General features: G+C 32.0%; 3 protein-coding genes and 2 pseudogenes across 5 annotated transcripts; 4 read left to right on the forward strand and 1 right to left on the reverse strand.

Annotated features, from left to right (window-relative positions):
- The first annotated feature begins 12383 nt into the window (after positions 1–12383).
- LOC114377922 (transcription factor bHLH162-like) lies at positions 12384–13908 on the forward strand. Its single transcript, XM_028336399.1, has 3 exons — positions 12384–12634; positions 12973–13329; positions 13542–13908. Exons 1-3 carry the CDS (start codon positions 12500–12502, stop codon positions 13683–13685), a joined length of 636 nt encoding a protein of 211 aa, XP_028192200.1. The 5' UTR covers positions 12384–12499; the 3' UTR covers positions 13686–13908.
- A 19422-nt stretch (positions 13909–33330) lies between these two features.
- LOC114378711 lies at positions 33331–35781 on the forward strand (annotated as a pseudogene).
- A 20455-nt stretch (positions 35782–56236) lies between these two features.
- Positions 56237–59223, forward strand: LOC114378712 (annotated as a pseudogene).
- Positions 59224–60602: 1379 nt separating this feature from the next.
- LOC114377904 (dihydroorotase, mitochondrial-like) lies at positions 60603–64770 on the reverse strand. Of its 3 annotated transcripts, none has more exons than XM_028336378.1 (8): positions 64617–64770; positions 64210–64333; positions 63439–63620; positions 62914–63050; positions 62320–62485; positions 62112–62228; positions 61502–61662; positions 60603–61090 (listed from the first exon to the last, which is right to left on the reverse strand). In XM_028336378.1, exons 2-8 carry the CDS (start codon positions 64290–64292, stop codon positions 60896–60898), a joined length of 1041 nt encoding a protein of 346 aa, XP_028192179.1. In that variant the 5' UTR covers positions 64293–64333; positions 64617–64770; the 3' UTR covers positions 60603–60895. The 3 variants fall into 3 exon arrangements, with proteins under 3 accessions (XP_028192179.1, XP_028192177.1, XP_028192178.1); XM_028336376.1 differs by having other exon boundaries at positions 64422–64760; XM_028336377.1 differs by lacking the exon at positions 64617–64770 and adding an exon at positions 64484–64609.
- An 861-nt stretch (positions 64771–65631) lies between these two features.
- Positions 65632–69015, forward strand: LOC114378155. Its single transcript, XM_028336696.1, has 4 exons — positions 65632–66023; positions 66678–66757; positions 66842–66900; positions 68356–69015. Exons 1-4 carry the CDS (start codon positions 65712–65714, stop codon positions 68658–68660), a joined length of 756 nt encoding a protein of 251 aa, XP_028192497.1. The 5' UTR covers positions 65632–65711; the 3' UTR covers positions 68661–69015.
- Positions 69016–72089: the final 3074 nt, after the last annotated feature.

Here is a 72089-nt window from a genome sequence, read left to right on the forward strand (position 1 = left end):
ATCATCTTCATCTAAATCAATTAAGTCTTCCTTATCACTTTCTTCTTGGATTGAAGATGAGGCTTTAAGAGCAATTCCCTTCTTTTTCTTGTCATTTTCTTCGTGTTGATTTAATCTCAGCAGTTCGATTTCGTGTTCCTGTAACTTTCCAAACAGTGTAGCAAGAGTCATGTTAGATAAATCTTGTGATTCAGTAATGGCTGTCACTTTAGGTTACCATTCTCTTCTTAAACATCTCAATACTTTATTTATGAGATCATCATTTTGAAAATTTTTCCCTAAAGATGCAAGATGATTTACTATATGTGTGAACCTCTTTTGCATGTCTTGTATACTTTCATTTGCATTCATCCTAAATAGTTCATATTCATGAGTTAATGTGTTTATCCTAGATCTTTCAACATCTGTTGTGCCTTCATGTGTTACTTGTAGGGTATCCCACATATCCTTTGCACTTATACAGTTTGATACCCTAAAGTATTCATCTATTCCTAGGGAAGATGTAATTATGTTTTTGGCTTTTAAATTATATTGCACTAGTCTTCTTTCTTCCTCACTCCAATCTTCTCTAGGCTTTTCTATAGTTGTATTTCCAGCAACTATGGTGGGAATATAAGGCCCTATTTCTATGGCTTCCCAAATGTTTAAATCTATAGCCTCTATGAATATTTGCATGCGGGTTTTCCAATAGTGGTAACCCACTCCATTAAAAATGGGAGGCCTATTAATTGAATTGCCTTCGGGGAACAGGTAGTTTGATGAGGCCATGAATACTTGTAATCAATTACCAGTATTTCTAAACGTTTTGATTTTCAAATTTAAACATGAAGAGTCACATCTGTTGATGTGTAATCGATTACACCTTGATGGTAATCGATTACCAGTGACTGATTTCAAAAAATAAATTGCCAAAAGTCACAATTCTTAAAGTGACTAGTTTTCTGAAGATTTTTTCAAAAGAGTCACAACTTTTAAACTGACTAGTTTTCAAATGAGTCACAATCTTTTAAAGTGATTAGTTTTAAAGAAATTGCCAAGAGTTACAAACTTTAACTTGAGTCATCAAATGACTATAAATATGTGACTATGGCATGAATTTCAAAAAACAAGTTTTTACAGAAATTTCTGATTCCTTTCTCAACTTCTTTCGAAGAGTTTTTGTTCAAAACTTTCTCTTCCAAGAAAAGTTCATTGTTCAAAAAATTGTGCTACTCTTCTTCTTCATTCACTTCTTTCTCTTACCAAAAGATTCAAAGGACTAACCGCCTGAGAATTTTTTTGTTTCTTCCCTTCTCCCTCTTGACAAAAGATTTCAAAGGACTAACCGCCTGAGATATCTTTTGTATCCCCCTTATAGAGAATTCAAGGGACTAACCGCCTAAGAATTCTTTGTCCTAACACATTGGAGGGTACATCTTTTGTGTCACAAGTAGAGGATACATCTACTTGGGTTGTTATACTGAGAACAAGAGAGGGCACATCTCTTGTGGATCAGTTCAAGTGGAGGGTACATCCACTTGGTTGTTCAAAGAGAACAAGGGAGGATACATCCCTTGTGGATCTTTGGCTTGTAAAGGATTTTACAAGGTTGAAAGAAATCTCAAGAACCGTTGGTTGCTTGTGGACTAGATGTAGGCACGGGTTGTTGCCGAACCAATATAAATCTTGTGTTTGTCTTCTTCTTCCCTACAGTTTTTAATTGCCTCTATGTACTTTTAATTGCCGCTTTTACTTTTGGTTAAGTTATTGTTTCTATTCTTTACTTTCTTAAGTTAGTAGTAAAAGCCTAGTTTAATCTAGTAACATTAAGAAGGATAAATTTTTAATTAGTAAAGACACATTAATAATTAATTCAATCCCCCCTTCTTAATTATTTCGAGGTCACTTGATCCAACATCTTGGATTGACATTTCTATGGATTTTGTGCTTGGTCTCCCAAGATCCAAGAAAAGGGAGGGATTATATTTTTGTTGTGGTTGATAGGTTCTCAAAGATGGCTCACTTCATACCCTACCATAAAGTGGATGATGCTTGTGTGGTGGTATATTTATTTTGTAGGAAAGTGGTGCGCCTACATGGCTTGCCTAGAAGCATTGTATCGGATAGGGATTCTAAGTTCCTAAGCCACTTTTGGAAGACCTTGTGGAGAAAACTGGGCACGAAACTCCTTTTCTCTACTACTTGTCATCCTCAAACGGATGGACAAACCAAGGTGGTAAGAAGCATTGTATCGGATAGGGATTCTAAGTTCCTAAGCCACTTTTGGAAGATCTTCGGGAGCAAACTGGGCACGAAACTCATTTTCTATACTACATGTCATCCTCAAATGGATGGACAAACCAAGGTGGTAAATCGAACTCTATCTTAACTTCTAAGGTGCTTGGTAGGTAAGAATTTGAAAACTTGGGAGGAATGCCTACCCCATGTTGAATTTGTTTATAATAGGGTAGTAACTCTACTACTTCTTATTCTCCTTTTGAGGTAGTTTACGGTTTTAATCCAATGTCCCCTCTTGATTTGTTACCTTTGCCTAACACTTGTACTATGATGAATAGGGATGGGCTTTCTAAAGCTAACTTTGTTAAGAGTTTGCATGAGAAGGTGAAAGCACAAATTGAGAAAAAGGTTGAACAATATGCTAGATATGCCAATAAGGGCAGAAAGAAGATGGTTTTTAAACCGGGTGATTTGGTTTGGATTCACTTGAGGAAGAATAGGTTTCCTTCCAAAAGGAAATCTAAACTTCAAGAAAGGGGAGATGTTCCTTTTAAAGTATTGGAGCGCATAAATAATAACGCGTACAAAATTGATTTACCATTTGACTATGGTGTGAGCAACACTTTTAATATTACGGACTTGACTCTTTGTGATGTAAGTACCTTTGACATCAATTAGAGGATGAATTCTTCCCAAGAAGGAGAGAATGATAGAGGACTATCCAAAGAGGAAGAGTTTGACTTGGGTGGGCTTGACATGGATGGAGTAAGAGATTTCAAGAAGAGCTTGGTGAGAGAATAAATTCTCTCATGGAGGAAAGATAAGAAGAAGCGAAGCTTGTTTATTTTAGCCAACTTTTAGAATAAGATTTATTTTCGTTTTTAATTGTATTTTTGGGCCTATTTTTGGACTTGTAATGGGTTGCTACCATTTTATTGTTATTTTTAAGTCTTTTAATTATTAGATTAGTTATTGGACCTTAGGCCTAATTTAGGGTTATTAGTAGGAGTTATAAATAGACTCCTTGTTGATAGTTTTTGATGAAATTTCATATTAGACATAGTTAAGAGAGTGACTCTCTTGGTTCCTGTGGCATTGTTTTTTCCATCTCCTTTTTCTAATTTCGCTTTTTTCCTTTTTTATTTTCCCCAATTTCAGAGAGTCCTAAATAGGTTTCCCAATTTGATGATACTAAAAATTGGATCCGCAAATTAGGGTTCCACCATAAATGGTGTTCCATGTGTTCCTTTGATTGTGTGGTCGCTTTACACAGAGCAAAGGATGAACACAACGCCTATGGTAGTGCTCACCGTGTGAGTGTGGTGCCATGATCTAATTTTAAGTTTCAAAACCCATGATGGTGTTCACCATGCCTAGATCTAGTTTTCATTCAAAACACGAAAATTGTTGTTTTGGTTTCTGCTTTTTTTTTTGCTTTACCAATTTGGTTGAATATTTTTTTGGTTGTGTAAGAAGAAGAAGAACTTGAAGCTTGAAGCATCAAGACATACACAAATGTAAAAAGATTCAACCAAAGGGTAAAAGCAATAAAAAAAGTAAAAAATAGAAACCAAAATGACAATTCTCACATTTCAAATTAAAACCAAATTACGGCATGGTGAGCACCATCATGAGTTTCAAAACTTAAAACCAAATATATGCACCACATTCACATAATGGGCACTGCCATGGATGTTGTGTTTGTCCTCTTCTCTGTGTAAAGCGACCACATGATCAAGCGAACATCATTCGTCACCCTCTCAAGCATCGTACCAGATCAAGATCGAGATCTAAAACCAAATCTAAAATGCACAATATCGAGATTTGTGTGGTTCGCGGTTGGTTATGGTGGGTGAGGTTCTCGTAGGTTGATGGTGGATTGATATATGTGGCTCATGTGCAAATTGTTTATTGTTGTGGGTAACAAAGGGTAGAGTCACGACTTGGTCACATGAGAGCGGTGATGTGAAGGTTTGTGGTTGGTGGTTTTGGGTGGTAGCTGGTCGTGGTGTTGGACTTGTTGGTTCAATGATGTTGATGGTAGGTGGTGGTGGTTTTGGGAGATGAGAAAGAAGAAGGTTAGGGATGAAAGAGGTGGGATGGTGCGACGTTGGGTGAAAGATGTTGAATGGAAGAGACAAGTTGATCAGATTAGATTAGGGTGTTTAGGGTTTCAAGTCAGAGTAAGAAAAAAGAAGAGAAATAAAAAAAATAAAGATAATAAAAGAAAGAGATAATCTCAATCATTCTATCGGATAAAATCCATACTTTAATAGGAAGAACAATTTGTTGAAGATGACAAAATGTTAACCCCTATGAAGAAGTAAAGGTATTTAAACAGAACAATTTTACCAATGTTTTGAAAATCATACTAGATTGGTTCAACAAGGAAACAATCAACTTTCCCATTCCTCTAACCCCTAAAACCGTTGTGGCAATGACCCACTCAAAAATCGGATGAACTGGCAAAAAAAAAAAACGGTTGGGGCGGTTTAAACTTTTTAAGTAAAATCGCGTCTTCTCCATTTTGGTGCCACATTTCCTTCTCCGGCGGCTGGTTTCCTTTCATCAATGTCCTATTCTACACCGTAGAACTCTAAACGCATGAGTAATGCTTTCCTTGGGTTTCTTGCTTCAATCTTCGATTCCCCCTCACCTGGCTCTATAAGTCCCCTTTGCTATCAGGCTCACTTAATCTCCCACTCTACTTCATTCTCTGCTCATTTGTTGATGACCAAAAATGACAACTTTGAGAGAAAAGGAAGCATTTTTTTAACAGACAATGAAGAAGCGTTTGTTTTTAACAGGGAAAGAAGAAGCATTTCATAACGTTGTGACACAAGAGGAAAGGCAAGGGATTTTGGTCTCAAGATGCCCTAAACTAACAGTTGAATATACATAAAGTTTCTGCACCGTTAGATCAAGAGAAATGAATCATACATTTATGAGAAAAAATCACTTAATAGTTAGCATTTTCATAAATCAAAGAAATTAAAATGAAATCAGTTAATACGTAGTAAATTAAGGAAATTAATTTAAATGAAATAATAACAATAAATAGCGTTCTGCATCATTATAAAAATTTAAAGAATTTGATTTTTGAAAAATATCAAACCGGAATCTAATTCTATCAATAAAGTAGCATTATTTATATTGTTTTTGTGTGTTTATTTTAGTATCACATATTTATATTAATATCATTAATATAATATTGTTTAATATATTATATTATATTTAAAACTTATAAACTATTATTTTGTTATAACTGGTTTGATGACGGTTTAATTACAATTGAACCATTGAATCTTAACTAATTTCTTCAATTAATGGCTTAATAAAATCAATAGGATTTTTAAAATCTTGAATTTTACATTAAATTGGACAAGTAATTTACTAAATATAAAAGTGACATCTCATCAATCAATAACATGTTAACATATTGGAATTGATGAAAAGATTACAATTATATAATTGTCATAAACAATTGTCATATTGAGATTTCAGTATGTATAATTATAACATAGATACTAAAATCAAAGATATGTGATACTTGAATGAAAATTATTGAAACTTGAGACTCTAAATCATACAATTGTAATACCTAAAATATCAAAAGTACAATTAAGGTTTTTTTGTTATTTTTAAACAATTGCCGTACAACGAAGTTTGAACATGAAATTCTGTGAGAACTGAGAACTATTTAAATTCTATCACTAGATTGCTTCGAGTGAATTATTTATTTAATTTATCATCTCAAATGATTTTTATTAAATGAAAAATAATTTAAAAATAAATATTATAAAATTCTTATATTGATAATAAATTAAAAACTATTACTTAATCTTAATTGTTATTGCCAAACTCGTTGTCAATGTTACTATAATATTTAAACAAAACAATATGGGGATGATAACATTTTCTAGTGCTATTGTTCTTTATTAAAATCGGATTTTTACTTCAATAATTAGTATAATAAAGATTATATTAAATGTAAACACATATTATAGAAATAAAACTGTATTTTTAATTAGACAATAATATTAAAAGTAATAAAAGTTTATATTTAAGATTTTCCTTTTTAAATATAATTATTTTTGTTAAATATTAATTCTTTTAAAGTTTTTCTCTAAATATTTTTTAAGTGAATGCACTCTTCTGACGTAATGTAGGTGAGACATCGTTGTCCTAGTTTATGCTGAATAGTTTAGTATAATATCACCAGAAAAGTAATTGTATTTTTCAACTTTATCCTTCAAGACACGGGTCAATCATGGTGTTGAAGTCTGTTCAATATTTATTTAAGTCAAAAGTTGAAGCAGAAAAGCACCTTTGTTTATTTCGGCGTGAATTCACTTGGACACTTCCGTTTCATGAGCAAAATCTTTGATGCTTCCCGTTTTACCAGCTCAAACCTTTGTCTGGAAAAGATTCTGAATATTATGCATATGCTTTGATTAATAACTTCTTCGTTATGCACAAAAGCTGATACTTTCTCTAACTTTAATTTTGAAGTTTGAGTTCGTCCTAATCCTAAAAGGGACACTAACACAATTTCGTGGAAACGATGAGGAATCGTGGATGAAGTTATCAAAAACAATGCAACAGTAATTTAATCAACAAATAAGAAAAATTGATAATATACTTTAATTAGAGAAGTGCATACAACCGTAGGAAATTAATTTGGATACGCATGATTTGACACTACTGAAATTAAGATAGGTACACTTAAAAAATTATAATACATGATACTAGTATAATTCATGTATAAATTAACTGAATATATAGTTATTTTAAAAATAAATATGATTTATTATATATGAATATTATAAAAAACTTATAAATCCAAAATTAGCGTTGTTCAGTTGATACACATGCTGAATTTGTAGGAAAGAACTTAAATTGGATTCTCACATAATATAATTTTGAGGAAGAACAATAAACTTAAAATATGATCAAATCCTAAACTAAGGATTAATAAAATTACCGATCTAAACCATCAAAATTGGTACAATATCTTAAATCCCAATGTATGATGTATAGTGTTGTTTGACTGATGTCAATACATGTTATACATGATACAACATGCTATACACATTGTGTTGATCAAGGTATATATATTATATTTTTTAATATTAAATAAATTTTATGTGAAATTAAGAAAATTAGTTTTGTTACAATTATTTATTAAAATCATATAAATCTTATAAAATAAAAATTAAATAATTTATTTATTGTAAAAAATAATTAAATTATTTTTATTTAATTAATAAGATTCATATTACACTCAATAATAAAAAATGTTTCAAATAATATTTTCAAAGTGATGCTCCTCCTCGGTAGTACATTAATAGGGTATAGTAGAGCAGTCCTCAACAAATGAATTAGTAGAAAAAATCGAAGAAACTAGAAAGAAAGAAAATATAACTGGTCCAGTCTACGTTGTGTCGTCTCTAACTAGCATAGAACAGTAGAAGACAAAATTAGTGGTACAAGAGTTAAAGGGGGCACGAGAATGTGAACGAGAACGCACCGCAATTTGAACAGTGAATAATTGTTCTAACTCGCAAGAATCATTTCTAATGAAAACGAAAAATAATTAATGAGAATGGACACTAGAAGCCGCGTACGTTGGTGCCATGCAATAGCCTCCGAAACATCCCAGTGTGCTCTCCCCGAAGCTTCAAGAGAAAGCACAAGGTCATAACCAATAAAATAAAATGAAAAAAAAGGCAGAAGGTACCTGAAGTTTCTCGAAGTGAAAATGGTGCTTAGTAGGGATGAGAATAGGTCATATCAAGCTATGAAAAGTCTGAGTCTAACTTACGATGAATCTTTGAGGCTTAAGTATGTTCTATAGTCTATCAAAGGCTTTTATTTTGGCTCAACCTGATCTTTTTAAAAGTTTGATATGACCTGATAACCTTTTTAAAAGTCTTTTTTACAATAAATATTTAATATTTTATGGGGTAGGAATCCAATAGGAAAGTTAAAGAAAAATGAAAGTTAATAAAAATAATGAGGAATATAGAAGGGCACATGACTCACATCTAAATTGTAATTAAAGTCTTACTTGATTATAGAAATAGAAATTATGGAGCAGTAATGTATAGTCAAAATCTGATAGTTTTAAAAAAAAATTAATTGAATCCAAAAATAATATTATATATTGGTACCCAAAAAATAATATATATATATATATATATATATATATATGTATATATATAGGCCGACCTATCAGGCATATAAGACTTTTTAATAAGTCTAAACCTGGTCTATTTAATTTAATAGGCTTTTAAAAAAGTGTGAGCCTAACATTTTAATTAAATAGACCAGTTCAGGCCAGACTTTATGTAAGTCAGGTCGTAGGCCCTTATAGACCAGCTTAACCTATTTCCACCCTTAGTGCTTAGACGCTCTTTTAAGTGTAGACATTAGAGATACAAAAGAAGAATACAGGTAATTCATCTAATTAATAATATAATGCCAAAAAACAGAAAAATAAACATAAAGAGATTTTAACTTTGTTTAAGAAACTTATTCATAAGAATTTAATAGTGGTGTACTTTTTTTTATATCGTCATTTAATAATAAATCATGATTGATATGATTTTTAAGATAACTTTATATAAATTAATAAACTTATCAGACATAAATGATAAATTCTGATTGAATGATAGGATAAGTTTGTTTTTAAGTGTGCACAACTTAATTTCTCTTTTTATATTTGAGATTTCCATTTAAAAACCTAAAAACTTGCAATCCCTCCTAATAAGTACTAATTTTTTTAAAAAACATATTTAAATAAAAAAAAGTTAGGCTTTATACTATCCTAAAGTCTATTAGACCAATCATGAGGATTGACTCAACAAAATATGTATGAATAATGGTGTAGTAAAATATTAATTATATGATTTAAATATGTTTTTAATTTTTAATATTATTGCCTTTTTTTAGTCTCTAATAATTTTTTTTATTTTTTATTATTTTGTTTTAGTCTTTTTAATATATATTTTTGGTATATGTCCCTAAAATATATAGATAATTGTTATCTGTCTCTATAAAATATTTTTTAAAGGAATTAATTAATAAAAAATGAAAAAATAGATATATTACTAAAACAAAATAACAAGGATTAAAAAAATTTAAAAAAAATAATTTATTAGGAACTCAACTTAAAAAAAATATCAAAAACCTAAAACAACATTCAATAACTTATTGCGGACAACAAATATATTTAAATTTAATTATTTTTATTATGTCTTAAAAAATATATCTTTTCTCAAAAATGAACCCCGATTTGCTAATCAGTCTACGCATTATGAATAATGAGTATGGTTATGAATACTTAGATACAAGTAAAGATACACACTGAAGGTATTACTTATGCAAGCATGGAGACAAATATTATAATACCCTTTCTAACCCTATCACTTTTGACACTTAAAAATGTTGGTAGGACAAAAAATGAAGGTTATAATAATTTTTAAATTAAACAACAATATTCATATACTGCTCCCTCTTAAATAAATTGTATATACAGTTTACTTTTTAAAATATAAAAGAAGGAAAACACATTTTAATTTATGTTTACTTCTTCGAAACCATAAAAATACAAGAAAACTGTAAATATTTTAATAAAATATGTAAAGATTATTGTGTAATTTGCTTTCATCTCATAATAGTAACTTTAATATGATGGATAATAATGTATTAAAAATTTAATGTGTTTATTTTTAATTATTAAGTTAAAATATGTTTGTGGGTGATTCTTAATAAATATTTAAATTTTATATTTATTTTCTGATAAATAATTTTATTTTTGGAATTTAAAATTTATTTTAGTCTTAATAAATTGGTGAGTTTTACATTTGTTCTTTGATAATTTTTTTCATCTTTTATTAATTTATTTGAAAAAATATTTTGAAAAAATATTATTAAAAATGATGGTGGTGTGGTGATAGCGATCATGGTTATGATTTTAATTATGAATTATTTGAAATATATTAGAAAGTGATAATTGAGATTATTATAGATTTATTTTTTATTTGATTAATCTTTTAGAAATTTAATAAAATATTATATTTTAATTTGAAATTTTAAATATTTTAATCTTAATTATTTATTATTATTAATTATTATAATTATTATTAATTATTCTCATATTCTCATATAAGATAGTGTTATGATAAGAATAATTTTTTCTTACAACTCTAAAATTGTATGTTTGAAACCGGAGGTAGACATTCTATGGATGCCAGAAAACTCCCAAAACTGTATAGTTGAAAACTAAAATTCTAGTTGCGAATACTAATTGTCAGAATCGGTCGGCCACAGTTCACCAATATGCTCACTAGTTTTTAGAATAATTAATTTAAACAGTACTAGCTACTATTTCATTATATTGAATTATTTATCCTTTAGGCACGGATATTTATCTAATATGAGATAAATAAGAGCATATATAATGGAAGAATGACTTAGCTTATACTTACAATAAGTTTTAGTTCTTAATTATTTTTATTTATTTGGAGTGAATGGGAATATTTACTTGTCTTTTTTTTTTTTTTTACTTATGTAAGAGTAAATTTATATTTACAAGATTTAATTAAAAAAAGTTGAAGGGGATTATAATTATAAAATAAATTAAGTAAAAAAATAATTTTATTTTAAGAGTAAACAAATTATCATTATATAATTTATGTAAATTTTAAATGATTAATAACATGTATTTAAAAATTTTCCATTTTTACAAATTATGAAATAATACACATATTCTAGGACATATAACATTATATATATATATATATATATATATATATATATATATATATATATATATATATATATATATATATATAAACATGTCATCAGTTCAAGTAAAATTAAATTCAATCTTCTTAAATAAGATTCTCATGTTTAAATGCATGAATAAAAAAAATGACTGAGAAAATACCTCACTAAATTTATGAATATTTCACACTATTATCAACCCAACTAATATGATATAACCCCAACAGGATTTAAAAATCCCTCTTTTTATTGGTTGAATTATTAGTTTAATTTTTAAAATAGGAATAACACTTGTTACACATTTAAATTGGTTAAGTACACAAAGGAAATAACACAAAAAATATTTAATATTCATCTATCACAGTTATTAAGCACTTAATTTGAAGATTTATGCACCCAATATCCAAATTGAATACGATTAGATTATACAAATAAAACTTACACAAATTATAAATTTAATTAGAAAATGAAATGAATTTTTTTAAATTTAATTTAATAACTGTTATAATTATATATTTGGTATGTTTTTAAAATATACATTATAAATATTTTTAGTTTTTTTTTATTTTAAAAATTTATTTACTCAATTATAATAGGTAAATTTATATATTTTGTTTAAATATAAAAGCACTCGATTATTAACTATAACGTAATTTGACAAAACCTTTATTTATATTATGATTGGATCAAGTTCAAATTAAAAATTCGGATAAGATTAAACCCTAATTAAATAATCCAATGAAAATTAAACTCGAATTAAGGAAGCTAGGTAATTGACAGTTTCTTCAGCCTACGTCCATTTATTTTGGTTATTTAGTCACTTAAATTTTTTTACAAAAAATAAAATATTTTTCTAAAAACATTGTTTTCATAAGAGTTAATAAGAGGATAATAATAATAATAATAATAATAATAATAATAATAATAATAATAATAATAATAATAATAATAATAATAATAATAATAATAATAATAATAATAATAATAATAATAATAATAATAATAATAATAATAATAATAATAATAACAATAACAACAACTTTCCAAAAAAAATCAAATATAATAATAATAATAGGATAATACCAAAAGTTGACAAAGCCATCATTATAGAGTCTACAGTATCAAAAGTTACTATGTTACGGTTACGCGGTAACACAGACCATTCACGACAGAAACAAGGAAAGTGCCTTATTAAAGGCACGTGTGTATTTGGACGGCATTAGCAAAATAAAATAACTCGAATTTTGCAGAGTCAACATGGTTACATCATTAAAGTGACGTTTCCATTCTCTCAACTTCTTCTTACCATTCCATTTATTCATTTGTTGCCATCAATCACACCCCCTCTCTCACTATTACATCCCTATTACACATAATATATATACCCACATGCACACGCCATTTGCCAATTCATCCATCTTACTCTCTATAACCGGCCTCCTAATTAAACTCACTTGTTGGTGGAAAATTAATTAAAGTACTTCTTCATTCAATGGATCAGCTTGGAATCATTCAACCATCTTCTTCAACCAAGGTTGAAAGAAGGCTAGTGGAGAAAAACAGAAGAAATCAAATGAAGAACCTGTACAACAAACTCAACTCTCTTCTCCCTAGCTATAACCCCAAGGTTACATAATTTCCTTCTTTTAATTTTTACCAATATTATTATTTCTTGCATGTATTCCAATTAGAATGAGATTTGAACCCCTTTATATTAGCATTATGCTTTAAAGGGTGGTCATAAAACTTAAATGCAAAGTTATAAGAGTAACTACTTTTTACACTATTGTTATCTTATCATATTAGATAAATTTGTTCATTAATTTTAATAATAATTACTCTAAAAGTGATAGATATTGAGAATTTTTATTGGTTAACAGTCTACTTGTATTTCCCGGAATGATAGTATTGTGTGCCTCGAATTTGATTGGATGATGTTATTGATTTGGTATGGTGACGACACAGGAAGCATTACCACTGCCTGACCAAGTGGATGAGGCAATCAACTACATCAAGAGTTTGGAGGCAAAGGTGAAGATGGCACAGGAGAAGAAAGAGAATTTGCAGGGAATTAGAAAGAGATCCCGTGGTTGCTTCTCCAATAATAGTGCCAATTTTGCTGCAACTTCTGGTTTCCCAAAATCGCCACAACTTGAGATTCACGAAGTGGGTTCTTCTCTACAAGTTGTTCTGACTTGTGGGCTAGACCACCAGTTCATTTTCTATGAAATCATTCAAATACTGCATGAAGAGAACATTGAGGTCAGAAGTGTCAATTCCTCGCTCGCTGGAGACTCAGTGCTTCATGTTGTGCATGCTGAGGTATGTATCATGTTAATTTATCGGGCATTAGAATGTTAATTTTGTTAGGAGAGAATTGAACCCACAATCTATCTCTTCTTTCCTTCTTCCTTAATCATCAAACACATTATATCTCCTTAATTTTTCTTTCGTATTTCATGTTCTTAATTTGTTCTTCTTAATTAACTTGTGATATTCCTCTAATTTTGAAAAAACTTATTGGGTTTATGCAGATTCCTCAGTCTTTTCTTCAATTTGGAGCTACCAAAGTAAGTGAGAGATTAAAAAGGTTTGTGAATGGGTCCTGCAGTGATGTGGAAACACAGCCCGAGTTGTGGGATTTTGAAATTGGTACTGATGATATGTGGGGTTTCTAGATCTTACAAGGATGCATTTACCAAAAGTTTTGTAAAATAAGAAAAAAAAATGTTAGCTATAATACTACAACAAGCTTTAAGAGTACTGTATCAAACATATTTTGCCCATGTTCCAACAGGTTTTGACGGGAATTAACTAACGAGATGGTTTATCTTTTGTTTGTTTGTTTGTTATGATTTGTAACTTTCAACATTAATTCAGAAAACAAAGTTCTCCTCTTCACATTAAATATTGATACCTAACATAATTAAGAGGTGGACGGTGGTCAGTTTCATTGACTGTCTTATAAGTATCTACTATCCTAAATCAGGTTCCCAAAACCATAGGCACATGCATATTAATTATATGTCTGGATCATGAATTGCACTCATTCTAATGACAAATTTCATAAGCTTCTTCTAAAACTCTCTCAATATGAGGTTCTATTTGATGTCAACAAGCAAATAAAATATTGATGGAAAAGACAGTAGTGAACCGAATAAAGATGTTGGCTAGGATTTAATAAGTAGATGGGAGCACATAAATATGTTAATTGCTTCGCTGTGGATTAGACAGTTCACAGAAGAAGATTCAATAGAACCTTGCTGAGTTTCTTTTCCAATTCCCTTGTACTACTGTCCGCCATTGGTTTTCAATGCTCAAGGGCTACACATCTTGATTCATTTCACTAATTTTTGGCCTTTGCTAAAACTTAACATAATATAACCAAGCATCATATAACTAGCTAAATTTAATTATAAGAAATTTAATTAACTCATGCGGAAGAAGTCTTTTTCTGTTCATATATAGGGTTTTTGTTTAGCAGACCTTTCTTTGCAAAAAACAATAGGAAAATCAGGTAAGTTGTTCTAATCTTTCTCAACATATATATACTTGGTTTGGCGTAATGCAAGCTGGACCAACTCTTATGTTTTTATGAGCATAAACTAAAATTGTAAATGCTTTTTTCCTCAGTGTGTTGTGTATCTAGGGTTCTGTAATGGTTAAAGAAAATTTTGTTAATTTATATATTAATAAAAAAATTGGAGCTGACACTTCTAATTTGCAGTCTCCTTTTAATTATTTAAAATGGGAAACAATATTTACATATAATAATTTCCTTAGACTTTTTTTAATACCATTATGTGTTTATATATATATATATATATATATATATATATATATATATATATATATATGCGCGCGCGGGCCCGTGTTTGCAAATATCATTTTCTATTTATAATTCAGATTCAGAGGAAAAATTGTCTTATAAATGTGTAAGTTATTTTGATTACTTTCTTTTATGTTGGTTGAGTTGTATTTTGGTTTGTCAAATTGTTTTTTCACTCAAATTAACTTATACCATTTTAATTAGTTATATATATATATATATATATCATTTCTATAATATTTATATTGTATAATTTTATAATTCTATTTTTTGAAATTATTTGTCAATATTTTTTATTTTATTATAATTTCCTATTTTTTTAATTATTTTGTTCTGACGACCTGATCCAAACTAACCTAAATTTGAACAAGTTGGTTTCGATGGTAAAAAATTGAAAACCCAAAAAAAGACCAGTTGATTAACATTGGATTAGATCAATCTATATATCTCTTAAACCCAACTTGATTTATGCCCACCCATATTGAGTATTGCTATATATATGGGTGCTAAATAATTAAAAAGATTGGTTGATGTGCACCTATTTGTCTTTTAAAAAGAATAATTTGGTAAACTATAAGTTTCATTGGCTAATGACCGTCTTAAAAAGTCTTATATAAGTTTCATTTTCTTATATAAGGTGTAATTTGCTAAATATTTTTTTTATAAAAAATAAGTCACTACTACAAAATTGGAATCTAACATTGAGTTTTTTAGACATTTAACATTAGTTTTGAATCGATGTTGAAATAACTGTCGTTGAAAGTAGATTATTTTTAACATTAGTTATAAAAATTGATGTTAAAATTCCTTATACAACATTAGTTTTCTCCAAAACCAATATAGTATAATAGCAAATAGACAAAAAAAGCAAAAACAACACGAATGTTGAAAATATCATATAATATCAGTTTTGTCAAAATCAATGTTGTATAGTAACAAATAGACAAAAAAAACAAAAATAACATCAGTTCTGAAAAATCGATATTGTATGATACTTACAACATCAATTTTGACAGAACCGATGTTATTGTTACAATTTTTTAATATATATATATATATATATATATATATATATATATATATATATATATATATATATATATATATATAACACTTTTGAGTTTTAAATTCAAAATCAATCTACAAATACATTATTTAGATTACTAAATGACTTCATTTTTTAAGAACATTCTACTAAGTTAAATAAAGTTGCATATCAGTATAAAGAAGTTCAATATGTAATGACTATTAATTAGAAATAACTAAAATTGGTAATGACCATCCTTGTCATATTCTGCAGAGGCCCTTTTCATAAAAATCATCAAAATGTGCAGATTCTTATGCATATTGATAAAAAAAGAATAAAGTCCTTACAAATTATAATTATAAACTTATGGAAATGTGTAAGCAAATTCTACAAGAACAAATTGACCAGAAATGGAGAATTACCATATGTGATAGAGCTTGTAGTCCAGCTGAACGTAGAAGCAGAGCTTGTTCATTATTACCCACTTCTTGAGTCAATTGACATAGTTTTGGTATAAAACCCTCTAAGTTGAACATGTATGTACCATTTGTCTACTTCAACTCAAAGGGTCAATATGACTAAAATTTATGACATTGTAAAAAGAGGGGAAAAATACTTGGTCTACAAAATGCAATATCACAAGTAGCATGACCTATAATGCAAACTACAACGTTAAATTTAAATTAGTGAAACTACTTTAAAGAGATGACAAATCTCTCAACATGAAATTGAGGCAATTTTGCAGTGATTTTAACACTAACAAGCCAGAAAGGTCAAATAAATTTCTTGATTTGTGGGCGCCTAACTTGCTTGCAACTTTAATTTGGAAATTCTGCAAATAAAAAATCTAATAAACCGGAAATAAAATTTACATTTATCCAAACACTGGTACTCTAATATAGAAAATTAAAGGCACCTTTTTAAAGCAATGCCTTGTAGCTCAATTAGATCATTAACAGGGGGAAACCATACTCTCCTAGACTAAGTCTTGGACAATTAATCCATTTAATAATTTTTCATTTGAATCATGTGATAATATATTAAAAGTTGTTGATACCAAAAACTAGATAAACTAAACATTCAAAGGCATGTAATCTTAAATTCTTAATAATAATATTGATGAAATGCAAAATGAAACAAGAAAGAAAATAATCATAAATTCTTAGTGTATGATGAATATAAGAAAGAAATGTGCATATAATCTTAATTTTCATTTTTTTCCACTGATTAGTCTACAAATTATCTTATATACTTATACAATAATTAGGGAAGAAAAACTGAAGCTCAAAAAGTTTCAGTTAGAAGCAGAAACAAAATCTAAAGGACAATTGAATTACACAGCCTGCTTGATTCCCTTCTAAATATGGACATCATGGTCTCAAAGAAATGGGGTTGTTTTCAAAAATCAGAATATGGATGTGGAATCAATCATAGATTTGTCAAAGGTAAGAGTGTGGGCTTGGCTACAAGCCAAGGTGCCAGCATTCAAGGTTCCTTTTGTAAAATGACATTCTAATCTGTCAGTGTTTAAATCTCCTAAAGAAATTATATATAGTGCAGTGAGAAATGAGTGTGAGGTTTATTATTAGACTTTGTTCTATAGGTGCAACTGATTTGATGTAAAACTTTGTTCCATTGTAACATTTCCTCTGAATGTGGGCCATAATTAGTGCAAGCAAGAGCTAAAAATGAAACCTTTTAACCTAGGCAGCTCACAAACTAGTGACCCTCGTCACCAAGTTCAAGATTCAAAGCATGAAATTGGGTTGTAAGGGTGAACAATCCGAAATGAATTAAAATTGAGAGTGGGTAAATAAGGAAAGAGGTGAAATTGTTATCTCTCAACGGTGGCCACATTAGTTGAGACATCATCGGTACAAGCAAACTACAGAGTAGACATCACCACGGTTCTACCTTTCTCCATCTACAACAATAACATAATAAAGTTTAGGTTTTTGTGAATATAAGATTATTGGTCCCTTATTCCATTGTGGGAAAGCACTACAAGTGTACACAATAGAATTATATTCTACCAACTTTTTAGACTCCTACCTACAAGTGTAAATAAAATTCATAAAACTATGAATAAGATTCAAGGCTTCTTTTTAACCAACTTAATAGAGGGAGTTAGTTTAAATTTAAAAAATAACTTTAAAATATTTTTTTATGTACGTATTTTTTAAGTAGATATGATTTGTTTTTAAATAAAAAATTACTTATTTTAAGTAAAAATAATTTAGATAAACATATAAAAAAGCTTAAACTAACTCATAATAATCTATAATTATTAATAAAAACAATTATTCCTTTTAGTATACACATTTCTTATTTTTAAATTATTCTTTAAAATATATATATATATATATATATATATATATATATAATTGTTTTCATTTCTTTCATAAACATGCAAAATATAACTGTTGTCACTACTTTTTTTTATTACTTTCTCTTTTATTTTAAAAAATATAGATAAAGACACGAAATTTCTTTTCTTCAATAGTAATAATAATAAATAGTTAAAATTGTGTAGTGGTTTTTTAATTAAAAATATAAAGATGATTAACAGATATATAAATAACTTCTGTCAAAAAAGAAAACATATATAAATAATTGTCATAATTGAAAAGTTATTTTAAAATAGAACAAAATCTTCTAAAAAATTATGTACACGTGGGATATTTTTTAATTAATAATAATAAGAATAAGAATAATAATTATAATAATAATAATAATAATTCAATTCAACAACTAAAAATTTACAAAAACTGCATCATGTATGATACAAAGATATATACGCTCTGCCATTTTCAGATCAATGATCATTGGCACGTCGGACAATCAAAAAGCTAAAGGCAAGGGCTTCCATTAGGCTGATATCTGCTCATGCTACCCAACAAGTACTAGCTTAGTCTCTCCCTTAGTTTCTCCCTTGCTCAACACCTTTTGTAAATAGAATAAGAAAAAGATCATATGTTTGCTGCATTTAGTTTAAGTGTTTAACAAATCCCTAAAACTAACAGACAAGAAATTTATAAATTCATGAGACTTAGAGAGGATTTCTCCCAAGTCAATCACACCAGAAAAACTCCTATTCAAGTGTAGGCACAGTCAATAAGTAGTAAAAACTGAATAGAAATTTGATTGTGTAGGTTGTAGTTATAAGCTCATGAGACTTATAGAGGATTACTCCCAAGATTAGATTGCATGATTTTTAGTCAAGTGAAAATGGAAAACAAAGACCAAGAAAGACATTGGGGAAGTTAAGCAGGATCTCATGGTATATAATATCTCAATTGATAGTTATATAGAAGTGTTCTTAATACTTGCAACGAAAAACTATGATTTATTTTGCATTCAAAATATACAATAATAATAAATATAAAAAAATAGGTTTGTGTATTGAGATGTGCATTCTTGAAGCAACCAAATTTTTCTTCAATAGTATGAAGACTCTACGCGTATCCACACCGCCGAGACCAATCTTTGCTATCAACTCTTTCATGAGTGCAACTCTAAAGAACAAATCATCTTTCTACTTTTCAGGTCTAAAGTTAGGTTTGAACTTTTTAGTTTGTGTCTAGTTCATATGCCTCAAGTAGATGTTTCTATTTATAGCGTTAAAGAAATATGGATTTGAGACTTTATTTCAAAGAAAAAAAGGAAAGATTTTATTTAAAATAATTTCATATATCTATATCTCTATAAAAATAAAAAATTATCTCATATCCTTTATGTTAAGAAGCTTCCTAATATAAGACCAAGATAATTCATAATTAATCACATGACTAATTACAATAATTAATCACATGATCTGGTCTTGATATGTAACAATAGAATATTATCCTTGTTTTATGGACAACTTCCACATTTATAAAATAATGCTCCTTTTTTATATTAGTTATATTCTTGGTGCTAGCAAAAAATAAATTCACTAAAATATTTATTTGATTAAATTAAATTCTCTAATTTAATTATCAAATAAATTATTTTCTTTTGTAAAAATTGGAACACTCGTTTGTGTGTGACCCAATAGCTTCAATACTAATCCAGTAGTAAATTAATCATAATTAATTTACTATACAAGATTTGCATCTACCAACACTCCTTAACGTCTGAATAACATGAAATAATATCTTTTACCTTCAAGAACCAATAGAAGAATAGTGCAATATTTCATTCCATCATTTATAACTCAAGATTAACTGAGTATAATATTATTGTCAAACTCTAATAAGCTAACACACTTAATCAATGAATGACTTAAGGAACTTCTTTCTTTTTTCATCCAATTGCCCTGACCAAGGTCTTAATTCTATCATAGAGCTCAAACTCATTACCCTGAGTTGATGAATTCCTTTTTGATTAATCATTAATTCTACAAGTATTTAACCATATTCAATATTTATTCAACTAGTGTCATAAGGCATTAGATGTCTGAAATTAAAAATATAACAAATAACTTGTTAATTACTATGATAATCTCAAATCAAAGGAAATTATTATATTTCTTCTTGGAAACTTCCTATTGTCATATCAAGGTTGTGAATGTATATATACAAGTTTTGATGATGCCAAAGTATTCTCTTGATGAGCTCAGATTGATTCAAGATCAAACAAACAAGATCAAGAAAAGATAAGGCCTTAGTCAATTTGTTAAAAGAATCTCATATTGATTGCTATAAGTTTTTGGCCTCAAAGTTTGTTTTAAAATGTTTTTTTTTATCAAAAGTTGATCAGTTCAAAATAAAATATTTTTGAACTGGTAATCGATTAGCAAGTTTTGTAATCGATTACTAGGTTTCAGTAATCGATTACAAGGTTTCCATAATTGATTACAAGCAAAGAGATTACAGAAAATCTTTTATAAAAGCCATGACTCTTCAAAATATAACTGTGTAATCAATTATCATAATTCTATAATCGATTACCAATAGAAGAATCTTAAAAGCTATTTTGAAAAGACACATCTCTTCAAATTGTTTTGGAGAGCCACAAAAGGGCCTATATATATGTGTCTTTACTTCGAAAATAAAGAGTTTTTTTATTAAAAAAATAGAACCTAATTGTTAAATTCTCTCAAAACAACTATTGACCAAACACTTGCAAATCAATTGAGAATTCTTCTAGGATCTTCAATTTGTATCATCTACTCTAAAGGAGAGAAATCAATCTATTCATCTCTTTTAAAACTTAGTTGTAATCAAGAGATTGTTAGTCTCTCGACGTGTAAGGATCTTGAACACAAGGGTGGGGGATCCCAATGTGTGTTCAAAGGTTGTAAAGACTTTACAAAGATAGTAGAAAATCTCAAATGAGTTACTTGAGGACTGGACGTAGGCACGGGGAGTGACCGAACCAGTATAAATCGAGTTTGCAATTCTTTCATCCTTTATCTCATTTATTTTATTACAACTGATTTTATCTTGCATGTTCTAAAAGAACATTATTATATTAATTGTTGCTTCTTTTTCTACATTCTGAATTGATTCTATATCATTTAAAAAAGAGATTAAAACTTGTTAGTCAAAATTTTTTTAAAACTTAATTCACCTCCTTCTTAAGTTATTAAGGCCACTTGTCCAACAAAGGTAATATTAATTATTAGGAATTCTCAATTAAGTCATTTCAATGATGACATCCACATATACATAATCTATATATGTAATTTAATAAATAAGATATATTAATTTTTATCCAATAAAGACCATTACATATATATTGATATATCCGGATTATTGATGCCATATTCACAACAATCCTACGATTAAGAACAATTTAGATTAAATTATAAAGGACTTATTTCTCATTATCATAATTTTTATCATGATAGCAACCTCTAATTTTAATGAAGGAGTTGTCAAATTAACAATTCAATAAAACAATAAATATGATAATAAAATAAAGAATAATTCTTTACTAAAATTGATAGCGTGATTGATTGGATCTTGGACATAGATATTTATCCTCAACATCAACATGGATGAAGCCTTAAAGAGATATATATAACTTACTTTTAGCTCTCATATTTCAAGAAAGAGAAAATCCTTTCACCTAATAATATTAAGTTCAATGACTACTTTTTAGAAAATATGGTGGATAAAACATTACTAAAATCTTAAAGGAGATTAAATGAGTATATCAGGCCCTTGTCCAGGAGGTATCGACAGAGGGAATCAAAATTCTCAATTATACCGAACCTTTCAACTTCTCTTCCATAATAGTAGCTAAAATCAACGAATAGATAAAATGCCCCCTGACAGTGAAAATGAATAGTATTTTTTTAAGGAAAGAAAGAAACTAAAAATAGAGAAAATAACGGTCAAGCAACGGGCCAATGACTTCACAACTATGGTTCACATATTTTCACACCATCCATTTCTCTAAAGCTTTCAACCAAGAAATCCCTTCTTTCCTTGAAGGCTTTCACCATGGTAGAAATAGCTTCCCCACCAGCATAACCTAGTCCTAATGTAGCAACTCCAACTTTCTAAGATATACTACTTGCACATGAAGTGAACTATATTCAATAAATGTGTTATTGTTAGCTACAAGTTAGCCAAAGTAGAGTATCAATAGTTAACTAGAATAATCACTAAGTTAGTTTGTATGCTAGAGAAACGGGGATCACTCAATCTTATATAGGCAAGGCAACGAGGCGATTCGGGGTCGAGTTTTTCTTATCCCGCCTCTAACTCCCCATTCCCCCCCCACCCTCGCCCCCGAAACCCAATGGGGGTGTAGATTTACCCCTCATCCTCGCCCCCGACAGGGTTGAGTTTTCCTCATCCTGCTCCCGACATGCTTATAAAAATTCTGTAAAAAATATAATCAGATTTTTTTTATATAAAAAAAACCAATGTTGTAAGTGCTTATACAACATCGGTTTCTAAAAAACGGATGTTGAGATTCTTTTTAAAAGTCCCTTGCAAGTTCATTTCTCAATACCCTCTCACTCTCTCTCAGCCCTAAGCCTCAATGTCGCCCCTCATACTCTCGCTTCCTCCATTCTCATGCTCTTGCTCTTATACTCCTAGCTCCATACGACACCTCTTTCTCTCGTTATTTTGATTCTTTTAAATCTTCTAATTGAAACTCATTGTCGTTTTTGCCACTACCTCCAAGGTTGTATCTTCACACTGTCACCGAGACCAAGCTTGTCATCGACACTTCCAGAGCCAAAACGATGTGTATTAATGTAATTACTAATTCCTATCCATTTAAAGCTTAATAACTTGTTTATTTGAAATAATATTTAAAATAATTGTGCGCCATAGATTAACTTGTCGTTGTCCTTTTGATGGTGAAAATGCAGTTTGATGTTAGGTTTAATGCGCTTCTGTGTTCCATACTCAACCTTGATGCCATGGACATGAACGAAGAACAACATCTAGATGTTGCTTGGGGACTGGATGTAGGCATGGGTCGTTGCCGAACCAGTATAAAACTTGTGTTTACTTTCTTCTTTTCTACGCTTTTTACTTTTCCGCTGTGCACTTTTTATTTCCGCTTTACTTTTGTCTAAGTTATTATTTCTATTCTTTACTTTCTCATAACTTAGTAGTAAAGCCTAATTGAATCTAGTAACATTAAGAAGGATAAATTTTAATTAGTCAAGACACATTCATAATTATTTCAACCCCCCCTTCTTAATTATTCCGATGCCACTTGATCCAACAAGTGGTATTAGAGCAGGTTATCTTGAGAAAAGTTTCACAACTTCAAGATAAATGGCCTCTTTAAATTCTCTATTTTACGAAAATAATTTTGTGTATAGATCAAATCTGAAATCATTTCAAGATCATGATGAAGACCAAGCCAACTTATGTCTCATGACAAAATCTTATGAGAACAACGAGGAAGAATCTGTAAGGAAGAAGTGGTACATCGATAGTGGATGTTCCAAGCATATGACGGGATATGTATCCAAATTTACAACCATTTCTCCCAAGAAAAATGGACATGTTACATATGGCGACAACAACAAAGGCAAAATCATTGGAGTCGGCAAAATAGGTACGAGTTCCTCTACTTCCATTAAAAATGTGTTACTTGTAGAAGGTTTAAAACATAGCCTATTAAGTGTTAGCCAATTATGTGATAGAGGATATAAAGTATCTTTTGATTCTGAAAAATGTGTTATCAAGCATGAGCATGATAAAGATATTGAGCATATAGGTTTCAGAGAAAATAATGTTTATATGATTGATTTGAAACAAAAATCTGAAAATGATAAATGCTTTCTAAGTAAAGATAGTTATCCTTGGTTATGGCATAAGAGAATTGCTCACATTAACATGGATCAACTAAATAGATTAATCTCAAAAGACCTAGTTGTTGGTTTACCAAAATTAAAGTTTGAAAAAGATAAATTATGTGATGCATGCCAAAAAGGTAAACAAACAAGAGCATCTTTTAAATCTAAAAATATTGTCTCTACCACTCAACCATTACAATTACTGCTCATGGATTTGTTTGGTCCATCTAGAGTCATGAGTTTTGATGGAAGTTATTATGCACTTGTCATAGTTGATGATTATTCTAGATGTACTTGGACATTGTTCATCACTCATAAAAATGAAGCATTTCAAGCATTTAGGAAACTTGCAAAGTGATTCAAAATAAGAAAAATCTTAAAATTATTTCTATAAGGAGTGATCATGGGGGAGAATTTGAAAATAAAGAATTTGAAATGTTTTGTGATGAATATGGCATTGAACATAATTTCTCTGCACCTAGGACTCCTCAACAAAACAGTGTAGTTGAAAGGAAAAATAGATCCTTAGACGAAATAGCAAGAATCCTATTAAATGATACTCCTCTTTCAAAATACTTTTGGGCGAAAGCCATTAACACTGCATGTTACATCCTAAATAGTGTTTTAATAAGACCCATCTTAAAGAAAACTCCTTATGAATTATTCAATGGTAGAAAACCATACATTTCACATTTACATGTCTTTGGTTGCAAATGTTTTGTACTAAATAATGGAAAAGAAAACTTAGGAAAGTTTGATGCCAAGGCAGATAAAGGAATCTTCCTTGGTTATTCCTTGCATAGTAAAGCATATAGAATATACAATAAGAGAAATATGAATATTGAATAATTCATTCATGTTTCCTTTGATGAGTCCAATGTTATTTCTCCAAGAAATGATGTTTTAGATGATGTTTCAGATTTCTTAGAAGAGATACATACTCATGAAAGGGATTCTAAAAGGAAAAGAGTTGAATGCAATGAGGATTCTTAAGACTATGAAACTCAAGCAAACAATGATCTTCCAAAGGAGTGGAAAGCTTCCAGAAATCATCCTCTTGACAACGTTATTGGTGATATCTCTAAAGGGATAACAACTAGACACTCTCTCAAAGATTTATGTAATAACATGGCATTTGTTTCTATTATAGAACCTAAAAACTTAAAAGAAGCCATGATAGATGATCAATGGATAGTTGATATGCAAGAAAAGTTAAATCAATTTGAGAGAAATGATGTTTGGGAACTAGTTGAGAAACCACATAACTATCCCATTATAGGAACAAAATGGGTATTTAGGAATAATTTAGATGAACATGGCATAGTCATTAGAAATAAGGCTAGGTTAGTTGCAAAAGGATATAATCAAGGAGAAGGAATAGATTATGAAGAAACTTATGCTCTTGTTGCAAGACTAGAAGCCATTATAATGCTTTTAGCTTATGCCTCCATTATGAACTTTAAGCTTTGTCAAATGGATGTTAAAAGTGCCTTTTTAAATGGCCTAATACAAGAAGAAGTATACGCATAACAACCTCCAGGTTTTTAAAATTTAGATAAGCCAAATCATGTTTATAGATTGAAAAAGGCACTATATGGTTTAAAACAAGCCCCTAGGGCATGGTATGAAAGACTAAGCAAATTTCTCATAGAGAAAAACTTTTCTAGAGGAAAAGTGGATACCACTCTGTTCATAAAGAAAAAGGATGATGATATTCTATTAGTTCAAATATATGTTGATGATATAATCTTTGGATCTACTAATGAATCTATGTGCAAGGAGTTCTCTATTGACATGAAAAGTGAGTTTGAGATGTCCATGATGGGTGAGTTAAATTACTTTCTTGGACTATAAATCAAACAAACAAATGATGAGATGGAAAACTCAAAACACATGGCTACTCCTATGAGCACTGGTTGCTACCTTGACAAAGATGAGTCTGGTCAACCCATTGATGAAAAGCAATATAGAGGTATGATTGGATCTCTACTTTACTTATCTGTAAGTAGGCCAGATATTATGTTTAGCGTGTGCATGTGTGCAAGATTCCAATCAAATCCAAAGTTTTCACATCTAACTGTAGTAAAAAGAATCATAACAGTCTAAATATTAATAAAATGATTATTTTATCCAAATAAAAAGTTACAAACTGCTAACATACACCTTTTTATTTTTTTAAGTCAATCTATGTTAGTATCCCTATATACAGACGGAGAGAGATGTTTAAGAAAAGTCATATATTCAAATTAAACATGTGAATAGTTAACAACATTATATATCAGATTAATGTTCAAAGACTTTTTTACATAAATTATTGAATTATCTCAAATTTAACAATTAAAACAAAAAATTTTATTATATCATACACCACCTGACAAATTTAGTACAAATAATATATTTTTTAATATGTTAAAAATTTAATTAAAATAATTCATATTAATTTAAAAAGTAAAAAAAATACAGCTCAGTTAAATAGTAAAAAAAAAAGTATGATTTTGGGTCCCTCCAAGAATTCACACGGCTACTTTGACCATCATTCGCCATTATTGAAGGCGATTTCCCTTCTCTGTGACCTGTGATCCCATGTCAACAACTCTAATCCCAACTAGCAATGACCTTTTCGTCAAAGATTCTCATTGTTGTTGCGCTTATCACCTACATAGTCATAGTGTAGTTGATTGGCACTGGTTTCTTTGCAAGTCTGATGTTGTGAAAGTTGAGTTTGAGTGAAAAGAGTAAGTTGAGTTGATGGACCTGCCACGGCTGGTGGTGTAGGCGGCAACATTAGGGGGAGGGAGGGTAATCCAATGTTGTTTTCCTCAACCGAAAGTTTCAGTTTTTGGCTAAGGTTGAACAACATTGTTCATGGAAACACCATAGCTAGAAATCTCCTCTGGAGGCCATGAACGATTGTCAGTGACAAGACTTTGCAGATAATCTGGTGTGCATTCTATTTCATGAGATTGATCAAACAACTCAAAATTGCAATCCATCATGTACCTGTGTGCATGCATCTATAAATAAAATGTATTGTGTTTGGACGGGGAATTTCCAAATTCTAAAGAATTTGAAATGCTACATATTTGAAGTGCTTTTATTTAGAATTGTTTTATTTTCTAAATGATTTATTTGGATAAATTAATTCAAATTTTTGGAATTTTAAATTAATTTTGATGGATAATTCAATACTATGCAACATTTTGTTTTTAAATTCATATTTTTCCAAGAGTATCAAGATAAATATAAATTTCTTTTCTTAAATTGTGACAAAATGAAGATTAAATTTTTATTATATTCATCAATCAAAATGAAGATTTAATTTCTTTTCATAATAGTTTTTTTAATAAAAAAAATCATTTGATAACATTCTTTTCTTGATTCCTCCTTCCTCGCAACTTGCACCAACTCACCAATCAAAACCACCACCATTGACTACCTTCATGCTACCACCTCCAACCACCATTGTCATTGTCACGTTTTGCCAGTGACGTTACTGTCGTTCTCTCTCATGTGTGACATCACAGTCTCCTTCTCCTTCATGCGCAACACCACCATCACTATCATTCTTTCTCTCCTCTATGTGTGACACCACTATTATCGTCATTCTCTCTCGATCTCTTTCATGTGTGATACCACTGTCACCATCATTCTCTCTCTCCACCATGTGTGACACCACTATCACCATCGTTCTCTGTCTCTCTCTAGTATGGAGTAACGAGACAACAAGGGTGAGAGTTGAGTGAGTGCATCTTTAAAAAAAAATCAAATTCTTTATTTTTGGAAGTATTTTAAATTCAACTGATTTAGTATAATTAAATTTCCCAATAAAAATACTAGCATTTGAATGTCTTTTTAATTATTTTATACAAACAAGCCATTTCACTCAAAAAAATTTAAATTTCCTTCACAAAATAAATTATCCAATTTAAATATCTCATCCAAACACATTTAATGAATTTGGGTTCAAGACCTTGCACGCTCTCTCTGTGTCCGAAGGATTTGTGGATCCCTATTTCTTATGATAAAACTTTTCAAGGTCCGCCTTATGGCATGAGAGTTAAATCGAACAAGTATGGTCATCCTCTCTATTAGGTTGTACTTTTTTGTTTAGAGGAAAGATGTACTATATAAATATCATTAAATATCATCATAATTCTTAGCTTCAAGTCAACTTCACTCCTCCTAAAAAAAGCCAACATTACTCCATATTGCATTAATACTTACACTCAAATTTATCTTATTTCTTTGAATTGTTTTCTTTAAAAACTATATTACTATTATTTATAATTTTCATATTGATAAAAATAAAACTATACTAAATTTTAATATTAAATTATTTATAAATAAAATTATTTAAATATAAATCACTTTATTAAAAAATTAACTCTAACTAAAATTAATTTTTTAAGGTTAATTTTGTTCAAAAAGACCAATTTTTATAAACACTCTAAAATATAAACTTGTTAATTCTTTCTTTCGTACGCATGTGACCTATATTAAAGGGAGTCCGTCTTTGTTAGAAGAGGCATCAAGAGAGAAGCAATGAATCAATCAAATGAGAATCTATCATCTCAAAAAGTTATTGCATAGCACATACAAAGATCCACAAATTATAAACCCAACATTTGGAAATATGACTTTCTGCACACTACTAAAAAATATGATTTCAACATCGATTATTAACCAATGTTAAAAGTACTGATGCTGAAAGTGATACCGTTAACATCAGTTTTTCAAAACCGATGTTAATATAATATTACAACATCGGTTATTGAAATAACCGATGTTATATAATAAGAATTATAAAAAAACAATATATCTTCATATCAACATCGGTTTTGGTTAATATATGCAGACAACATTGGTTTTTTTGTAAAAACCGATGTTGTATGTCTATATTAACATTGGTTTTGTTGTTGGTCATAAAATAACATCGGTTTTTAAAAACCAATGTTGTTGGTAATAAAACAACATTGATTTTTAATAAAAATTGATGTTGTTTATGAAGCTTGACATCGATTTTTTAAAGAATCGATGTTAATAAAACATACAACATCAGCTTTTTATTAAAACCGATGTTATTTTTTAGATTTTTTTTAATATATTGTCTATTTTTTTAATAATCCCAAAATTAACCTACAAATTTTAAAAGCATAACCATAACATAAATTTTCATTTTGTTTTGAAATAGTTTTTTTTCTAGAAATCCCATCATAAATTTATTATTTTCTATGAATTAAAAGAATATTTAATGTTAAATAGACATGAATTGTAAAAAATGTAAAGTAACTAAACTACAATTACAAAATTGCCTAAACATCATAGGTTTCATTTTTAACTTTCAAATAATACTTTCTCCACTAGATGTGAAGCGCCTTCAATCTCTCTGGTTCCAATGGTCTAGCATCATTGAAATACTGCATGGTATAATAAAACATAAGTTAATAATATAATATCAATCATAACAAAATGAAATTTGTTTGAATTAAACAATTATCGTTTCCCAATTATTCTTGAAACTTCCTAAGATTATAGTTGACATCCAATGCATAACGTAATACCCACACTCAGTGCTTCCTTTTTGTCTATTACACTAAATTCATTATGAAATTTAGATATTCAACGTTAAGTACAAATTAGTCTACACAGTACTAAAATATAACTAGAAACATTGTTTAAATGACTTACTTTAACAACAATCCACCTAGTAGCAGCCTTGGATTTACTTTGTGGAGTATCGTCAAGTCCTTTCAAAGCATTGTTTAATACAAACATGGATGCTTATTGTACAATTAAAATATTGATGTTCCCAACTAGTGGTAATGCAAATGTATTGAAAAACAACACTGACCTGTTAATTATTCCTTTGAGGTAGTTGTCTGGCCTATTATGCAACAAACAAAACCAGATGACAACATTTTCCTTAGGCAAAATGACGACCATTTGTCAATGTGCATTGTACTGGAGACCAATATAGGTTATTATATTTAAATTTATTTGTTTAGTTTAACTTACCCATTCAAGTAGGCTCCTAGGTACACATCCCTATTTGATTTCTGCATCCAATTTTTAATATATCTTTCTGATTCAAATTGTGATTACCCAGATCTTTGTATGGACTGTGGCTCGAAGAACCCATACACATCGGCATTCCTTGCTCACATACTTGTCTCAGTCATATGCCTATTGTTAATATAAAGCAAATTATGTATGAATTTAAAACAATAAGTTAGGTAATAAACAATAATGTAAACTAACTTACAGAATCCACAACTATATAATAGAGATGCTGAGACATTGATCACTATGTGCTATTTTAGACAGATCTTCATGCTTTATGTACAAGGGGAAGTTTTCATTAAATACCCCAAACATGGTAGCATCCCACATAATCTGCAACAACTTCAGAAAAAGCTGTGGGATGGTCAATGTCATCAAATATAGGGGATGGTTGACATCATGATCCGGCCTATCTGCAGGTGTCATCGGTCCCATAGCTCCATGTTTATCCAACACAATTAATTAACATAATTTAATTACAGTGAACATTTTAATTGAAAAAAAAAGCATTTAATGACACTGAAATACCTGTTCTGATAAACGCTTGACAAGATGTGTCGTCCAAGCAAGGAAGGTGTTAAGTGTCTGCTCCACTAACTTAACCTCTTCAGCAGGTATAGGAATGAGAGCATCTGCATCTCTAACCTCGTCAACACCAACCTTGACTTGATCATGGAGCAAAGGAATATTGTGAACGATTGTGGACCTCACATAAAGTCTTCCTAGGGCAACCAAGCAGGGAGGAATTTCTTCAACGTATAGCCCACATTTGTTCTGACATGAGCAACTGAAGGACCAACCTTAGGCTTAGGAGGCAGTGCGAGTCCCTGTGATTGCATCTACAATTGAAACTAGGACTGCATCTAGCTGAAGGATAACATTAGATTTCGAGTCACTTTTTCTATGATCGACTACTCCAGTTGGTCCTTGATTTTTTGCGTCAGCTGCTCCAGGTCTTTCAGGAGCCATGGACGAATACATGCAGGAGGTCCTTGGAGCCGGCCCAAAGTATTGCTTGATCGTGACACCGGCTCCAGCAGCACGCACATGACCAGGGTGTTCTGGTGGCTCAATGGCAGCAGTCAATACATCCTGACGTCCATGGGCAACAAAGGAACCCTGTGAGGCCTACTCCTCTAACGAATCTTGTAAGGAACACATTTATTGATTTACTCGATAACACAATAAACATAAATAATTGCAATTAACAATTGAAAGAGACTTACAATCTTGTCAGCAATTTCCTTTGCTGCCTCAGACGTCATTTGGCCAGTTTTCTTAGTGCAGGTCATCTTTCACTTCATGTGTCATCTGATAGAAGATGGAGGATCAATCATGGTGTCAGTGCTTCTAGATTGAGCAACTTCCTCCTATTCCGGAACCTGAGGCGTCTGTCTCAACAACAAAAGGAATGTTGAAGTTGGGTAAGACCAAAACAGGGTGATTGCTTATGGCATCTTTGAGTGATTGAAAGGCACGGCCAGCTTCAGGTGACCACACGAATTGGTCACGAGTCAGTAACTTTATCAATAGAGCTACTAAGGTGGCATACCCCTTGATGAACCTTCGATAAAAACCTGCTAGGCCGAGAAATCCTCGTAGTGCTCAAGTTGTTCGAGGTTATGGCCATTGTTGAATAGCCTGCACTTTTTTTGGCACCGGTTCAACTCCCTTCTCCGACACTAGATGTCCAAGGTATTCAATCTAATTTTGGGTGAAAGAACACTTAGGCAGTTTAAGAGAGAACTGGCCACACAAGAGAACCTCAAAATCACTTTCCAAATGCACTAGATGATCAGAGAAAGTTTTACTGTAAATTAAGATATCATAAAAAAACACAACGATGTATTTACGCAAATAAGGTTGAAAAAGTTGATTCATGGTAGTCTGAAAGGAAGACAGGGCGTTGCACAACCCAAATGGCATCACTTGAAACTCGTAGTGGCCATGGTGTGTATGAAAAGCAGTCTTGCTAATGTCAACTTCGTTCATTAGAATCTAGTGATATCCCTACATAAGTTCCAACTTCGAAAACCATTTGGAACCCCCCAATTCATCTAGCAACTCGTCCATCATAGGAATCGGAAAGCGGTCTCTGGCCGTGATGGCATTGAGTGCACGATAGTCTATGCAAAGCAGCCAAGAGCCATCATGCTTCTTCATGAGCAACACCAGAGAAGAAAAAGAGTTGGTGCTAGGTTGAATGAGGCCATGTTTCAACATAGAAGCAACCTGAGATTCAATTTCTTGTTTCTGGTAATAGGGATAGCGGTACGGTCGCACATTAATCGGAGACGAGTTGGGTAGAAGGGTGATAGTGTGGTTGGTTAGATGAGACGGAGGTAAAGGGTGAGTGGCTAAAACAGATAAAAATCTTTGTGAGTTAATGTGTTGATGGAGGTCATGGGGTGTGGGGAAGGCAAAGTTTGGTTAAAAGGGGGCTTTAGTCGAATGTGAAAGAAGGCACTAGTTGTCTCTTATTGGATCATGCAACAAAGCTGTGGCAAAGAAATCAACTCAAGACCAGTCTCTCAGTCACCTTTCAACTCAATCATCTTGCCGTCATAGATGAATTTCATGGTTAATGTATTGTAATCAGTGAGAATAGGGCCTAAAGATTTTAGCCACTGTACTCCCAGGACCACATCAGCACCGCACAAGGGAAGAACATGAAAATCAATAGGGAAGGAATGTCCCTGTATCTGTACCACCACATCGTTACAAAGTTGGTGACATTCGAGTTCATCACCATTTTCGACTGTTATGCGCAACGGGGTTGTATTTGTTGGAGACATGCCCAACGCTAGAACCACACGGTGTTGGAGGAAATTGTGAGTGCTACCCCTGTCTAGTAAGATGTGCACTCCCTTATTAGCAATTAGGCCCATCACTCGCAGGGTCTTAGGGGCAATATGGCCTGATAAGGCATGCAGGCTGATTTGGGCTTGAGGTGGTTCGACAGCTGGATCGGGTGGATCCGGGTTCAGGATCGAGTGAGAAGGTTCCATAAGAGCGTCATCCTCATCTGCCACCAACAAGAACAAGCTAGAAGCACACTTATGGCCACATGTGAATTTTTCATCACAATTGAAACATAACCCTTTTTCTCGCCACATTGCAAGCTCATCAGGAGAAAGACGTTTGAAGGGTATGGACGGAGACAGTGGTTTGGAGGGGGTGGAGAGTAGAGGTGCAGGAGAGATGGTTGGGGGTGGTCGTGGGCCTAGTGGTCCGGTAGTGGTTAGAAGGGATTTGTAGCGGCCAGGACGTCAAGCATCAAGGAATTTTTCCTCCTATAAGCGAGCTAGAAAGACTGCCTTAATCAACGATAATGGTTGCAAGACTTGTACCTCGCAGCAGATCTCCGGGCTGAGTCCAGAGATGAAGCAGCTAAGCAGAAATGGCGCCGGAAGTCCGAGAATCCGATTTGCAAGGGATTCAAACTCATATAAGTACTCATTAACATAAGCACATTGCGTGAGCTTAAAAAGCAGTCATGTAGGATCCTCATAAGTTAAAGAAGCAAACCAAGTTTCAAGGGCATGGAGAAAGGCAGACTAGGAAGTCAATTGAGCATTGCGGTGCATCCACTGGAACCATGATAAGGCTGGTCTGTCCATGTAAAAAGAGGCAATAGTGAGTCGTTCGTGGTCCAGGGTGGCATGATATTAAAAAAAATGAGTAATCTTGAATATCCACCCAGTTGGATCAGAGTCATCGAAGTACGGAACCTCGAGCTTCAGACGATGTGAAGATTTTGACGTAAAAGTAGAGGGACTGGCGACGGATGAAGCTAGTGAGTGTAGGCTATGGTGGGTGGTTTCTAACTGGGTCATACAATGAATGAGGTCGTTGATTTTGGTTGACATGGAGAGATGGGAAGAGGTGAGTTTCACAATGGCATCTTCAAGATGATCCATCATGGACTTGGAGCAAGTGGATTCAACCATTGTTTAATGAAAGCACCAATGTTAAGCCTTGGAATTCGAGGACCAAGACAACCCTCCAGAAGGTAAGAAAGAAGGGGAAATTTCAGATTTTATTTCTCTGCTCTCAAAGGAAAGCATATTCCTACATATATAGAGCTAAGTGCTCGGGGATAAGCTCCCAACAACACTAACGAAAAGGATAAAGCAAATAACAAAATATCCTAACAGAATGATAACAATATTATTCTTTTTAACAACCTACTATCTTATTAGCATGTTTTGCTCATGTTAGCCATTCTGCACATAGTCCTTCAAGTAGGTTGGTGGTACAATCTCCCTTTTGGGCCTTGTAGCCCTTGCTTCTTGCAGACCCTAGTATCAGCTATATCACTTTCTCTCCCAGTTCCATCAATGTCAACCAACACTCTAATTTGGTTATTGAAAGAATGGTTCATGCCTTGGAGCTTCCTGCCCATTGGAAAGTACCATGGTTTGAGGTCAAATGGCACGTCAAGCAATACAAAAAGGAGAAACACATGGACCCAAATTTACTTGAATTGGCTAAATTAAATTTCAACTTGATTCATGCTAAACTTCAAATGGAGGTCAAGGAATTATCCAGGTATATATTTTGAACCACCAAAAAAAAATTTAGATAAAAATTATTAGACTGCTAAATACTAATTAGTGTTTTTAATTAGATGGTGGGAGAATCTTGGCATAAAAGAAGAATTGAGCTTTGCAAGAAATAGGTTGGTTGAAGCTTCTTGTGTGCAGCAGGAGTTGCATTTGAGCCTAAGTATAAATCTGAGAGGAAATGGCTCACTAAAGTGATTACTTTCGTACCAGTCATCGATGATATTTATGATATATACACCTCATTTGAAGAGTTGAAGCCATTCACAATGGCTTTTGAAAGGTTTGTTTATTTACAAGATAGAGCAAGATTGTTAATATATACGTTATGTTGTACACAATCCCGTTTCGGAATATTAGAAAAAAATATCTTAATTTAAATATATGTAAATTTCAGTTAATTTTATCTCATTTAATTAGACCGTCTTCAAAATACTAGTACCATATTAGTATACAGGTACAAAACATAAGATTTTTTTAAAAAAATTAAGATAATATAAAAAATATACATATATAAGAAAATAGATTTTTGTGCAAACAAGCTAAAGTTAATTGTATATATGTAGCAATGCGAGCTTGCTTATACTGTTTATTTAATGTGTTATACACACAAATGGGACGAGAAAGTTCTTGAAAAGCTTCCAGAGTACATAAGAAATGAAATTGCTTACGAGATTGGCGGAGAAAATAACTTTCACTTGGTGTTACCTTACCTAAAGAAAGTGGTATTGTTACTAATTATTATAACCAACAAGTACTTATCTCTTTGTTTTTACAAACTCGATCAAATCAATATCAAAACCATATATGATAATTAATTAAGTTCCCATCTTAATAATTAATTTTACAGTGGATAGACTTTTGCAAAGCATTATACGTGGAAGCAAAGTGGTCTAGCGAGGGATATATTCCATCGATGCAACAATATTTAAGAAATTCTTGGATTTCATCTTCGGGGCTAGTGATTCTGCTCCATTCATATTTTGTCGTCAGCACGTGCAGTAAGGTGTTAAGTTATGTCCCACAAGGAGCATAATCCTCATGTTTAGTTGCCAACATTTATTTTGGAACTCTAAGAAGGCTGCCGGTAAAACCAGAGGAAGGTGAGGACGGCGTCAAGTCATCATGCTCCTTATGCATGCTGGTTGATTCACTTTTTCCTTCGCATAAGCATTTGGTTCACCCCTTTTGTGTTGCATTTTTTTGTGATCCTCTGCTTCAGTTTGTGTTTTTCGCCCCTCTTGATGATTGTTGACTCAACATTGATTTTGTGCTTGAGTTGGAGGGCCCTCTATCCATCAAGTCAAGTAATTTGCTATTGGAAATATTGCCACCGTGTATCTCATGCTTCTTGTTTCTTCGAATCAGTTCCTAGTGTCAGTCAATCAAGATTCACCATCAAGAGAGGTGATAAGAGAACACTCATGATTGTCTTGAAAATAAGTATAAAAATAAAGAAATTTGTCCCTAACCGCGATCTGCTAGTAGAACACTATCAAGTTCTTAACCCAAGAACAAACAAAAAACTCCTACAATAGAGAAATTCTCAATTTCATTAATCTTTAAATTATGCTTTAGGAGGATACAAGAATTTCCTATTTATAGGCTAATCTTGAAATGTTATAATAAATTCTCGCTAATATGCATTTACAAAATGCATTTATAATTGCATGTCACTAAATGAAAATAAATGACAATAAACATGTAAATAAATTCCCACTAGCTACTAAATGACCTGGAGCATTCTAGAAAACATTTAGTAAGACTAAGAGAAAATGAAAAGTTACCAGAAAATTAAGCCAAAAAACCACTACGAAATTAGAAATAAAATGATAGAAATTGGACTTAGTTATTATCTAATCAATCCAATATTAATAGTCTATCAAAATTGATCAACTCAGCCTATGAATTCTTCTTGTCTTCTAAATTGAGCTTCTCAAAGTGATTCTTCAAGTTGACCTCAAAGCATCTTCATCAATTTGTAGGAAAGTAACCCAATTAGGTACAACCCTTAACTCACATTGGTCTTCTTTCTTTTTGATATTTAGAATTAGGTCTTGCAATGCTGGCTTCATCCTCTTAGTCTTGGACCTTGTCATAAGACCTTCAATCCCATGTAAAGAGTCATTAGATGGGTTGGTTGCACCTCTATCATTCCCTTCCTCTTTGAAAGGATTCGTCCTCGAATCTAATCCACCTACATCAAATAAAGATAGATCATCCACATTAAAGGTAACACTTATATTATCATATTCTCTTGGCAAGTCCAGCTTGTAAGATTGTCGTTTATCTTTTCTAGAACATGAAAAGGCCCATCTCCTCTTGGTTGCAACTTGGATTTTCTTTGAGCAGGAAACCTTTCCTTCCTCATATGAACCCAGACCCAATCTCTTGGTTCAAAAATAACTCTGACGTGGCCTTTATTTTCTTGCTTTCCATATTGTTCATTCTTCTTCTCAATGTTGGCTCGAACTTTTGCATGCAACTCCTTGATAGAATCTACCTTTTTATTACCATCAAAATTAGCATACTCATTAGAAGGAAAATGTAAGATATCCAAAGGAGTCAAAGGATTAAAGCCATACGCAACTTTGAAAGGAGAATAGACCTATTATAAGCAAATTCAACATGTGGCAAGCATTTTTCTCAATTTTTCAAATTCTTTTGAATGATAGCACATAACAAGGTGGTAAGTGTCATATTTACCATTTCAGTTTGTCCATCTATTTAAGGATGTGCCACAGTGGAAAACAAGAGTTTTGTTCCCAGCTTATTTCACAAAGTTTTCCAAAAATGACTTAGGAACTTCACATCTCTATTGCTTACTATTGTTTTGGCAATCCATGCAAGTGCACTACTTCTTTAAAGAAAAGATCAACAATATGTGTTGCATCATTGGTTTTGGAACATGCAATGAAATGCGTCATTTTACTAAACCTATCAACAACAACAAATATATTGTCTTACCACCTTGAGATCGAGGTAGTCCTAATACAAAATCCATTGAAACACCAGTCTAAAGGTGATTAGGCACTGGCAAAGGTGCATGACTTCAGATTTTTTTTGTTTACATGGTATGCACTTGTCACAAACATATTGCACATCATGCTTCATGCTAGGCCAATTAAAATGCTCATGTGGAATTTTTGTAGTCTTTTTCACACTAAAATGTTCCACCATTTCACCCCATGACTTTTTCTAACTAACATTTCACGCCAGGCACACACAATTTATTTTTCTTAAACAAGAAACCATCATGTCTATAATAGTTCCCAAAAGCATGTTTCGAACAAGAATTACATATTTTTCCAAAGTTAGAATCATTATCATACAAGTCCTTCACAAACTCAAAACCAAGCAATTTAGTTTGCAAAGAAGTAAGCAAAGCATACCTTTTGGACAAAGCATCAACCACTATATTTTCCTTACCATTCTTGTACTTGATCACATAAAGAAATATCTCAACGAATTCCAACCACTTGCCATGTCTCTTTTGAAGCTTACCTTGAGATTTCAAAAACTTCAAACTTTGATGGCTATAATGAATTATGAATTCCCTTGGCCACAAATATTGCTACCATGTCTGCAAAGCCCTTACCAAAGCGTACAACTCTTTGTCATATGTGGAATAATTCAATGTTGTCCCATGAAGCTTTTCACTAAAGTATGCAACTGGTTTATAATCCTGCATCAGTATGACCCCTATTCCCGCACCAGAAACATCACATTCAATTTCAAAAGCTTTATCAAAATTAGGCAAGACATGGTTCATTAGCTTCATGAAGAGCCTTTACTTTCGGTTAGGCCAGTCTCATCATTCATGCAATTCACCCATCCATCAACCAATCATGCGAGCATTTAGTTAGCACACACATAGCGAGCGAAAAAAAGCATTCATCATGGATTCTCTTCCTCAATCAAAATGTCTATAAATTGATACTTATTCATTTGTCAAGACTATTCGAAGTCAGTTCCTTGGCTTGGATAGGGCATTTAGTCCATGTCACTATTCCGAGATCTAGGAGGAATACGTTTGATGGAATAATTTATTAAGTATATTACCTCAGGATTAGGTCCATTTTTCACAAGTCAGTGAAATCTTTATGCTCAAAATCTCGATTCCAATATTCATACATTTGGTACCCCTCAATGAGCAGGAACTACTATTCTAACACTTCTCGGGGATTTCATTCTCAAACTCGCATCATTTACTAAAACAGTGATCTCATTATTGTTTATTCTGGCAAAACTACCCATTAGAGCCATCGTTAACCATTGTTCTTTAAGAAGATGTATTCTCAAAATACCTATATCTACGGTTGTGGCAATAAGTGCATGATTTGGTAATACTCCAATTTGTCTGCTATTAGTAGATAAAATGATTTCCTTCACTTTCGAATCCCAAAAAATTTGATTAGGGTCAGTACATAAAGATTTAATGTCATTTCTTCAAATTGTTCTCCATTTCTAAGTTTGTAGCTTTTGCATTAGCTTCATCGATATTACCTACCAAATAAAAGGATTTCAGTATCAATTTAGGTCTAATTTATCCACGTATTTTCTAAATGAACTAGGGCCAATCCAAATTGATCTTGTAATAGATCTGATACGAAATAAATACGTTTATTTTTCAAATGATTTATATCGTCTAGTATACCCTCCAAATTTCATTTCAATCAAATGATCCACAACTGTCAATATATCTCGTGGTAACAAAAATGTATTGTTATGAGGTATATAAAGATTAAGCTTTTGACTCATATTTCATTAACCAACCCTTCCTAATTCACATCTTTGTTGATTTTTCTTTTTTTTGTAATTCTTTACATAAAGATTCAGAAAATTTTGGATCTCCACCAACACAAGCAAATTGCCAATGAAACTCCAAAATGACATTTTCTTTTGACCCTATTTTTTTAATCCTAATCATTTAGGAAAGACACAAAAATTTCAAGATAACAAACATTCTCTATAATTTCGCTTAAATTTGAACCCATAGCAATCAAGTTTGAATTTTTTCTTTTGGAATCAAGACTCTTCTACTGCAATTTTATTTACTTTTTATTTTATTTATTTTCTTCCATCATTCCTTAACTCTCACAAGGTTTGGTCCTCTAGAATCTGACCCATTTCATAAAAAATATTCATAAATCGTGGATGTTATTAAATAATCCACTATGCCATGATCTTTTAATCCCCATTTTTTTGTTTTACACTTCCTCAACCAGGTTTGGGCAGAATAGCAGAGCAAGAAAATTATTGTTAGCATAGCAAAAATGCATTCCTTATCATTAATATGTTTGCTAGTGGTAACTGTGGCTTCTAAGGAGAATTGATGAATGCATCAAATATTAGAAATGAGCGATATTTTAGTGGGTAAATTAACACCTCAAATGGCAAAAGAATCCTCGTATTCCTCCAAAGATAGATTATTATGAGCTATACTTGGCATTCAAGTATCCACCTGAAAGGAAACTTGTCTAAAACTACCTAGAGGCGGTAGAGGTAGAGTTATTGATGTGAGATGGATCCAAAAAAGGAGGGGGGGGGGGAGGGGGTTCCAGTTATAATCCAAAAATGATTTGTATATATATTTTACAGAAATGTGAAATTAAAGTAGGAGATAAAGTGGCTGGGAAACATGGAAATAAAGGTATCATTTCAAAGAAGTTGTCTAGATAGGATATGCCTTATTTGTAAGATGGAAGACCCGTTGATATGATCATCAATCCACTAGGGGTACCTTCAAGAATGAATGTAGGACAAATATTTGAATGCTTGCTCAGGTTAGCAAGAGATATGCTAGAAACACATTATCACAATGAATTTGTTCCTAGGCCTTGTACACACCACCCGTTACACTATGGGAGTTGGCCATGCCTAAAGTCGTTACCTTAACAGCAAGGAGGGGGATGTCGAAGGTATGGATAATGATTGGAGTGAAGTTGTAACAAGGTAGTCGTACTAGAAGGTGCAACTGGATCACCTCCTTTTTAGGGAGAGTTAATGCTTGTTGGGTAATTTAGTTTGACACTGCTTCACACCTAAAAGGAAGTGAGTTATGTCTAAGTATAATTTAGAGATGGAAGTATGAAGCCATTTCATGGTCAAGCCACAAACGCAGCTCGTATGGCTCATATCCTTTATCAAAACGGCGATGGTTTTGGTACTCAAGATTGAGATATCAAGAAACATATCTTATCACAAGTTGTTGAACCCTTTTAGAAGTTTATGACAACATACAATTTCATTTTGGCACTTTTTTTTCTTCTAAGCATTTACTTTTGCACTTCTCACAATATTGTAAAATAAACACCAATAAAAATTGGTCTAATTAGTAAAAGTTTGACTATTATGGAAAATTAACCCAAGTTTGTGATAGAATGAGTCAAATGAAGCCCAAAAGAATGAAAATTAAATGGGTTAAGAAATTTATTGGTTTGAGTTAAAATAATAGAATATTATCTATTATGTTATTTAGCTTTTATTTTTAATTTTCTAAGCTAGGATGATGATACTTGTAGGATCACCATCAATAGTAGTTAGGTTATATGTATTGTATTCTCTCTATCCTTTTGATATGAATGAAAAATATCTGATCGAGTTGTTATTTTATCTTCTCTATAGCTTTCTTTAGTCTTTAATAGTGTTTTCTTATGTGTAGAAATAATATAGCTTCTTGCACATTGTTAATGTGAGATTCTTGTTAATAGATAATATATAATTGTTTTGTAAATGTTGAGACTTGTCCTAACTTTATTGAACTTTCAGGACTCAATTCACCTATTTCTTTTTTAAATAAAATAGGTCCATTATTCATTCAATGAAAATTGTTGTGGGATACTTTAGCTAAAAGTTAAAATATGGTTCTTATTGGTGGTTTAACAAAACATGTATCAATTACAAAAAATAAATGTAAACTAAACATACATTGTTGTTGGACAGTAGAGGGTGGGATCGTTAGTTTCTTGTAGACTTTCATGAGTTTTTTTAAAAGGATTTACATGAAAATACATTTTTTTTATCCAAATTCTCAATATTTACAATATTATACTAATTTATATTGTTTTTATGAGAATTCTTGTTATTTTTATAATTAATTACTTGAATCAGTTTACTGATTCTTCATGAATTGAAGATTCACCATGCTTCTAAGAAATGTGATTAAGCAAATAAACCAAAGAGCTCAAGTTTAGACGGTTTTTGTGACATAGTCCTAAAGATGAGTGGCAATGTCTTAGTGACCACAACACAACCCAGTCTCCTCATTTATAACATCACCAAACCCCTCCCTCGTGTCATTATCGTCATTATATACAATTCTAGCACTCGAACTTAATTATCTCATCGTTAATTAGGACAAGCATAGCAACTTCAATCTTGCAATTTGTTGAATAGCCACATCCTTCTCTTTTAAGTAAGAAAAATAGATTACATCACGAGCATTTGATGATTCCTTAATTACGGGGTTTGTGCCTCTTTCCTCATTTATTGCACTCCTTTCAGTCATATCACAAGATCCAACCTTATAGTGTATGAATCATTTTTCTTGATTCATTACTCATAAGGAATTTTTTGTTCATAAAGCATTATATTCCTTGAGATTACAAAATATTCAAGTCATATACACCCTTCATCCTTTTTTTGGATAAGGATAACTCATTAAAACATATTTTCAACATCAACTAACATACTTATCTCCTCTATGGCAACCAACATGGGATAGTTGAATGATATTTGATTTGATCCTTTAAGTAAAATTTTGGATTTGAGATTTACAAATAAAAAAAATATAATTAAGATGGAAAAAATTCACAAAAAATGACGAGTCAAATTTTTAGATTAATCAATAAAAAAGTCACTACTAGAATATGGGCTTTTTATGACGGTTAATAAGGGCTTTTAACGATGGTTGTAAACCATCATTGTATATTGTGTCGTTAAAAGTAAGTTGCTTTTTACGACGGTTATTTTAATAACCATCTTTGAAAAGTATAATCATTCAAAGACGGTTATTAGTTGAAAACCGTCTTTAAACGCTTTGTCTGATTCGACATTCAAAGACGGTTATTTGATAATAACCGTCTTTGAATGCTCCTTCTGATTTGACATTCAAAATGCTACGTCTGATTTGACATTGAAAGTCTAATATTTGCCAAATGTTTTGTTTGAGTACTCTGTTTCCAGGCATTCAAATGTGTTTTGTATGTGATTTGAATCTTTAACTGTATTTATTTAAAAAAGCTCAACAGGCTGCAATCACCACCCACATTACAAATCTCATTAGGGGTGAAACAATTTTTAGGGAGTAAACTTCACTATACCATCCAACAAGTATAATTTAAAGAATCCAGACAGTGGGTAATGTATTTTCACCTCAAACCATTTAACATCCTCCGGATTATAAAACATGTGTCTCACAAAAGCTTTATGTTTCAACACTCTTTGGGGATAACCGCAACACAATTTTAAAATCTTAAAATAAGCAAAACATAAATTCAATCATCAATGTTCATAAACAATCATAAAATGCTGGAATTTCTTCCCATAAATGGTATTTGAAAGATGTCAATTAAAAGACCATAAAATGTCAATAATAAACATACCCTGTCAAAATAACTCGCTTAAGGATTATCAATAGTTTTTAGTGAGCCAACAGCAGCCATTGCAGGGGCAGCATTGTCTCCATCTCTCTTTAGGATTATCGTAGGAAGAGGAGGAAAGGAAATTTGTGCATAGATTGAAGCAACTGAAAAATGCCCAGCATGGAGAAACCTCTCCATCTTGTTCTTGTCTGTATTTATGAACTCGCTAGAGAAAATTGGCCTGCAAAAAAAAAATTGCAATTACCAAATATTTTTCCCTAAAGAGATCCATTATATGCCAAAAAGTCTTGCAGATTGAATATCGTACCAGCCAACAAATTTTCGAAACCCAACATGGAAAATTAACTCTTCCTTGGATTAGATGGGTGCCTCATATGCTTCATGCTTCTTCACACTACACAGCACATGTCACTTCAGTTCATGACACACTTTTGGAATGGTTCACAAGTTATAATAAGAACCGCACTAGGCACAGAATGAAAATAGTAAAATGATAAAACACAAAATCACTTGCAATGAAGGACAGATACTTTGGACTCATGTTTCAACAGGCCACATGCTGTAACCGGGATTGTCTTTGTAAGCAAAGATAACTTTGAAGCAATAACACTGGGCACTCCCATGACATGCAACCTAGCATATGAGCCAACTGGAATACAGTCCTCCCGATTTTCATGATCCAGTTCTAAAGCTTTAGCAAGAACATGTTTTTGTGTTCTTTTAAAATTATCGAATTCAAAAATTCTGGCATAATCTTGGGGTAGAGATTCCTGATATTTAGAAATGTCAGATTTTTGTTTTGGAGGGTTAGAGACAATGATTTACTATAAAAAGTTCTTCAAAAGACACATACTTTAGGATCCCATGAAGAAGTCCTAAAGGATTTGAGTCCCCTGTATTTTGCAAACCTCTTCCTAGCAGGAACATCCAATGGTGTATCCACTTCATCCGGAAACTCAGCAACAAGAAAACAAACAAATGGCAAGCAACAAATTAGAAATAGTATCACATTATATCAGCAATTCAACAGCAAACCATCCATATTTTGTCATCTGTGGCAAACTTCCCAATGAAATACAACAGGTAGGAACAACAAAGTACAAATTAAATAAAAACTAATTTAGATAAACTCTAGATGCAGGCAGACCAAATATTCATGCCTTTTTTAAAACAGACAAATTTGACCAATAAATACTAATAAGCATAGAAAAGGAAAGAAATGCACCCTCATATGCAGCATGTGCTTGTTTAAGTTCATTGAGTTCATCTTCTATCTTTTTTCTGGTCAAATTATCCACTTCCTGTAATAAAACAGAAGTAATCATGCATTGATGATATAGATTAGAATCCATTGACACCATGAAAATCAAAATTAATCTTGCACAAATGAATAACTAATGGTTGAATGAAATTCTCAAAATCTACACTTGTTGAAAGTTTGTATGTTGCAGAAACCTTATAAAATTAAGTATTAACTCAACATTGCTAACCACTATAACTGTCTCTTAAAATTAATGAATAATATGCTTTTCAAACAAACAAAATAAAAAACACTAGATCATAATCATATACTTAATTCAATCTTTTGTATTCTCGGAATACAATATACAAATACGAGTATCTGTATTCTCAGTCTCATGTTTCTGGGAATAGGGCGAACATGAGGTGAAACAAACACCTCAGTAAATTATAGTTCTATAGTATTGATTAGTTATAGAAATTAAACTCAACTATTAAAATTAAAGTTATTAGTTGAAGTAATATTTGATTTAACTTCTCAAGTTTGAATAAATAAAAAAATGTAATTAAAAAAATACTAAAAATAATGAATCAGATTTTTCAATAGAAATTAATCATTTATAAAATCATTTCCTAGTACACATCAATAATATAATAAAAAAATTATATAAAAAAACCATTGAATTGTTTATTTATATAAACTAACAAATAATTGATCACAATATGCATAATTTTATAGCAGAAGAGCAAGAATAGTATTGGTCTGCATTATTTTTAATATTAACCAGCGGTCGTCTGCCATTGGTTACATTAGCACATGATCTGATCATGAATATATATATATATATATATATATATATATATATATATATATATATATATATATATATATATATATATATATATATATATATCAAATGAGTGTATGAAGAATAAATTAAAGAACTAGGAAAGGAACAACGCGTGCCGTGAATCAACAAAGAAAGCGTTTCACTGTGGCCTTTCCACTTTGTTCATCATATATTTTTTTATGACAATGAAAGTATTCAAGACAAGTATTCTCCCAAGAAAATACCGCATAATGATATCGACAATGCATGACAACACAATGAAGCACCACACGAGGATGCATGACAAGTATTCCCATTAGTTTTATATTATTAGTTTTTCAATAATGTCATTTTTTATTAATTGTATTTAACTTCTATTTTTTTATTATTTATAAAATTTAGAGACGCATAGAGTGCCTCTCTTCCCCTAGTTTATAAGAAAGTGACCACTAATAATTATTATTATCATACTAAGAATTTCGGGAAAATAATCATGACTCAAACTCATACTTTATGAGACTTACATCATTAAAAAAAATAAAAATAAAAGTTGATATTACAGGACAAAAGGCAGTTCATACCTAATTACGCCGTCTTCTCCTTTCATCTCTAAAATGAGCAAAGACATGCGGATCAAAACGAAGAACATTCATAACCTGAAAAAATAATCAAATATGATGAACAATGCCACATATTGCCTCTCATGCATCCCTATATATAATTATATATTACAAACCTCATGTATCAGAGTAGCTGAAAGCAAAGTCTCTGCCTCGGCAAAATTTAGCACATATCTAATTTTAGAAACCACGGTGCCTAGATTCACATATGTGAAAATATTCAAACACTATCTTTCAAGTGGCCACATATTGCCTCTCAGGTATGAAGCCTTTAAAGTGGCCACCACTACCAAGAGCCAAATCATAGATCAATAGAATTTCAAAATTAATCATGCAAAAACCACAAGCAAATGGTCCCCAGAAAAGACCAATGAATAATCTATAATAAATTAGCCACCAAAGAGGCATGAAAAACATAGAGTTTTGTTTATCTAAGAGAATAAAATCTAGAAAACAGAACTAAACCAGCACCTTTGGATCAATCATTACTCTTACAACAAAATCCTAACCACCAGAGTTTCATTTTAGGACAAACGTAATTAAAGTATGGAACACATATTAGTTTGAAATATTCACTTTCTCACAACTTTCAGCGACCAATTAGAGCCCAATTTTAGCATATAACCCACAGAGCACGATTGAACTGAAACAAATTTCAAAATTAAAATAGATAAGGAAAAAAATTACGAATGGAATCATAGTGGGTCCACGCACTATGATTGAACTGAACACATATTTGCTTGGATTTTTTTCCACGCACTTATGAAACAAATCAACAAGGAATTTCAGCATGTCTACCCCAACATCTGATTTTTCCAGCTCTTCACCGGATGGAATCATAGTGGGTCCATTCATTGAACTCAATACTCTCAGTTCATCAGTCAATTGTGGTCGTTTACCCATCTGTATTGGTCATTGTAATAAAATTAATTAAAATAGGTAGGTTAGAGTTGCACATGAACCCAAATAGTACAAGCACACCTAAAGTGGTACAAAAGATGACCATACCTTCAGACTATCAAGGAAGTGTGTATCTGAAAGTCCAGAATATGGAATTTGTAGAGTCAGCATCTCCAAAAGCAAGCATCCAAACAACCAAATGTTAGCTTCCTGTCACAAGATAAAGATAGATAAATTACAACCCAAGATACTATATCTGGTTCCGGGGCGAATTATACATCTATTCTTGACCAAAGTCATGAAGCAACATATGCACTTGCACCTCTAACCAAAACAAGAAGGGGGGGCGGGGGGGCGGGAATGCATCAGCAATTTGAACTAACTACACAGGGATATCATACAATTTTGATAAACTAGCTGAATTTTAAGAGGCAGCAGAACAACAAAATTCCTAAAATAATTTTATTATTACTGATGTTTTTATTATTTTAGCTAATGCAATTGTGGTCTCTTCCAAATTATGGATTACATGACATGTCCATCCAAATTAGTGACTTAGTGTCCTAAGGAACACATGATGCGATTGGAACACTAGAATAAAAGGGGAATCCAAAAAGAAGACATTACACAATAAATTTATCTATAAAGTTCAAATGAGAAGTAAACGGAGTTGACACTAAATGAATCGGATTAATTGGAAACAGAGTTGGTTTACAACGGGAATGCTCCCAGAGAAGCATATGCAACAATTCTGCATTCAGCTCGTGTTTATGTTTGTGGGGCTATAGCTGCGGCACAAAGCATCCACAAGTCTGGATCAACTCGAGACCTTGTAATACTTGTTGATGAGACAATCAGCAGCTATCACAGAAGTGGTCTGGAAGCAGCAGGTTGGAAGGTTAGAACAATACAAATGGTGTGTTGTATTCTATGGTCTTATTCTGATCATATACTAACAGCTGTCACCACAAATCAATTTTATAGGAATTTACCTATAGACATATATACTTCTTGGTTACATGGTCATAACATATGCATGAGTAACTAATGCTTTGTTGATTGAAGACTACAAGCATAAAAAAAACAAGGATAACTGCACCCAAAGCATGTGGCAAACGAATAGAGCAAGAGCAACAAGACAGGTAGGAACTAGGTGGTGTTGCTGCTGGGGCATGCTAGTCACTAAACTAAAAGGTTTATTGGCAGTGTCCCATGCAAAGACAACTTATGTCAATTATCAAAATCTCTATCGTTTAAAACAAATTATGTTAGTTATCAAAATCTCCAACTTTTGAATAAGTCAAATGAACATTAATCCAGTACAAAGAAAACCAGAAACAAAGAGATTGAGAGTTATAAGTAATTTATAATATTCTCTAATTAAATATTTTTTTAAAAAGAAATTCTTTTGAAATAAACAATAAAATTACATCAGGTAGTAGGTAGAGTTAAAACTTAAAACCTATATGCAGGCATTTGGACTTGAATTTAATCACACAGCTTGGACTTGAAATTAAACAATAGCTATTTTGGGGATTTGATTTAAAATTTGAATACAAATGCAAACAAACCACAAGGTATCCATGTATGGGGACAGAGACCTAGAAAGTAGAACTAATACACAGTATTAAAAAATGTATACATCACCGGAAATTGCAGAACCATTCTTAGACAATATTCAGCATAATTAGAAAACCATCACCCGAAGAGAGTATGAGTGATTCGTTGTTAGCCACAATCTTTCGAGTGTGGAACAAACTTTGTACTTAAGACATTAACTACAGAGATCCAGATAAATGAACTTTTGTTTGGGCACACACAAACAACTCACATTGGTATAATTTATACTATAGCTTCACTGAAATTTCTGCAGATCTGCATTCCAGTGCAGCCACCATACTCGAATGCAAGTCACAAGCATTATTCTTTGATTTGAAGGTGCATAGCCAATCATTTCCTAATGCTAAGGAAGATAGAGGAGCCAGTCACTGATTCCTATATTAGAAAACCATATATATGTATTTTGAATAGTTTGTTAGTTATCGTTTTGCAGACAGTTAGTTGTCCCTTTCTTTTATGTTTTGCACAGCTGTCAGTTGATAGTCTTGACTGTATATAAATAGGATCTATTGTATTCTTTGGCTTTTAGACTAGTGAATTATGCTTCATTCTGAATGTCACAAGATTCATTCTGTCTATTCATGGTTCTTCATATTGATTTTTCAATTCAAAGCTCTTTAATCTTTTGGAATTTTCATCTTGGTTTTATTTGATACCACTTCTTACATCATAATCGATGGATTCTTCATTCTTTTCTAACCCACAATTGACAGACCCAGTTTCAGGACAAAATTATGCTTAATAAATTATTAGTCTTGTCCAACTATCATGTAAACCCGGTTAATTTTTTTTTCTTTACAACTAGTCCTAAGTTAATCCAAACATTAAGAGGCATAAGTTAATAGGGTTTAGTAACAAAACCCAATATTATTTTACCCATATACAAATAAGAAGATTTTATTTTTAAAATGGAGAACTAAACTGAAGGCCCTGCCACTGCGATCTACCATCACGTGAATTGCTTTCAACACGTGAATTTTTATACAGATGAATGATGGGTGCCATTGCAAAAAATATGGGCAGGAAAAGGAAATCCATGCCCCCGAGCTTACTATCGATGCACTGCTTCTCCATCTTGTCCAGTAAGAAAACAGGTATGAATCCTCTAATGACTTGTTTTGAATAATTAATAAACAGAGTAGAATAGAAAACAATAAATTTTGTTTTTGATGGGCATATAGAAAACAATGAAAATTAACAATTAGTCTACATACATATGATGCATGCATGCAGTCATGTATTGACTAATTAATTTTATTTCTTTCATTTTCTTTACTCTTTCAATTTGTTTTTCTTAAGTAGTATCTCAATTTTCACTATTTTATATATTACATTGGACTAGATAGATACATTAATAAAAATTGAGTTGCTAATTTAATTGTGCCATGGGATGGGAAGCCTAATAGCTAGTAAGGTACTCTATTTCCTCTAAACTTCACTACACTATCACACTTCAATCAATGGTCCTCTAATCTAAGTGTAGGGTTCTCTACCTAGGATGGAAGGGTAGGGATTGGATTTTTGTAACAGGGTTTGTGGAGCTGGTTTGGATGTATTCACCTCTGAACCAGCTGGTCACATAACCACTGCTTGTACTTTCAGTACCTCTGGTACTCCTAGTATTAATACAATATACATATTTTTGCTAAGCAAAAAAAAAAAAACACTATCACACTTCAAATCTTTTTAACTTCTACCACTTTGTACTTGGGCATTCAAGTGATTAGTTAGTAAAAGTAAAGGTAGATTTATCAGGTTTGAATAGTACTGGTTTTCTTAACTTTTTTATTGATGTTATGACATCAAATTAAGCTGAAATTAGAATCCAAAAATTGGTGTGCTTGATATAAGTTACTACTATTAGCTTACAAGGTTTCAACTCTTAACTTATATAGCTTATAAGCTAATTTTACTAAACATGTTATTAATTAATATCATTTTCTTTTAATTAATTAATTTTCAGGTGCAAAGATGTGCTGAAGACATGTCCATATTGATTACCACCTATGAAGGAACTCACAATCACCCTCTTCCTATGTCAGCCACTGCAATGGCCTGCAAAACTTCTGCTACAGCTTCTATGCTCCAATCTCCCTCATTGAGTTCACAACATGGATTAGTTGATTCAGCTATATCCTCCATCATCAACTCTAGTGCTCCTTATTACGACCCTAATAATGCTCTAAACTTCTCTACACACCAAGTTTCAAGACCACAATAATTCTACTTCCCCAACTCATCCATTTCAACCTTGAATTCTCACCCCACAATCACTTTAGACCTTACAACACCTCCAACTTCTTCCTCAAACTCAAGCTTCACTTGCATGCCAAAATACTCATCAACAAACCTTAACTTTTCCTCAGGTTTCTCTCTTCTACATTCTAGCATGCCGCAATCACCTTGGAACAGGTATAGTGGTTACTCCAACTCTGGAACACTTTATCAAAATAGACACCAAGGTGGTAATTACATGTTAAACACGGGAAATCAAAATCAACCACATTCTCTAGGGCATCTCCATCAACCTATTTACATGAGCAACAATAGTACCATTTCTCAGCATTCTTTCCCTAATCCCATTGTTGTTGCAACTGAGGCAATAATCAGAAGCAACCCAAAATTTCAATCAGCACTAGCAACTGCTCTCACAACATATGTTGGCAATGAAGCTAGTAGTGGTAGGACAAGAGAAAATCATGTTCTTGAGAGTGCAGAACTGATGAAGTTAAAGCTGCTACGTAGTGAAAATAATATAGGAAACTCAAGTATATTTCCACTACCACTACCGGAGCAAAGGAAGTGAAACAAAACTTCAAGCATTGCATATGTGTCCGTTTGTATAAGATGTTGGTAGACTTGATTTCAATTTTGAATGAGAACTGAAGAGTTGATTTCAATTTAAAAAAAAAACAGGTTTTTTTAAAACTTTTGCAGCAATGCATGACAAGAAGAGAAAACCATGTTGGGGAGCTATGAGTTTCCTGATCCTTGTAGCCAACTATTTTCAGAAAAGCAAGTGCAACCCTTGTAGCCAACTCTCTGCAATATTGTGCCATTCTTTTGGATTTGGAGTAATATAACAGGTTGGGGAGCGAAATTGCACAAAAGGAATGAAGTTGATGACTTCAATCAACCATTTTAATTTAAATTTCACTAAAATTAGGATTCTACACTAACTTTTGGAAGGGATTGAAGACCAACAAATTTATTATCATCATAACAATTACCATGTAAAGCTAAGATTCAACTGTATATGAACAAAGTTGAACATATCAACAAAATATCAAATTAAAAAAACATAACCAATATATCAATATAAATATATTTTACTAATAAAACACCATACGAACATCAACCAGAGCTTCAATAAGAAATAACCACTGATCCGTTTGCATCCCACTCAAAAATGCATCAGCTTCTTCATCAACAACTCATCGATGACATGTGCGCGTCTTCCCTGCGACCACGATTACCAAACATCACCACTAAAAGAAAATACATGGAACGCACGACCTTTCTTCAACAGTACACCAACCACTTAACCTAAAACAAGGTTAAAATAAGCTTAACCTAACAAAGTTACTAACCGACTAACCAATCTCTGTCTTCACGAAACTTCGAGCTGAGAAGTTGGAGCGATGAAGTCGAAGAGGTGAGGTCAATGTCAAAGAAAGGAGCTTCAATGGAAGAAGGGGTAGGGCTTCAATGTCAAAGAGTTGAGGTCAATGTCAAAGAAAGGAGCAAGGTGAACAATGCGAGGGTTCAAACAAAGGAGCAAGCAGAAAGGTCTAGGATTCAAAGCAAAGAGAAAGCTAGCAGAAAGGTACAGCCGCGAGGTTTCATAGCAAGCAGCAAGTGGTTTTGCCTTTTTTATTTTTAGAATTACGACGGTTTTTTCTAAAAACCGGTGTAAATTTTATAAAACATAACATTTTAAGGCGATTTTCAATGCAATTTGTGCGTCGTAAAATGCAATTTGTTACACAAAAATTACAAAAATGCCATCGCACCACTTTCTAAATCGATTCCGCAAATAACCGTCGTAAATCACATGTCGTAAAAAATCATTTTTCTAGTAGTGAGTCAATAAATATTCTATAATGTAAACATGATAAGAAAAAAAAAATCTTTGACATTGATTGTAATACCCAAATTTTATATGACTTGTGATTAACCTTCAATATAATTGCAAGAAAAAAATTATAAATTTATATGATTTTTTGCCTAAACATTGTTATAAACTAACAATGTAAAATTACATTGTGAAAGTAAGCAAACAATCAATAAATTCTAAGTATTATAATTAAGTTTATATGAAAAATTAGAATTATTTTTTACACGGTTGATTAAAATAATAATATTTTAATATGAGATCTTCAACTTGTACTTATACCAAAGGGAAAGAAGCCACCCCAATACAAAGGTACAGCCAACAGAAAATACACACAAGAATTAATGTCATCACTACGCAGCACAAAATCGAGTTCATAATGTATTGTGCAATAACTACCCATCAACCTTACGTGCCTGCATATGTGTCCACAAAAAATAGTTATTTTTACAACTTTTACAATTCTCAATTATTATGATTCAAATAAAAAGTATAAAGTAATTTTATGTTTTACAATAGAAAAATAGAAAAATGTGTAATCTCACCACTCTCATTTTTATCAAAATATGCATCATATTCTTTTCATAAAATTTAATCAATATATTCATATTAATATGATTTTTTTTAATTTAAAGTATATGGAAACTAATTTTTCTATCATTTTCAAATGAATTATAAACTTCTCAAATGATTTATAATATATCTATGTGTATAAATATATTAAAATTTTATGATTTTATTAACAAAATAATAATGAATAATATAATAAAATATATTACATAATAATTTAAATTTAAATTAATTTTTTATAAATATATATAAAATTAATTAAGAGCTTGCTGGGAGGCCTAAGACTATTGCCTAATTGGCCTTACCATTGCCACGGCACTGCCCACAATACCATGCAATCAAAACTTGGGAAAATATAGTTACCAGGGTTTAAAGACCATAAAACTAAGGAGAATTTGAAGTTAGGATCCTTGTTCCCCTACTGCAACTCTTTTGTGTAAAAAAAAAAAAAGGTTTAAATGCGTTTTTCTCAAGTTTGTACTTTTTAAATTTTGATTTTGTAAGTTTTTTTTTAGTTCATCTAAGTTTATATTTTTTTTTAAAAAATTATTCCTGTAATTTGTTTTATTTATTTTTAGTCCCTATAAACTTGTATTTTTTTAATATCGATACCTCTAACTTGTGTTTTTCAAATTTTGGTCAGTTAAAAATGGAAAAATAAATAGAATGAGAACTAAAATTGAAAACGTAAACTTGTAAAACGTACTAAAAATGAATAAAAAAGATTACAGGAAGCAAAATTTAAAATATGTAAACAAACTAAAAATAAATGGAAAAACTTGTACCAAAATTAAAATATTTTCAACTCATAGGGACAAAAAATATTTAAGCTTAAAAAAATTAACAAAATGATACCACGCCAGAATTTTATGCAAATTAAACTTATCACTAACAAATCACAAATTCAAAACCACATGTGATGGATGCATTATTTCAACCAAGAACACAGAACATAGAGAACATTGAATTTTATTTATTTAAATTAGATTTATATCAATTAAGAAATCTAACTCGATTAGTTGAATAATCTGAGTTCAATTTTTGTGAATAAAAAAAATAGATTTTTATCTAAAGTTTATTAGACAAATGCTAATGATAGAGTGTTCTTAGAACATTGTTTAAATAATTGAAAAGAGAAATTTTTTTATTAGAATGTACAAAATTGTGTTGTTTATGACTTTTTTTTATATTCTTCTATGATTTTTACAATAAATACTTATTCTTTTTAATTTCTTAATCAATATCTAAGTGCATTAGTTAGTCACGGTGGAAAACCTAGAAATTTTTCTTAATTGAGACAAGAAATGATTTGTAATATTATCATAAAAAAATATTAGTATCACAAAATACATAATATGGTGACAAAAAAATCCAAAATATTTGTTTTTCCAAATTATAATTATCTTTTATGTATTTTTTTTGAAAATGTTCTATTATTTTTTTATATTGTCAATATTATCAAAAAATTAAAAGAATAAAATAGTAAGATTAGTATCAATTTATTATCTCTTTTTATTTCTTATATTTTCTTACATTCATTTTAAACAATTCATCTCATGAGAGTAATATTTATTTTTTTATGGAGATAAACTTTTGTTTGTTACACTATACAAATAAAAAAAAAAATCTCGTGAAGATAATTGCCCCTACACCTTATAACCTGGATCCTGGTGGTTACTTAGTCAGACACAAATTAATATTCATCTAAGGGAACAGTTAGTATAGCCGTTTGGCCATTGTTTTTCTAGGTCGAGGGACCATTTGACCAATTAATTGGCTTGATACTAGTAGGCCATGCGGTTTTATGTTGATGGTCACGCACGTACATTTACACAACATGGATCCCTAGAGTTTTAAAGAAATGTTCATAATTTAATACAATTATTCAAATCAATAAATCAAAAGTTATTTTGAAAAAGATCAAGCGTTGTACAAATTATTTAAGGGATATGGAAGAGGTGACTATTTTCTATCCACACCATTAAGGCCATAACGTGTGTGCCCTGGCACCCCATGCCTAGCTCGTGAGTTTCCATTTCATTTGGAGGCCTTTCTGTCAACATTAAATAATACGAACACACACTCACACACTCTTTTGATCCAACAGATTCTTATAATAATTGTTTTAGTTTAGATAATTATTCATACTATTTCCATTTCTATGTATAAAACCCATATTAAAAATAATTGTTTCTTTTGTTATTATAAGTATATATTTCAATAACCATATGTGGAAACACGTTTTTCGTGAGACGAACCAACCTGCGGATATTTTGGCTAAATATGGGTTTAACTTTGTTACAGATGGTAGTGTTTTTAGTTTTTGTCCTAATTTCCTTAAGAACGCTGTTATGGCTGATGTAATGTCAATTCTTTTCCTAACTGAGTTTAAATAAATTTCTTTTGGGGTCTTAGCTCCTATTGGCCAACAAAAAGAAATATTGAAAATTGTATAATATATATTTTTTTACTTTTAATTACTTGTAAGGAAAAATTAGTTACATTTTATATTTCAATAATCCTATGACACTGTCTGTTAATCACTTAGGAACATATTTAACCATCAGTGCAATAAGTACAGATCAATAGCTGTATTACCTGTATATATACATTCCATTACTTTTAACTACTTTTACAATTTCTTTTTTTAAAAAAAACTATTTTTACGGTAAAATTAATTATTTTAAGACATTTTAATAACCTAATGAATTATTACACTATTAATCACTTGTGAGATATAATTAATTGTTAATGCTACAAATATAAATCGATCATTATATATAATCATGTTTATATATTTTTAACTAAAAAATAATCATATTTACACGGGAATTAATCATGTGTGATGGGTAGATGCTGGGTGGAAAAACCCACTGATATGTTTATCATTTGTCGTACAATAATGTATATATATCATCAATCCTAGTCTGGCTTTGCAGCCAAAAGATATTTTCTAATTGAAGTGCTACTTTCACTCTCATTTTCATACACAATGGACCAATTCTATGATGAGGTTCAAGAGCCAGTGAGTCCTCATGGACATTATTTCAACAGTTCGGTGATATGCTCCTATGTTTTTGGCTTTCTTGAAATGGCAGTTCCAATTGATGACTCACAGACTATACCTTTGCTGGAAGATGTCTTCCTCCCCATCAACCCACGTTTCTCCTCTATTATGGTTCTTCTCTCTTCCATGATTTACTATATATACTCTTGCATTTAGTAATTAGTAGAAGTCCACCACAAAATTTAATCATGGCTTAATTATGTTTAGTCACTCAAATTAAGAGGTATGTTGTTTTTAGTCCTTCAAATAAAAATTTGTATTTTTTAGTCTCTCAAATTCAAAAAATATTTTTTAGTCCCTCCACCAAAATTTGAAGGACAAAAAATGTAAATTTTATTTGAGGGTCTAAAAGAAATATACCCCTTAATTTGATGGACTAAAAACATAATTAAATCTTTAATTATTTATAAGGTTAGTCAACTCATAAAGGCTTAGTGATATGTACTAAATTAGCAACACTCATTTCAAATTTGAATTAATGTTCATCAATCATCATATTGACCTTTTGTTTTAATTGTTCAATTGAATGTTTGACCACAGGTCAGAGACCAAGCTGGTAAAATGAGATGGAAAAGGGTACAAGTGAATCCTGAAGAGCATGTAAAAGTCCCTAGATTTCCTGAATGCAATTCAGCAGAATTGTATGAGCAATATTTTGATGACTATGTGACAAGGATTCTAAATGAACGGACACCTCAGAACAAGCCACTATGGGAAATCCATCTTATTAAGTATCCAACAAGCAGTGCTGCAGGCACAATAATTTTCAAATTTCATCATTCACTTGGAGATGGTTATTCCCTCATGGGTGCCCTTCTTTCTTGTCTTCAAAGAACTGATGACCCTTCTCTTCCACTAACTTTTCCTTCAAATTCACAGCATGCAAAGAAAAACATGTTTAAGTTACATTCAGTGATATCCTCCCTCTTTAGCTCCATGTTAGATTTTGGATCTAGCATAATAAAGACTAGAATGATTGAAGATGACAAAACACCCATAAGGTCTGGATATGAAGGAACTAAGCCTAAGTATTTCACCTTGTCAAACATATCATTATCTCTTGATCATATTAAAGCAATCAAGTCCAATCTTGGAGTGGTAAGATTAGAGCATCTTCAATCCAAATTTTTTTAAGTGGGTTTCATAAGTTATTTTTTGTGGTTCTCAAAGTATCATGTTATCGTAAAAAATTCATACATAATTTTGCTCCAATGACGTGAAATTTTAGGAAATTTCAAAAAACTCACTTTTATATTTTTTTTATTTTCACTTAATCATGATTTAATTATAATATTGTTATGTGTCGGATAAATGTTATTGTTTTATTGTTAAGAAATAATTTCTTGCAATTTCTTGAAAAAGATACAAATTTTATTTTTAAAAAACTCTTCATATCACATAGATTTGCTTAGATGGGAAAGAAACTGTAAGAGTTTCTTCACTTAAGAAATTCTTAAAAACCCTCGTTAGAGATGCTCTTAGATCAATCTAGATATTAGTAATTATGAAAAAAATAGTCTATGTAGTAATAATGTAAAGATTATACAATTAAAAATCGTTATATATGTTAAGTTTATTGACTTTTATAAAAACTATCTTAAAATTTATATTTATCATGATTTCTATGATTGGTTGAAAATATAGAAATCGAACTCTTAATTATGTCATCCGATTAAGTTAGCTAGCTACATTAATTAATTTATATCTTTTCTTTATTGTGACATGAATGCGGACAATAAATGATGTGATTACAGGGATAATTTTCTATGGAATTCGTTTGTACATGCAAGATATTGACTACTTGACAAGAAAAGCAAACTCCACAGCTTTGGTAGTGCTCAACACAAGAAATATTAGAGGGTAACAATCGGTGAAGGAGATGCAAAAACCAAAGGTCCAAGGTCTCTGGGGAAATAAAATTTCTTTCTTACAAATACCAATTCCAAAGCTAAGTCAATCCAAAATCTCCAACCCTCTTGAGTTTGTTTGGAATGCCCGTAAACTAATCAAGAGGAAGAGACATTCTTTCAGTGTTTATCTCATAGGTTTGCTCCTGGATTTGGAGATGAAATTAAGAGGTCCTGAGGTGTGTATATGTAGTTTAGGATTTGTTTGAAAGTGTTATTAGGATCTATATTCATAAAAATAGTTTATGGTGTTCCAGTAATTCTTTTTAAATTTATTTTAGTAAGTTTTATGACAACTTATAACATAACTTAAACATATAATTAGTTAATATTTAATTAGCTGTTTATTTAAATACACTCTTAATGGTAATGTATTTAATTAACTGTTTTAGATTTTGATATAATTAATTTTGGATCATTGCATGTGATTGAAATGTAAATTAAGGTGTGTGAAATTGATTTTAATAGTAAATTAAAGGGAGCCCCATATTGTATAGAGCATAACCCTTGTATCTTCTTTGCTTTATGTTGTTCAACTTCTCTAATTTATGGTTTGGTGTTTCAGGTTGCGTCTAAAACCTTCTACAACACTCTGGGAAATTGTAGTGTTCTTATATCCAACATGTTTGGGCCAATGGAGCAGATGGCTTTGGCAAATCATCCTGTAAGTGGTGTTTATTTCGCTATGTCGGGTGGACCTCAGGTATTTATTGATTTATTCATTCATTTTTGGGAGTTTCATTAAGCACTTCCATAATTGCTTGGCCCAGCTTTGGATAATTTGAGTTCTAAAAGTGGTTGTAGAATGTAAACGTAGAAATTATGAGCTATGTGGGAGAATTAAGAATCACCTCGAAAACTCTTAAGGGATTTATAGATGAACAGAAATTCAAGTTTTGCATAGAGAAAGCCTTTGATGAAATATTCAAAGATGCTATGGAGATCTACGAGATACCTAAATGGGACATATATATGGAAATATTGATTAGTGGTGGCGCAGTGTAAGATTATAGTTTTACTTTCCTTCAGCGTCAGAATGCCACAAACCTCATCCAAGTTTATCTGTTTTGTAACTTCGGAATATTCTACAAACACTGTCTATTTTTCCTTTTTATGGAATGTCCGTTGATGATATGAATTTTAATTGTATGCTTATATTGATTGTAATTTGGTCCCGCAAATTTCAATATCATACTATGTCTGCTTATTGCTTTCTCTGCTCATATGCTCAAGATTCTGTGCATCTGTTGATCCTTCAACTATATATACAAATAGATAGGTTGCAATTGGAGTTGCCATCATATTATGACCTCACAAACTTTGGTAAAAAAGGCTAGCATTAAATTCATTTATTTACCATGGAAGCCCAACTCTAAAATTAAGCCTGACAGTGAAAAGTGGCCCAGCTATTTATTTATTGCACTTAACATTAGAATAAGGGGAAAACAACACTACAGTTGTGTACGAAAGAGTCATGTTTAATCATATGATGACTGTTTCAATACCTTTATATTGAGTATTGTGATCATTAATTAAAGGGAGAACAAAGAAGTCTAATGAGTGTGACCACCTAAGGATAGATGTTTCTGGCTGAACCCCTCCATGGCGTTGGTACGCTTCACGGCTTTTGCCTTCTTTGTGGTAGCGTGCTTGCTGATGTATGTGTTGAGCTGTCTGAACCTTTGGAGATAATTACAGAAAACATGTTCTATTATCTTGAATTAAGAGGGGAAATGAAAACAAAGAAAAATAGGTACCAGACACGGGGTATATGATTGATTATGAAGATGTTTAATTCTGTCTCAGAATGAGCATAAGCACAAGTTCAAACTAAAAATAGATACCCGATGGCCCATCTTTTTCATGATCTTGAACGCACCATTGCGTTCTCTAGATCTCTTCCAGTTCCAGATTGAGTTTTACCTTCTAATTTGGAATCTATCAAAAGCAGAACATCCCCACATTGTTCAAGTTTCAAACCATCGCAGGAATACATCAACTTCGCAGTTACAGGTCAATAGAATTATAGAACAACCCCTCTGGTGCAAGATAGCATCTGGTTTCTGCCAACAGCTTTGCCAGGCCAAAATCCGCAACTTTTGTGTTATATTCAGCTTCTAACAGAAAATTCTCTGGCTACACGTTAGAATATACAGTGCAGTCTCTACATTATATGTGTAAATAAAATATAGTTTATATGAAATAACGCTGCTAAGCAAATTAAAATGAAAAAGAGAAATTACACAATAATAGAAGTCTTTTTAAATAAGGTAAATGCCATACGATTTTAAAATTTGATGCGGTGTCATGTGGCCAAGGGGCACTTGGATTCATACAGGAATTCAGCTCAGACCCATGAACAGGAAATGGAAATAAGGCAAATCTGAAAAATTCATGCATAGTTGATTGATCAAATTAGAACTACAAAATTACCATAGCTCTGAATACTATATAAATTCCCATAATTTATTAGTCACAGTGGGTGTTCTGGTTCATACTTAAATTCACCTGACCTAGGAAATAGAAATGAGAACAATCTGCAAAATAAATGCAGAACTGACTGATAAAATTAGAACAAAATTGCTTGACTCTAGTTCTTGAACGCTGCATAAATTCTCATCTCAGCAATCAATAATTTAAGCTGAAGGATACCAAACTTTCAAATAGACACAGCAAATCAACAAGGCAATGCCTCCCATTCAAGGGTTTCACCAGCAAACATGGGAACGATGTCTCCAAATGGAAATGACAAATAATCAGGTACTTTCCAAGGAGCTTTCCTCAGTTTAATCTTTGACTTGTTTCTGGGGAGGCCATAGAAGTCAGGTCCGTTAAAGCTTGTAAAAGCCTCTAGCTTATCAAGTGCACCAGCCTGAAATTGCAACAATTTCATAAAACAAATTAAGATTAAACTCTACACACTTTCAGAATGAATCATGCAAAATATGATATATCATCACATACATAGGCATTAGCATATTATTGTACCATGAAGCACACATGAGAAATGCATATGAAAATTAGAGACTTGTCAACACCGGATGCATTATCAGATATCATCACCTCTAACGTACAGTATTACTTGTTTTGCAACTACTTGGAAATGATATTTTTGTTTCTAATCGCAATTTAAATACTAATTAATCTCAGAAACTCTGCATATTATTCCAATTGAATGATATAAACCCCCTTCTGAAACCAACTAAAATGCACATCAGTGAGATGAAGACATAAAAACAAAGATTTACATATTATATTATAAATATTATAATATAAGTGTTACCTCTTCAAAAACTTTGGCATATAGTGATAGAGCAACCGGTGAGTTGTATATGCCAGCACATCCACAGGAACATTCCTTTTTACGCCTATCATGTGGAGCACTATCAGTTCCAAGGAAAAATCGTTTACTTCCACTAGTGACAGCCGAAACAATAGCCTGTCCTAAATAAGAAACAAACAAAACGAGCTCAACGTATGATGTAAAAGACCTGTACAATTTGGCAACAATTATCAACATGATGATCATTGTCCATAGTGACGTTTCCTTAACCTAACTTAGGAATTAGTACAGAGTAAAGTCAGAAACTCAGCAATGTACTGAGTACTACATTCTGCAGAAAATTAAAATTTATAAAAGTATAATGATGTTTCTTCAAACACCATTTAATGTACTGCAAAACATATTTATCTTTTCACATAATCAAATCAATAAGGAATGTACAAATTTACTGAAGATCAAAACAAAGAAATTGTAAATTCATATGATTTAAATCATTTTGTCAATTTTGGAAGAATCATTATTTCAAATTGTAAACTAAAAAGTTTGATATACACCTGAAGATGTTAAAATTTATTATTAGATTGTACAGGAAGGAAACAATGTTACATACTATGGATCTCTCTTTTGAGCACTGGAAGACAGTAATTGTGAGGCTGTAAGCCACCTTGGAACAAAGCATTACGATTCAGAAGAAGATGCTGTGGTGTAACAGTTGCTGCTACATAACCTAACAAATGTGCAAATCATGAGAATAATTTTAAAATTAAATAGTACAATACAATAATAAAATAGATCTTCCAAGTAATTTATTATGTTACCTTCTTTGCAAGACTCTACAAATTTAACAGCATCTGCAGTAGTGATATGCTCCATCACAACCTTCAGCTGTGGAAGTCTTTGAATTAAAGGCATTAAAATTGTTTCAATAAAGACTTTTTCTCGGTCAAAAATATCAACGTTTGAATCTGTAACCTCTCCGTGAACCTGTCATGCATAGTGATTCGCAGATAAGAGAGTATAATGTGAACTTCTAAGTTTTACATATTAATATAAAGAAGGAAACATGACACTAGGCAGCACTTGACTGCCACAACCACCACTCAGCTCATAGTTAATTGTTGAAGTATTAGTAGACGATTTCATAGTGGACATGTCCAAAATTGGTGTCCAACATAGTGTGTAGTAATTACATTCTATTCAATGCCATAAAATAATTCATGAAAAATGTGGCTTACCCGAACTGATTTGAATTAAGAAGGCAAGCATGGAAGCAAAAAGAATTAAATACATTATTATGCATCAGTAGAAGAACAATAAACATAGCCACGCAAAAAAAAGGGGGGTGGTAAGAGAGAATGTAAAGAAATAAACAAAATAAAAACCACAAATAAAAATAAAAAAATTTAAATTACCAATAATGGTAAATTTTGCTCAGCCATTTCCTCAAGAACAGAAAAACAATTTCCAAAAAGATCTGTAACACCATCTTGGGAGTTTGTTGTAGCACCAGCAGGATACAACTTCACACCATAAACAAGTCCACTTTTTTCTGTCAGTGCAAGTAGCATAATCAAGTAGTGTACTATGATTAATAGGGGGTGGGGGGTACAAAGCCAGATGAGCATGGAGGGTGTAATCTAATCAAATGATAAATATTGACTGTCATGGCCTCCTTGGGAAAGACATTTGTTACAGGATCGATATCAAACATTATACAAGTTAGGCAATTACATTGCAACAAATACAAGGCTGATCAATAAGAGGTAGCAAAAGAAGATACAGAAATTTCATTTTAATCAGATTCAGAACAAAACTTATATATATAAAAATAAATATAGACACACAAATTAAACTTACTGATACAGTTAAAACTTTTTTCTCTTCATGTTTCATAGGTAATGTTTTTTAAATTAATGTACCCCACTAATTAGACTCACTTGCAAGTTTAATCTCATCAGGAGTAGTCACGTCTGTGAGGTAAAGTGACATGAGAGGAGTGAAGTTGCTATCTTTAGGTATTGCTTTCAAAATGGACTCTCGATAAGCGACAGCAGCAGACGTGGTAGTGATGGGTGGTTTCAAATTTGGCATTACTATGGCCCTTCCAAAATGCTTCGCACTGTGGGAGCAAAAGTTATGAATCAGAACTCTTGTGAATTTCAGTAGGAATGCAATTAACAAAATAAATGCCAAACTATACAAAGATGCAGTGTGCAAGCCTTTCTCACATTGACCCCACAATAGATTAGAAAATACTAGAATATCAACAATAACAATAATCTTATCCCATTATACGAAGTATACTACATGGATCACACATATTAACATACTCATTTATGTTACTCCCACTTTTTTCTCGTCTTTCTAAAGCCCAGCATTCACTACCATAGAGTATAGCTAGTCATATAGCAGCACGATAAAACTTGTCTTTGAGCTTTATGGTCTCAAATAACAAACAATGTCTTTTTCCATTTTAAGCCCCCAACTTGTATCTTGTGTGTGAAATCATCACTAATTTTGCTATCTTTTTATAATATTGAACTAGATGTTTAAACCTAGAAACTTGTGATATGACATTTTCTCTACTTTTTATCTTTACATTTTATTTTCTTCTTATTTCTTACTAAAATTGCAATGCTTAACTCCTACAATAGGAGAGTATCACTGAGTATTTTTTTTTAATATTATTTATTTGCAAGCAAAATGACCTGTGAGGGAGGACAGCTTCAAGAAGGGAACCATCACGGAGGTGAAGATGCCAATCATCAGGCTGTGTAATAGTGAGCTCCATCTTTACGCTGATCAACCTTTTTTTTAGTAGAATCTTAATACCTATAACAAAAGGGTAACAAAACAAAATAAGCACTAGCAGAATCAGCGTGAGACAGAGCAAGTGAAAGTTCAATGTAATGGTACACACACGCGCGCGCGCACACACACTCCTTGAACACTATTTCAGTCGAAGAATGTGGTTTCATCTACCAGTGAAATGAAAAGCTCAAAGGAAAATTGCAATTCGAAATGCTCAACCGCAAAACAGAAGGATCCGATGAAACACGCAACCGCAACATCGAAACGTCAGAACTACACTAATTGGATGGAAGAAGATAGGGACCTGAGAGAGATGCAAGGCCAAACTGAATTGGATGCCGGCGGCGGAGGCGGTGGAACTGAGAGCGATTGGACGACGGCGAATTGAGGTCGATCCGGTGGCCGTCGACGAGTGAGAGTTTGGGATATTTTGTTACGCGTTGAGATTGGTATCTTTGGTTATGACTTATGGACTATAGTGTTCCTCAATGGACTGGGCTTGTTTTGCTATTCTCTTTTCTTTTAAGACAATTACTTAACACATTCCACTTTTTGCTTGGTACAACTCCAAATTTCCTTATATCCTTTTTTTACCCTTTTTCTCCTATCTCTCCCAAACCTCCTTGGTAGCCGCACTCCACCTCCACAACTCCGCACCGCACCAGATACACCACCTGCCCCTATCCACCACCACCACATGCAATTTTGTGAGCCATGAACCTTGACGCTCCAAACTCAACATTGCACCCCACCACCATAATTGTATTATGAATTAAGTAATTCCTAATACAAATATATTACGCAATGTTCAATACGTAGTATTTTTTTATGACAAATTTCTTAATCCATAATAAAAAAAATCCATTATAAATTAAGAAATCCACGACACAAATGTATTTTGGATTGTTGAATTTGTAATGTATTTTTTTATTATGGATTATTTAATCTATAATAAAAAAAATGGGATTGAACAATCCATAATACAAATAGGTTATGGAGTATTCAAGTCCGTAATATATTTGTGGATAGGACGACACAATGGTAGATTTGGTGCTGCGTGAAGGTTCAATGGGTCACAATGGTGTGACGTGAAGGTGCGATGTTGTTCATGGAGTGCATCGGTTGTGTTGGGTGAGGTCAGGTGGGGTGGTCATGGAGGTTTGGGGGAGAGGCATTGCTTAGGAGAAAAAGGATATTTTAGAAAATATGGGATGCCGCAAACAAAAATAGGGGTACATTAAGTAATTACCTTCTTAAAAAAAAATTGCATAAACTAACAAGTCAGAGAATCTTAAATATTAAATGTATTCCATGTATCCTTCGGACTGAAAGCGCCGTTTAGAGCCGTCATAGTTCGACTCCTCAAGTTCCTTTCTTTTCCTCATTTTCCAATTCCGCAATGCAAAGGGTGTCTCCAACCTCCACAATTTGGAGGACCATAGTCTCCAAGGCTAGAAAAAACGTGTTTTTCATCAACGACCCTTTTGCTGCGCGCTCCTTCTCTGCGGTTCCCGTCGTGGCAGCCGCCAAGAAATTGCATCAACCAGAGATTCCAAGTGATTTCCAGAAATGGGGTTCGGTTGGATTCTGCAGAACGTCGAAATTTGCCTCTGGGTTCAATCCACTTCAACCGAAGCCGTTGGATTCTATTGTAGATGTCCACAGATTGAAAGATCGGTATCCTGAAGACATTGCTTCTGTTTGGGATGATGTAATGTCTCATTCATTGCCATGTTGATTACTTGTTCTTTATCCATTGTTTGGTACCAACAACAATGTTATGATATTATCTCATTTTGTTTAATCTTTGATAATTAGATAATTATCCATTACTTGTTCTTTATCGTTTAGATTTGTTTGACTTATAGATTCTGTTAGTGAATCTCGTTGGAAGAGTATAATATAATGAGCAAAACGAATTGAGCTTCTTCCATAACTCTTATAGAAGCTCTCCCATCTGACTTCTCTTAAAGTTGTGGTGATAAGTTGATTTTAACTCATGGAGAAACTCAGTTTATTTTACTTTCTTATTTCTTCTTCAGTGCTTATGGGTGAAGAAATTTATCCTAATAGATGGTATTAGTTTGGTTGCATTAAGAGAAGGATAAGAATAGGCTCAACATGTTTTCTATTATTCGTCTTTGCCACTTGCTTTTGTTCGACTTGTTTCGGTTTTTTGAGGATGAAAAAAATTGAAGATAAGTTGGATATAAGCTGTAGTAAAAATGAAAAATGAAACACCAAATGAAAATTTGGGCTGTTAGTTGATCAATGGGAAATTCTGTGTGGTTAGTATAATACAAGCAAAATGATATAGCAGAATGATGATGATGAATCTTTGACACTTTGACTGGATTTATTTCAGTATCACATAGGAAGAGGTCATATTGGAGCAACTATGAAAGCAAAACTTTATCACTTGCTGGAGCATAGAGCTTCAGAATGGTATTCATTTTTATCAATATTGATACTATGAATTTGTGCTATTCTAGATTTCCAGTTCTCAGCATTCTTTCTTTATCCTTGCAGCCGATATTTTGTCATTCCTTTATGGAGGGGAAGTGGATACACGACAATGTTTGTTCAAGGTTTGACAAAAATCACTCTCTTATTTATGTGTAAAAAATCAATAATTGTTTTGACTTTTAAATCAAAACTGTGTTACACCTGATTGCTAATTTGTATTTGGGAAGACCAAAAGAGAAATATATATTTCCCCATTTTATGTAGGTATTATTATGATATTATCTATTACTTGGATGGGCGTATATGAGAGAACTTGAAAGATAGGGACTTTTTCCTTCTTGATATTAATATCTGCAGACTGGCGTCAAAGATATTGCTACGTGTCCACTTATATTCATGGACTCTATTGTAATCCGCTATGCAAATAAGGATATCCTAATTGGCAATTAGAAAATTCAAAGGGTTAGCTTGTACAGTGCACTGCAAATAACATAACTGTTAATAATCAACCAAAAGTTAAGCATTAATGAACATACACAATCATATTTGGCAACTATTTTGATCCTTTTGTGAGAAGAGAAGATCTACCTGGATATGCGATTTAACAAAGTCTTGTCTAGTAGCTAATTCATGTATTTCCTGATCCTGGAGAATGAGATGCAGTTTTAGCTACATATATAAAAAGATGTTAATAATTTGCCACTAGGTCCTGGACAATTTCTAGATTCATATAACTACTATTGACACCCTTTGAATATACCTTCACTATTGAGAAATCAAATTACAATCTCTCCCTGCACATAACTATGGACATGCTACCACAAAAAGCATTTTAAGATAAAGCTGAACTTGGAATACATTGAAATCTTATGTTTTGTTCAGTTTGATGGAAATAAATGTATTAGAAGAAATTGCTTTGTATGTTATCTTTAATATTTGATAAGATAGTTGTCCTCTACCTCCTTTTTTCCTTTTCTGGTTGGATTATTTCCCCATTTTTATTTTTGAGAAACTATTTTTATTTGCAGCTCTAGCATCAAAAACTAGATTCCCAAACATAGAATTTTATTGCATTAAGATTAAGATATTTGTCTCATTCTGGTTAAATCTTGTCCACATATAAGCAAAAGGTGTTGGAGAATATTGTTTTCACTTGTTTTCCAACCACAACATCTTTTTATTTTATTGCAACGTTAACATACTGTCAACAGTGAAATGCTTTTTATATATTATTTTTTAATTGTTTAGATCACCTGCAATTTATAACTTTTTATGGGACTTTCCATATGATGACAGGTTTTAGAAATTTAAACTTATGTTGAAAATTTATGTTAATGGTAGATCTCCTTGATAGTTGAGAGGAACACCAAAAGCATTTTGTTTTTGGTTTGGAGGGTGTTTTCAAGTGGGATGAAGAGAGGAAGATTTCAAGAATGATTCTTCCTCTTAATAAATTTTCTACTTGCAGAAGCTGAAATATTATGAAAACATGTAACAAATGATTTTTTTATTCTGAGTGTTTTCTTTTTCAACACTTCCATCGTTGTCTCACAAATGTATTCATTCTTTTCTTGCAGTCCAGACGCCACACATGATTTTTACAGGTCTTGAAGATTACAAGGCCAGAGGAACACAAGCAGCCCCTTACTTTACTTTGACCTTTTACACAGAATTTGCAGAGAGCAAGGACTTGGTACTGATCCGTGGGGATGTTGTATTTACCAGCAAGCTTACTGACCCAGAAGCAAAATGGCTTTTGGAAACTGCTCAGTCTTTTTATTTGAATGATGCGAGGTACAAACTGGTTGAGAGGTTCAACAGACAAACACATGATTTTGAGTTCAAAGATGTCTTGCAAGTATTGGACATGCCTATTTTGTAACCTTTTTTTAATTGGACAACTGCTAAACTAAACATCAGAAAAGCAAAAGTGGAAGGGTTGATTTGATCAAGAATGAAGTTGCAAATGAAGGAAAGGAAGAAGAGTAACAGGGAATGTCACTGGGGGTCAGGAAAGGAGCTTTTTCATCAGTTGTAATCATATACTTTTGTATAAGGAAGGGGGTCCTGAACTAAGCTTCCTTATTAATTATTATATTATAGTCTGATCTAGTCTTTGTTTTTTCTCTTTCGTGATGATTGAATACAGAGATATTGTATTGAATCTTTGCTTCAAAATATCTATATGATGTTACAAATAAACAAGTCAAATAGAAGAAAAAAAATGAGTTTTTCTTTTTCTGGTTTAAGATTATATATATCCTCTATGGAAGATAATTTTGTCTAAGTAAAAGACATTTACGATGCGGTAAGATTGGGGCCAGTGTGTGTGTTATTTTAGAACAGTGGCTGTGTGATATTTCAGCAGAGTTGTCCCGAAAAATGATAAATGGATCCCTCTGTGTGTGCGTTTTGGGGTCTGTGCAAGAGTCATTGTCTGAAAATCTTGAGAAAGGGAGTATGTATTGAACAAGATAATGCTTTTTCAACTCACTTAAAATGAAATTTATTTCAAACATATATACCATGGTTCCCTATGTAGATAAGGAACAAATATCCAAATTTTTAGACACTTACTAGTACCAGTATGAGGCTTCTACCACTGTGGTGTTCAGGGCGGATTAGACGTATGTTGAACTTCTTTTTATTGATAAATATTAATTATGAATTATTTATTTTTTTGTTAATAAAGAGAATCCAATACATAATCTTTCTCTTTTTCTCTTCTTTTATCATCAAATCAATTTTATAACTTCATGATGAAGCTCACTCTAGAAGGAGAGACGCCCTTTCAATGAATGTAATCCATGAATATGATCAGCAGCTCGCAATGAAACAACTTTGTTGCGGTGTTAAGGCTTACCCGACTTTTTTTATTATTTTTATGAGAAGTACCCTCTATTCCTATAATGAATGATATAAAAGAAAATATAACAAGATTGTGGTGGAAGCAACAATGTGAACTTTAGACGAACGTGTTGGTTGGGAGGCACTTTACATTAATTTTGAAATGTTAGAAATATTTTTTGTCCGGTTAATTTAGGAACATCCTCATTGTACTAAAGTTATAATTTTTTTAAAATGTTACCAGAATTTATTTAATAAATTGAAAATAATTTTTTTTAGTCTTAGATTATATGTATTTTTTTAGACAATTTTATTCAATTTGGATAAGATTGATGTTATGTAAAGTATCACAGAAATGATACACAGAAATCTCAGAATTTATTTATCAAGATGAGTTTTAGATTACAAGGAGTTTTTCTAAAAAGAATTGAAAAAGAATCACACAAACTAAAGAGTAGTTGAACTATTTATACCAGGTTTTTTTACAAGTGGACAACTCACTAATATTAGTAGCTTGTTACAACTATTTTAACTACAAGCTTAGTTTGTTACAACTGTTTTAATTATCAGCTTAATTTGTTAGTTATGTGGACCAACTTATCAACAAATCTCCACCTTGGTTACATAACTAAACAAGGATCAAAGTGGTTGATCCCTTTTTTGACATCAGACTAGCTGACATTACTTCAAATTTATAAGGTCCAGGCAGTAGAAAAACTTGATGCTTGGTAGAACTTTAGTGATCATATGAGAGGGATTATGCTTAGTGGAGACTTTCTAGACAAACACAACTCCTTCATAAATAATCTCTCTCACAAAGTGTAGCTTCACATCTACATGTTTTGTCCTTTCGTGATAAACTTGGTTCTTTGAGAAGTGAATAGCACTTTGGTTATCACAATGGATAGTGATAACATGATCTTGCAGCTTCAACTCTCGAGTTATTCCCCTTAACCATAGTACTTCTTTTATTGCTTCTGTCAAAGCAATATACTCTGCTTCAGTAGTGGACAATGCAACCACCTTCTAAAGACTAGCTTTCCAGCTAATTGTAGTTCCAAATGCAGTAAATACACAGCCCGTGGGAGACTTTCTAGTGTCCAAACAACCAACAAAATTAGAATCTACAAACTCATCTATTACAATAGTATTTTCCTAGTAACCCTCAACTTCTCCATATATCAGACTCTTTCCAATTAACCCTTTTATGTACCCTAGGATCCATTTTAGAGCCTGCCAGTGTGCTTTTCCAAGATTTGCCATAAATCTGCTTACAAGGCTAACTGAGTATGAAAGGTCAGGTCGAGTGCATACCATGGCATACATGAGTGAACTGACTGCATTTGCATAAGGAACTTCAGACATGAACTCCTTAACTTTTTTGCTTTCAGGAGCTTGATCCATACTAAGTTTGAACTGTTGAGACAGGTTTAGCATCTGACATACCAAACCGGTTTAGAACTTTCTTTAGGTACATTTCTTGAGATAGAAATAGTAGCTTCTTGTCTCTATCTCTCTTGATCTCTATACCCAATATTCTTTTAGCTCCACCCAAATCTTTCATTTCAAATTCTCTTTTCAAGTCTTCCTTAACTTTGCATGTTTCATCCTTGTTATTGCTTGCTATTAGGATGTCATCTACATAAAGCAATAGAATGAAAAAATTATGATATGAGGCAAACTTGAAATAGACACAGTTATCAAACTTGCTCCTCTTGAACTTGATGCGAGTCATGAACTCATCAAATCTTTTATTCCACTGCCTTGGAGACTGCTTTAGACCATATAGGGACTTTTTCAGTTTACACACAAAGTCTTCCTTTCCTTCTATTATAAATCCCTCAGATTGTCTCATGTAAATAGTTTCTTCTAGTTCTCCATACAAGAAGGCAGTTTTAACATCCATTTGCTCCAATTCTAGATCAAACTTGGCAACCATTGATAGTAGAATTCTTATGGAACTATGTTTCACCACTGGAGAGAATACATCATTGTAATCAATTCCCTGCCTCTCAGTGAAGCCTCGAGCTACTAGCCTAGCTTTGAATCTTCCTTGTTCAACTCCAGGAATGCATTGTTTCCTCTTGAAAATCCACTTACAACTGACTAACTTTGACCCTGCAGGTCTCTTTACCAGGTCCCAAGTATGGTTATCATGGAGAGACTTTATCTCTTCATCCATGGCCATAAGCCATTTATCCTTCTCTTTGCAATCAACGACAGCTTTGTAACAGTTTGGTTCATCATTCATGACCTCACTAGCTGCAACAAGAGAGAATGCCATCAAATCTACATAACCATACTTCTCAGGGGGTTTAACCTTCTGGTTCTATCTCTAACCAACAAATAACCTCCTCACCTTCTCCCCCATCATCATCATCAATTTGAGGTTGAATATCATATTCTTCTTTGTGCCAAATTTCAGATTCATCTATTTGGTTTTCTTCATTGAACTCCACCTCAA

Source organism: Glycine soja, chromosome 12, assembly GCF_004193775.1.
Source record: "Glycine soja cultivar W05 chromosome 12, ASM419377v2, whole genome shotgun sequence".
In the NCBI taxonomy this organism is placed as follows: domain Eukaryota; kingdom Viridiplantae; phylum Streptophyta; class Magnoliopsida; order Fabales; family Fabaceae; genus Glycine; species Glycine soja.

Coding starts and splice junctions, on each gene's coding strand:
- LOC114378155 (XM_028336696.1), top strand. CDS start 65,712: ATGCAAAGGGTGTCTCCAACCTCCACAATTTGGAGGACCATAGTCTCC. Junction 66,758..66,841: donor GAGCATAGAGCTTCAGAATG/GTATTCATTTTT, acceptor TTATCCTTGCAG/CCGATATTTTGTCATTCCTT. Junction 66,901..68,355: donor CACGACAATGTTTGTTCAAG/GTTTGACAAAAA, acceptor CTTTTCTTGCAG/TCCAGACGCCACACATGATT.
- LOC114377922 (XM_028336399.1), top strand. CDS start 12,500: ATGGATCAGCTTGGAATCATTCAACCATCTTCTTCAACCAAGGTTGAA. Junction 12,635..12,972: donor TCCCTAGCTATAACCCCAAG/GTTACATAATTT, acceptor GTGACGACACAG/GAAGCATTACCACTGCCTGA. Junction 13,330..13,541: donor TTCATGTTGTGCATGCTGAG/GTATGTATCATG, acceptor GGGTTTATGCAG/ATTCCTCAGTCTTTTCTTCA.
- LOC114377904 (XM_028336376.1), bottom strand. CDS start 64,479: ATGAAACCACATTCTTCGACTGAAATAGTGTTCAAGGAGTGTGTGTGC. Junction 63,621..64,209: donor GAAGCTGTCCTCCCTCACAG/GTCATTTTGCTT, acceptor TTGCTCCCACAG/TGCGAAGCATTTTGGAAGGG. Junction 62,229..62,319: donor TGTAGAGTCTTGCAAAGAAG/GTAACATAATAA, acceptor CACATTTGTTAG/GTTATGTAGCAGCAACTGTT.